This window comes from Octopus bimaculoides, chromosome 2, assembly GCF_046866305.1.
Source record: "Octopus bimaculoides isolate indiv1 chromosome 2, ASM4686630v1, whole genome shotgun sequence".
NCBI lineage: Eukaryota > Metazoa > Mollusca > Cephalopoda > Octopoda > Octopodidae > Octopus > Octopus bimaculoides.
In genome coordinates, this window is record NC_142929.1 from 94,361,309 (window position 1) to 94,433,397 (window position 72,089).

A 72,089-nucleotide genomic window follows, 5' to 3' on the forward strand; every position below is an offset into this window, starting at 1 on the left:
ATTAATATGTCGGGTTGATCTCTCTTGAAAGCAAATTAATATGAGGCAAAGTTTTATACAAATTTAATGAGTAAAAAATGTAAATAAAGTTATTCTTAATGTTCACGATATTATAACAGACACTATAACGTGTAAGAATGAGAGCTTGCTAGTACAAAAGGAAAAAGAATGGCTCGTGCTTGTTAACATAGTATTTTCTCGGATAGATTTACAAGGTTAAAGTTTCTATTAATAAATGATCAATTCAGTATCCAAACAGAAATACGTCTAGAAATAGGTTAATCTGTTTCAAATTATTACGTCTAAATTTCACTGAATTTGTGAATATTGAACTGCACTAATACTGGTTTTGTTCTGTTGTTATTCATAATTTAAAAAAAAAATAACAAGCCCAATATTAACGCCTAGAGACACATATATACATACATACGCACACATACACACACACACACACACACACACACACACACACACACACACACACTGTATTTCTGTATTTTTCTATTTTAAAGCTTTCCCTAATGCGTAACAGATGCTAACCGATTTTCTGCATTGGTTACATCACCTAGAATCATTCTACTGTCGATCAATCGAAGGAAGCGACGGTGTTTTCCGATTGACCACATGAATTAAATAGTGACAACAAACTGTAAGGAGCAGAAGGGCTCTTTAATGGTAGTCACTCGTGCCCGAGAAAGATGGTTCTGTAATTTCTTTGCCCTACAACTTGTACACGTGATTTGTTTAAAATGATCGAATGTTTCTGCTGCACAGTAGTTCACTTCCTCCATCAAATCGATATTACCTGTACAGGTGCACAGTGTGCTTCATGTCAGGAGCCTAAGTGATCCCAGAGCAACGCAAGATGACGTGTTTTGCTCAAGAACACAACGCACCGCCCGGTCCGCGAATCGAACCCACGATCTCCTAACCACTAGACCACCCCTTCACTATGCGGCTGCACCATATACATACACCATCTGATGTTTGTACACATATACACATACATATGTATATATATATATATATATATATATATATATATATATATATATATATATATATATATATATATATATATACACACACACAGACACACACACACATATATATATGTGTGTGTGTGTGTGAGTGAGTGTGTGCGTGTGTGTGTGTGTGTGTGTGTGTGAGTGAGTGTGTGCGTGTGTGTGTGTGTGTGTGTGTGTATGTGTGTGTGTGTGAGTGTGTATGTGCGTGTGTGTGTGTGTGACCACATGGATTTTAGATGGAATGGAAGAATATTGGTAAGCTGAACGACAGCGAGAACCCAGGCTGTTAAATATGATCTTTTTTCTTTTTCCTATTTTTTCCATACAAAATCTCTTTTAATTTACGACATGCAATTAATAGTTATTCACTAAAATGTTTTTCATGTGAAAACCTCTAAATAACATTTGATCTTTTCTCTCTCGCCTAATTTATCATCATCATCATCATCATCATCATCATCATCATCATTATTATTATTATTATTATTATTATTTGTGTGTGCGTGTGTGTGTATTATGTATGTGTAATTCACCTTGTGACATCGTACATTACTATGTTTTCAGCATTATTATTATTATTATACGAAAAACATTTGTTATATGGAAGCATATTTTGTAGTTTTACTGTTATCTACATGTGTTATATAGATATATGGAAAAACTATTTAACCTTTTTGTTAAAAAATAAAACTTCTTTTATTCAAGCAATGTGTGTGCATGTGTGTGTGTGTGTTTGTGTGTGTGTGTGTGTGTGTGTGTGTGCAAATTTAACGCATTTTCATTTCCAATCGTTTCTCATTATTTTCACTCTATCTTTCTCTCCCTCTCTCTCTCTCTCTCTCTCTCTCTCTCTCTCTCTCTCTCTCTCTCTCTCAACATATATGTATGTGTGTGCGCGCGCATGTTGTGTGATTTTATTCTTTTACTCTTTCACCGGTTTCAGTCATTGGACTGCTGCCATTCTGGGGTGTGGCCTTCGAGGGTTTACTCAGTCATATCGAGCCTTGTGCTTATTTTTAAGCATGATACTCATTTTATGGATTCTATTTTATGAACTGCTAGTTATTCTAGTAGTAAAGCAGTTAATGAAAACACAGTCTAGACTTGCGCGTACACATACATGCTTTGGGCTGCCTTTCTTCTGCAAGGCATTGGTCAACTCGATGCTAAAGAAGAAGGCACTTACCCAAGGTGCCACTTGGTTGAACCAAATTTGAAACCACATAGTTGTGTAGTGACTGCTTAACCACATAACCATGCCCATACATACATATATACATACATACATACATACACATATAATATATTTATATATTTTTATATATATTCTATATTGGAAAAATTTTGATAAACACAAGTTTATATAATTTGTTTCCTATGTAAGTTTCACCGTTGTGGCTTTTCAGAACCTCGGCATTGGATTCCAAACAACACAACGGTGAAAAGTACATAGTTAACAAATGATATAAACTAGTGTTTATTATAATTTTTTTCCACATTTGCTCTGTATATCATAACCAGCAATACAACTCAGTAAAGTAGCACATTTTTTTTTTTTGCTGAGCTTCAGTAACCCAAAAAGTATTAACACTTCATAATAAAAGTAATAATTATTTTTATTTTAAATGAAAGGATTATAAATTTTCAATAAAACTTTAACTGCCAACTCAGAGGATTATAATGCCTGATTCAGTCTATATTCCAAATGTTAAAACTTGTTAGGTTACTCTCGTTCCTATAAATTGAACACTTAGTAATTAAGCAGTTTGTAGTTCCTAGAATTTCTGAGTATTGCATCGTCACTACTAGTGGCATTTATTTAAGCACGAAATACGTGACAGAAATTCGTAAACTATATTTTTGTAATTTGTTTTTTCTTCATCATGTTTTGATGTATTTAACTAAATGTAGATAAAATGTTTGGTTAAGAACTTTCTCTAAACTTGGACTATTTCTTTGAAGCATGACTATGAGAAAATACTCAGCAACTTTTACTGTATAAAAAAGCAAACAGTAAAGACGGCGTTAGCATACTCGTACGTTAGCAACGACTTTATAATTTATTCTTTTACATTGTACTTGCTGGGAGTAAAGATTGATCTTAAACAGCAGGTGATTACCAGGGACAAAACGATTAAGAATTATATTGTCACGTACAAGGTTTTTCGTTAATAAATCGGGTTTTTTAGTGTATATTTTTCAGGTAGCTTTCTTTTCAGACTTCAGCAAAAAATAGAAAATATAGCATCCAAGAACAGATACGCCTAGTGGGAATGTTTGAAACAAAAAAGGAATCCTAGTTTCTCTTTAATGTCATACTGGTGATATTACCAGTAAAAACTAAAAGAATCGTTAAGGCGTCGAAAAAAAATTGCTTTGCGCATTCTTTTCCACTCTTTACCTTTGAGTTCAAGTCCTGCCGAGTCAATAAAGTAAAGCACCAATCAAATACTGGTTCGGTGGTATTTATTACTCAAAATTATTGGCCGTATTCTTAAGTTAGAAGCAACATTGCCTGTAACAGAGGGGCAGTGGTGTGGTAGACTGTTGGTCTTTAGTAATATCTTCTTACTGCGTTCAAATCTAGGTATAGGTTTGCCTTTCGTTCTTGAGAGGACGAAATTAAAGCCAATCATGTGCTGGGTAACTGGAAGACATAATCTTTTACATTCAACCCCCAAATTAGTTACTTTAGGCCTATGTTTAATAATCAATACTTATTTCTAAGAGGCAACAGTCATCGATTTTCGGGACTCAATATTAACATCAGAAGTTGTGTGCATTTGTAGATCAGGATTTGTTCAGAAGTGAGTTTTATTTCTTTCAAATATTTAATGTACACATTTTATTACTGTTAAATGTCCTAGTTTGTCAGATCTTAGTTGGCGGTTATGCTTATGATTAAGATGTTTATTGATAAAGTGATATTTGTCTAAAGCTGCAAATAATAGTTTCGTGTTTGATGTACATGAAATGGAAAGGAGTGATTTGTTATCTGAATAAGAGTGAATAGTGTTAGAATGATAAGAAGCTCATTCATGAGAAAGAAAAGAAATGATTGATCCTCGGTTGATAACTGAGTCAATGTAGTGGGGGTAGAGACGTTGTTGCCATTGAAGGCGAAATGTGCTGCCAGTTCGGAAGTCTCAGATCGAAGTGGTTAGATTCAGGATAATACACAAGAAGCAAATTTGGACAGTAATGCTAGGAACATGTTCAACATGCACACGCATGCACGCACGCACGCACGCACGCACGCACGCACGCACGCACGCACACACGCACACACACACACACACACACACACACACACACATGCACACACACAAATTTGCAAATTTGGAAATCAAAAACCAACAACTCACTGACAGAATCGAACAAAAAATGATTGGATACCCTTCTTATCCTTCGCTTTCAACTGATATTGTCGAGATAGGTAAATATTTTTTTGAAGCAGAATATCGAATTTCCACATTGTTTTCACTCGCAACTGAACTCCAGGCAGTGTTTTCTGTATGCATTCTCGTAACAATAGAAACCGCAGCAGTTTTATTTATTGCTTGTTTATGATAAAGTTCAAATATCCATTTGCTATTATTTGCTTGATGACAGCGCTAAATACCCGTGGAGCAACTTATGGAATATTTTTGTAACTATACATCAATATTTTCTGTTTGTTACTGTAAAGGTGACCAGGTTTTGATTTCATCTTATTGTTGTTTCTATCCTTCTGTTGGTGTTTTCTGTTCTTTTTAAAATCTTCATGACAGCAGCAAAGACTAAAATACCCTCTAACTAACATCTAGACCACCCACCATTTTCCATACAATGCATCTTTATCACGTCATCTGCTTGCCCAATTGGCCTATATTATGACTAATTTGAAATACCGAGTAACTATTTTATCTGTTGAAGTCACGCATATGATCAAACGAGGTTGGTAAGAACGTAACTAGTTTGTGTGATAACTTGTTCCATAATTCTGCTGATATATGAATTCAGGGAAATAAGTCTCTTGTTTGTTAGCTTCTGATCTGTTTTATTTATTATGAATGTTTCTTCTATTTTGGCGTCGGAGATTGCTGTTTCCAAAGGTGCTTTAGAAAAATAGTTGAGGCGTTTTGGTCATTATTTTAGAATTTACGAAGAAAAAACTTGCTTCGGAGTGCAGATATATTTTATCTTTGAAGGTTATATTTTTTATAGTGATGGAACTGATGGTAGATAAAATGAACTTTTCTTTTTAATACCGTAACAAAATGTTACGATTGTTTGTTATGTTTCTACATTCATATTTCCTTTTACTGCTGTGTAGTTTTTGTTTTAAAGTTTGATTCCTTTTCAATGTCTATGAGCGACAATCGTTATTGTTTTACCTATCTCAGTTGTATTTTCATTAAATTGATTTGAAAGCTTTGTTCTTTATCTCATGAGAATGTTATTGTTAAAAGAAATATAATTCAAGGAACTCTAAACACTTTCTCGAGAACACGTTTGATGTATATAGCTGGTATTGTTGATAAATCACTTAAAATTAATAGCATTGTCATACATAAAGAGAAAACTTGGTCACTCTTGCATGCAATCTTGTTTTCAATAGATTTCAAGTCAGCTTTATTCACAATTTAGATCGGAATTTTATGAGTTTCTAAATTAAATACATAATTCCGTTGTGGTCAGAGTGACAGAGTGAGTAACTTTGTGTCTCTGAGTGTCGTAGACAAGTCAGCTGCTGTATCTCCTATTCTCTGTGCCCCGTTAGATTTTGTCACTCTACTTCTAAGATTTGTTCCTTTGATTCTTCTTCAAATGAATATCCTTGTGACTTTCAGAGAGAGAGAGAGAGAGAGAGAGAGAGAGAGAGAGAGAGAGAAAGAGAGAATCTATATCTTTTCCATGGAAAGCAGTGTAACTGAATTAGTTTCAGCTGAGGTTCAACACTTGTTCTCATTCTTGGTTCCCAGAGACCTTGCCTCTTACTCAACGGTATTCGCCACCTTCTCTAGTAAGGATTCATGGCTATTGATTTCTTAGAAGAAAAATATACTCGAGGCAAAGGCTTCAGAACTTATTTTACCAGCCTCAAAGAGACGAAAGATAAACTAGAACCTGGCAGGATTTGAACTGAAAACGTGGACGAATGATGCTCTCTATCACGTTTGTCGGTTCCCGATCGTCGTCTTAACATTTTAAATAGTTTGATCTTCAGTTAATCATTAAGTTTTATAATTGCCATGGTTTGTATACGTGCTCAAGTTAGCAAGAGTATGTGTCATTCTCTGGTGTATATCAGTGAAGGATATATACATATCGATGATTAAAAACCGAAACAAGTGCATAACACACGAAGTTCCATGCGTCGAGTTCCAGATACGTCCTTCCCTGGCACTATCACCGTTAGAAATGCAGTAAATCAACGGTTGGCCCACTAGAAATCTGTAACCAACGACGCTATTGTTCACCAATTTAGATATAGGATAAAAGTAAATAAACAAATTACTTTAGGTCTTCGATCGATTCGGATCCCTTCTGTCTTCTCAAAAGTTAAAGTTTGTTGATGAACACTGAAACAAGAATTCGGTAATCTATAATATAATATTAAGTTCAAACTTTCCGTGTATTTCTGTGTCCAACAATTTAAGAATATAGCCACGAAGGAATTCCTGTCGAATCAATTATGGTTCTTTTACCACTCTGATTTTCGGTTGTGTTTAACCAAACAGATAAAATGTCGTTTCACATAGATACAAATATTTTGATAAACACAACCTGCAGCGTTCAACAGAAACTGTTGATTTAAATAATGGAAGACAAATTTCACTATCTGAAATGATTGATATCAGTATAAAGCATCAGGAAACTGAAGCCAAAACCGGAAATTTTCATTCTAGCCTATAGTTCATGTCAAATAAATAATTGAAAAACGGCGAAGAACATACGACCGCTAACAGCAACACAATGCTAACAGGCAACAAAAATCGGTGTGTTTTGGTTGGGAGAGAAGCAAGAATATAAATTTTATAAAAATCCTCTCACTACCAAATTATGCTAAATTGATGATTTGTGAATTTCAGGCTAAGTTGTATGTGTATGTTTATTCTTATTAAAGTTCCATGTGTGTAGTTATAGGAGAGCATGCGCGCGCACACGCACGCACGCACACGCACCCCTTCTATCTCTCTCTCTCTCTCTCTCTCTCTCTCTCTCTCACTCTCTCTCACACACACACACACACAAAGGGGAGAAAAGGATAAATTTACGGCTGGAGGAAATTGTTTTCATTAAATATCTTAATAAAACAAAAGTTTTTGAATAACATTTTCGAAGTCATTCTTCATTTTGAGATGAAGATGAAAAGTGATGATGAAAATTACGTAATACATACCTGTGTCTGATGGTTCGACTCTAGTGTATGCATAGGTTCATTATTAAATCCTTGTTTAATTTTAATTCTGTATACGGTAGAATTAATCTCCGAAAAAAGTTAAGTGAAAGAATTTATTATATTTTAAAATGGATTTATTCAACATGTCAGCGGTCATTACACGTTAAAACTGCGATTTGATTCTGAAGTTACAGAAATATATTTTACATTCGATTTTCAGTTATACCCTGAATCACATTAGCCTTACTCCCAAATCCTCTATCGATAGAACGAATTTTTGTAGAAAAAAATTAGTCATTAGATGACTCCATTAAATAATGTTGAAACAATTATTACATATTGCGACTCAATTGGGTGTTGAGATGTTAACAAAGTGCTTTGGCCCTGTAAAAGTCAGATCGACATGCCAACACAATGCTCTCCTTGTCAACCGGTTTAATGACGTTGTGGTTTCAGTGGTGCATGCTTGAGTGTGCGTAAAGTTCACCTTCGAGATATTAAGGCATCTTAACCGCTTCCGAAAATCAAAGCGGTTCGTACCCCGCTGCTCTCTTATATTTCACCTACAAAACGAAGAAAGTCTAATCTTCTGCCTTTACACTACAACCAACATTATCTGAACAACTGCCTAACTTTCCTTTATCTACCTACAAATACAACCGCATACCCACAGACAAAATATCACCACTCCGATGCACAGAACAAAGACAAACAAAAACTAATCCATACAAAAGGTGTCACTAACCGCACACATATACACATAACACATTCACAAACAAAACACATCAACCACACACACAAGCGTACAAACCTCGTACATTCCTACTAAGTCTAAACTCACTCAAGAAGACAGTAATACTTGATACACACGCATAAACACAATATACACACCACATCCACCACACTCTGATACACGTGCATACAAAACACTATTCTTACGTTCTTTGTTCACACCTCACTTATCTATTCTTTTCTGTTGTCTGTTTCAACGCTCTTTTCCAGTTTCATCATTTCCTGTGAACTATCAAGAACTCCACATTTTTGTCTCTTAAACTTCTATCTTTCTTTCTTTCGTTCTCCCCCCCCCCTCTCTGTATCACTCTATCGATCTCCTTCTCTATCGAAATCGAAGGACAAGCGTCCGAAATATTGAACTTGTTTTCTATTTCTTCCTTGCAGCGGAAAACCAAGAACTCTATCCCTGTTTTCGTATATTCATTATTATCTTTTTTTTTGTCTTGTTCTGTTCTCAAGTCCTTTTCATTGACTTTCAAACCTTCACCTATGTATTACCTATACAACGTAAGAGAAATAAATTGGAAACGAAAAACTGGTTAGCGAATCAGTTCACCAAATTATAAATCCATTAAAATGCTAAACTTCCCACTACGAACTGAATCAATTTTTTTCTGATTCTGACTTTGTTTTTCATCCTTGCAGAATCGATAATTAAGTACAAAACATTTATTTCATGGCCGATACCATTTATTTGGTCGACAATACCTTTTCACTAACAATATGTACTTTTGTGTCAATGTAAGATACTATATACGTTTTCAGTAGATTTCTCAAAATGAAGCAGCATTATCTAACATATGGTTTATTTAATTAAATTAGTTCGTTGATCTTCTAGAATTATTTTCATTTAGTTGTTCGTTTTTCTTTTGTGTGTTCGGTTTTTATCGTGTATTGCATCTGCAATGATTCATTTAGTAAAACCATAGAAAAATTTTAACAGACATAAGACCGAATTCACACGTTTCTATTTGTTAACATATATTCACATTTATTTATACATCCTCAAACTCTTGCAAAATCTCCAAGAATATTATCAAACCGCTTTTTAAAAAACCCAAATGCACACACACACACACACACACGCACACACACACACACACACACACACACACACACACACACACACACACACACACACACACACACACACATACACACACACACACTGCCTACTTGGATATAAGGAGGCAATGGAATCTAGCGCGAATACAAAGAAGGCGGTTGTCTTTATACAACCTTTTTTATCCTCGAAAGAATTCTCTGGTAATTATTTTAATCTCAGTTATTTATAAATCAAAAAGAGGAGTAGTTAAAAGCAAATAATAAGACAATACGAACAAGAAGAATGGAACAACAACAAAAAAAATAAATTAGTGTGGAAATAATCATTAGGGTAATAATTAAGAAAATGAGAAGAAAAAATTGGAAGAAAGGAAGAAAATGCAGAAGGCAAGAAATAAATTGCGAAGCTGAAGAAAAGAGTAACAAGAGAACAGGAGTGAAAGAGAGAGAGAGAGAGAGAGAGAGAGAGAGAGAGAGAGAGAGAGAGAGAGAGAGAGAGGGGATGTTTTGGGAATAGTTATATAGTTGAAGAAAAATAAATATACAAGACAAAGAAAGAGAGAGAAAGAGAGGACGGGAGGAAAGAAACAGAGAGAAAGAGAGAGATAGAGAGAGACGAAAAGGTATAAATATCAATTTGGAGAATATTTAAATGAAAATTCAAAGAAAAGAAATGAAGCAAACAATTTATTAGTTCTGTCTAAATACGTTTTTCTTTCTTAATTTCATGTTTCCTGGATTCTTACCTTTCTCTTTCATACACATACATACACTCGCGCGCATGCGTACACATGCACAACAAACAAAGTGCATCTCTCCCTCCCTACTTCTCTCTCTGAACGAACAATTTGTCTCAAACCTACGTGTTATTTGCTTTGTTGAAGGTAGTTTTATATTGAACTGTTAAAATTGTTGATTCATTGTTAATTTGTTGCTGTTTTTCAAAACACACAGCTTGTGCAGCAAGCTTGTGTTTTTTTATTGTGTTTTCTTCCATTTGGGATGGAAACAGATATGCCTAATATAAGCGAGGAAGGACGAACAGGAAGCTACGCGTCGGTAGCAGAAAAACAGAATATGACTGTACCACAGTTAGATATGAGAGAAGTGGTTATCCCATACGATAAATTGTATGAATGTCTGGAATTTGCAGGAAAGGAAGGGGCGAAAGTGAAATTAACCCCTCCGGAGGATTTAATCGCAGATGCCAAATAATCTACAAGACCCTATGGCTCCAGATGAGGCCATTGAGAAATGCTTAGACACCATTAGAAAGGACATTTCCTACTACTCCCGAGGTAGGAAATACGGTATATTGGAGTTAAGATTTGCCTCCGTAGAGGTGGCAGTTAAGCACTCCACTGTTCCAGTAAGAACTGAGGAATGGCTGCTCCTGCCAACCTACCTGGGGAAAAAAGTCTCTAGGGTAAGGATTGGCAGGATTCCGCCGGAATGAGACCCATTGATTGTGCAGGCAACCTGGACACAGCAACTGAATTGATGGTGTTACGGCCTGGAATTAATTGTCCAGGCCACCGAAGCAAACTTAAGCGAAATCCCAGAAGTTATAGAGCTACCCGAGGAAAAAGAAACTAACTGTAACAGTAGAAGGGAGACCTCCCACCTGCTATGGCAGCAGCCAGAAGGGGCACATCGAAAAGAAGTGCCCCCAAAACGAAAAAGAACAGGAAAAAGAAGCGGAGATCATGTCTGAGCCCGAGAACACAGCGAAGGCAGCGGATGGAAACCAAGATGCAATTGAGATGAGACAAACAGACGCCGAAGAGGATTATATACAAGTTACAAGAAAGAGAGAAAAAATAATTCATCACCAAAATGTATACAAAAAGGAAATAAGAGTCATACACACCAAACAGAAAAAATACAGACAACTACAAAAACAACACATCCACACAGCACACAGCACACACCACTGCTAACACCCCCTCTCCCTCCCCCAACAGCCCAGAATCTCCCATCAAGCAGACACCTACAGACACACAAACCCGGACAATGCAAACTGCTTATTTAATGTCTTACAAAACTAGTAAATCCATAGAGAAAACTATCAATAAATTTTAAAATATCACTAGGGTTAGGCTTTCCAATATTCACCAACCTGAAACAAAGTGTATTGTGATAGATATACCAAGATTCCAAACATTACAAAAATACTACAAAACTTATGTACAACTAGGAGGAGAGAGGGTGAGGTTTGAAATCCTGCCCCCGGTGACAGCATATGAGGATTTACGTCTTTATTTTGTAGATTAAGTCAAATTTGTTTCGATAATATAACAGAAATGAACAGTAAAAACGCGATTGCTTGAGGGTTGGGCTCAGGCAAGGCGTCCATCCTCATTTTGTACATGTATTCATTTTCATTCATAGTTTTTATGTTTTATGTCCCCACGTGTACTGTCTCTGTCTGTCCTTGTACCGTCCCCTCTGTATTTTACGCCTTGTGCCAAATAAAGAAAAATTTCTCTACTTCTCTCTCTCTCTCTCTCTCTCTCTCTCTCTCACACACACACACACAACCTCTCTCCCTTCCACACACACATACCAATACATAAAACTCCTTTCCAAAATTTATTCCCCCTACAAATCGAGTCAATATTTATTTCTTTATTGCCCACAGGGGGCTAAACATACAAGGGACAAATAAGGGCAGACAAAGGGATTAAGTCGATTACATCGACGCCAGTGCGTAACTGGTACTTATTTAATCGACCCCGAAAGGATGAAAGGCAGAGTCGACCTCGGTGAAATTTAAACTCAAAACATAACGGCAGAAGAAATACCACTAAGCCTTTCGCCTAGCGTGTTAACGATTCTGCCAGCTCGCCGCCCTAAATCGAGTCAATATTGAATATTACATATGACTCTATAGTTACATATGACTTTTATACTGGCACATTTAGTATTTTTTACTTTTTCTTCTTCAGCCAATTCCTTTCATAGGATTGTACAATACCTTCATGTCTGTTTGACATACCATTTTTTTCTGCTTGAAACCAAGCGTTCTTGTCTGTTCTGCAGCTTTTCTTCATTTCACATAACGACAGTATTATTTCACATGTCGTTCCTATATTAGTGTATTTATAGATTTTGGACATATATAATTTTAGTTTATTTATTTAAGTGTAGAATGAAATGTTTGCCCACTTTCTTGAAAGATTTATTCTGCTCACGTGTCTCTTCGTGTGTTTTCGTTGTCGGATAATATTTCTTTCTTCGTCTGACCTCATCTTTCTTGTATCACCTTTCACAAAAGGATTGTAATAGTCTATGACATGTTGTACTTCATATTCACAGCTCTGTTTACGTTCAGTTAATGTTGCTGCTAGCTTTATAATTGTCATGGTTTTTGTTGTCACAACCAATACTAAAGCAGCTGACGTTACCGACAAGTTGCAAGAAAACAGTGACTGATGCAGAAGTTATTCGTGAACTTCTTCACTTTGCTATTTACTGAAAGTGGAATCATGTTTGGCGCCAATATGAAGGAGAAAAAAGCGAGGGAAGAGGGAGAGAGAAGGTGGCGGGAAAGAGACAGCTAAGTAAATAATGAAATAGTAAAGTGGTATGAAATATTTATGAAGAAAATGTAGATGGACATAAAAATATAGCGTATACTCATATAAATGTGTGTATTCTGATATTCAAATGTGCACAAAGTTGTGTATCTGGAACTACAGTTTAGTCGATAGCTTTACACTTCTCACTTCCAGCTACAAATTTCAAGTAAACCATTCGAGTGAAACATCACATGTTGAACTATGAAATAATTCTATTTAACTTGAAATTCTCTCATAGATGAAATTTGGAACTCTTGTGATTCATAATAAAAATGAATGATGTTTGTTTGGTGGGGAGTTGTTTGGAGTCAGATACAGTGTACAGTATGGTGGAGCGAAAAATGCAACTTTCGAAATAGGTAACCAAGAATCGATATTTTGTTGCGAATTAGTGTTAAAAGAAAGGTGTAATGAAAGAACTTTGCGGTGAAATATCTTTTTAGTCTCTGCAACGCAGTTGGAAGTTTTAAAAATCGCAATTTATGGTCGAATTTTGGATTTCATGGATAATGAGTCGTAACGAAGACATATTTCTTCATAGTAGAATGCAAAACAGTAAATATAGTATCCTTAAGAGGTTTCAATAGAATTGACTAATATCTTGAGGTTCCGCATTGACTATAAAGGGAACGGGAGTGTGAGCTTCTCTCCAATGCCGCTGCAACAGTCGTTGCGTGTGTGAAGTTTTCTGCTTTGTACCTTGACTTTAGGCCATTGTATTAAAATTAATGATCATGTTAATTTTAGTGTTGTTTACATTTAGTGATGCCCCATAAGCCAATAATACGTCATGAAATTGAATGCCCAATATTTGGTACTCCACGTGATCTTAGCGAGCGAGTTTTGCCAACTTACAAGGACGTACTAAAATGTGTTTTATTTGAAAAAGAAAAAGAAAAGAATGTTGTTAAGAAAGATCCTTCAATTAAACAAATTGTCAAGATTGTAGCAGAAAAGATAATTCTTCTTTGGCAAGAGGCATTCATCCCTTGTATTACGACTGAGTAAGTTAAACTGAAGATCTTAAACTTTTATCTAAGGTACCAAGCATTACTAGATTCTGTGAAAAATAGAAAAAAAAATGTGCCATCGTTTCAAATAAAGTGTAATATATTTAAAAACTATGCAACAAAAGATTTTTTCGACATTTCCTGTTGCAAGTGCAACTCCTTTAAAAACTGCAGTTGTAGTAGAGACAAAAGAGTACCACAGACAAATCGAATAATGATCATTGGCAGAAACGGACAAATCGAAAAATGATCATTGGCAGAATAGATCAAGCAGTATCTAAACAGAACGTTCTGAGGTTGATTAGAAAAAAATCGGTCAGATCACAGTCGCCCTTCTACGTCAGCAAAGGATTCTGAATTGATAGCGTTTTAGATCAGCAGTCGAAGACTGAGAGTGGTAGTGGAGGGTAGGCCTTCTATATGTTATTTGTGTGGTGAAAAAGGCCACATGAAGGCGAGGTACCCCAAGAGAGAAGAGAAAGAGCAACAAATAGAACAGGCTGAAGAACAGGAGAAAGTTAAAGATGTGGTCCAGGAAGATGAGAAGTAGACAACAGAAATTTGAAGTGGTGAAAAACGAAAAAGGCAAGAAAGAATGGGCTCTCCGCCGGAGAAATAGAAAAAGAATAAAGAAGCAGAAAAAGAGGTGGAGAAGGAAGTCGTAAAAGTGGTTGAAAAGAAAATTGTAAAGGAAGTTGAAAAGGAGGTCGAGAAAGAGGTAGAAAAGGATTTTGAGAAGAAGGTTGTGGAGGAGGAGGAGGAGGAGGAGGAAGAGATAAAAGCAAGAATACTAGTTTAATCCGTTATGAGGTCAAGCTGCCCAAGGAGATGTACGGTGAAAACGTAAAAGCTATTCTAATCGATAAAGAAAAATATAGAAAGTTGAAGGAAAAGTGTCAAATTGAGCAGCCAGGATTCGTGGTGGAGCTCGACGAACTGCCGCCAGTAGTAGAACTAAGTGAACTAGATCCTTACATAAGATATTTAAAAAAATGGAGAGTAAAATGGTTTAAATAAAAGAAGAAAAAACGAGTAAACAAAATGATGCTAATAGTGAAAAAAATAAGGAAAAAGAAAAAGATTACAAACTGACAGTAAGAACGTTCAAATGGTACTGCATGTGAATGGGGTGCGTGCAGCCATTTCATCACCATGGATTTCATTGTACATTTTCCCATTTTTCATTCGTTTTGTTTTTTGTCCCCACTGTGGTGTTCTGTCTGCCCTTGTACTGTCCCCTCTGTGTCATGGCCTAGGTGCCAAATAAAAAGAATTACAGTCGGGGATGTACGCCGTTCGGACCAGTCACGTAAGACGACGAAATATATGGTCATAATGCTGAACATATAACAAAACCTGAATTTCGCTATCTTCGGCACTTTACTGTTAAAATGGGTTCTGCAAATGCCATTTCCGATGGTTTATTGAATTATTTGGAAACCAATGATATAGTAGCCAATCACATGATAACTGTAGGTTGCGATGGTACTGCTGTCAATACATTGGTTTGTACCTCAGCTCCACGTAAATGAGCTTCCTTTATGCCATCTTATTAACGATCTCGACGGAAAAACTACCGGGCCTCGTGGATTTCTTGGGCCGATTGGTAAGAGAATGGAACGATGTGAAACACTAAATGTTATGAAATTTAATCAAAGTCCAACGGTCTTACCATCAGTAGACAGAAACAATCTCAGCATTGATAAAAAATACCTTCATGATATCCATTAGTCTACAACAGCATTTGACGCAACTGGAAAAATTACCGTGCCACACCTAAGCTATGGAGAGATGTGTAAAATTCGTGATAGAAGCATCCTCTAATGTTTGTGGTGAGAACAGTCGAGATGATTTCATTGGGAGTCGAATCGAATCAAGAGAAAAAATTCCGGTGCTCGAGATATAGAAAAAAGGGCTTCAAATTGAAAGGTAATACAGCAATAATCAATTACAGTTGTTTAGTTTTAGCTATTTTGAACGTAACAAACAATTAGCATTATGTCGTTTTAGAAATTTCCAAAACAACAAATCTTTGAGTGTTCCATTCTTTATTCGAGAGTGAGATGGTAATTCTCGTCTACGAAAAAAATTGATTGGTTTTATTACTGGAACGAAAAAGAATGCCCTAGACCGATTCGCATTATTTAGTTACATGGAATTATTTCGAACAAATTGGAAATGTTAATTACTTTTATCACCAAAATGTGTCAAGAATCAAAAATTGGTTTTCACCTAATTTTATTTTAATGTGTGTGTAATCTAGACCTCATGTGGCACATATATTCGGTGACCTAGTATTAAAAATAATAAAGAAAGCAAAGTCGAAAGGTCTATTTATTTCACATCATTTCGAGATTTGAAGTGCGTTGCAGAGCCTAAAGACATAAATTTTAGAGCTTGAGATTTTAACATTCTTGTTTCTAAAGGACTTCGCCAAAGAAAATCGATTTGTAACAATGAATGTAAAAAATAAAATGGGATCGGCAAACGTGCTATAAATTGATTTTTAGCGCATTATTCAAAATTAAAAACTTATGTTGAAAATCTGTGTAAAAAATGCCTTTTTAGCTCCGCCTTTATTACTCAATGCGATTATGGAAACTATATATTTATTCACAGTTGAGATTGTACTCAAGGTGATGCATAGTTCATTGTTACTCCTACACATATTCACACGCACGCACACACACACGCACACACACACACACACACACACACACACACACACACACACACACACACTCGCACACACCTATTCTCTTCTGCCATGTCGGAGAACAGCTATCAGCATACTGAGCCCATATATTCTTCATACTGAGACTATTGTACTTAGTGACTTCTTTACTAGTTGATTCAAGCTATAATGCATTTAATGTATGCACTGATTCATAGCGTTGGGAAATGGTTAAAGGCTGCTTTATTTCTCTATAAATCAGTTTCTGTATAGCAACAACAGTCTTGATCTGGTCCATAGTAATGAAAAGTCACGTACAAGGATATCAATTCAAACCATCGGTCTGTTGTAGCTTGCTATGTCATTTGTGTCTTCCACTAACTGCAACAGGTTATGTTCTTAGCTGAGTGTCCAAAGCCAACGTACTGCAAGCACATGCACAATGTGATTCTCTTCTCTGTGTTGATAGGTTAACAGAATTTTGTTCAACGTATTTCACAGAGATCTCGATTACTATTAACTACCAGCACACAACCCCCCCCCCCCAAAAAAAAACAGGGTCCTTCTGTATCATGTATCACATTCGTAACTTGAGTGGAAGTATGCTTTATAACAATATACACTTTGCTTCTCTATTGTACTGAATATAATATAAAGAACCATTTAGAAAACAATGTATACTCTTTGAATATCCAACGTATCCTAATTTCATTATTCCTCTAAAAGACGAATATTTATTACCAACATTGATAAAAACTAAACTAACGATGGCACCTCTAAGTAGTTGCTTGATCTGTTAGAAATGGCGACCAAATTTTCTTCAAATTACAACTTGCTATCTTGAAAAGGAGAGAACGCATCGGATAACGTAGTCCTAGATACGTAATGACCGTGAGAAGGGTTGGATTGACCTGGCTGGAACGCCGTTAATCACATGTCGACTTGATCGGAGATGACCTTAAGCAAAACAACGGTGACGACGACAATAACAAAACCAACAATATCAACAGTAACCGAGGAAGATGTTTGATATGTAAAGCTCTTCAACGACCCCTCTGAGAAAGGATTATGTCTGAATACCAACCGGAGTTGCAGACCATTTCATACAGTCTTGCCTATTTTACAAATACACAAGAAGTATATATAGTGACAGAAGATTCCAATATATTATTTTTGTGGATCTCGTCAGGAAAATTCACCAAATATTGCAGGAACTTATCGTTTCACTCTCTTAGAGCATCTTAAATGCCTCACTTTATGAACTCTTTCCCTGATTTTTTTTTACTGATTTTTCATAACATGAGCTATACAGCGCACTCACAGAAATCGATATCTAACATGTTCAGCATTCACCTTGCAACATTTATCTAATTTAATATACCGTTTCTCCACATTTACGGTAACAGAATCTTTTGTCATTTCTTATCTCCAGGTAAGCAGCGAAACCAAAGATTGTAATTCTGGACCTTTTATATACTGATGATAATATATTTTGTAGAACACACGGCAATTATTATTGCAAGAGTTATTCTCCTCTGCATATAAGGTGTTTGGAATGAAGATAACACATCTACATGCTTGGAATGAAGATAGGTTTATACGAAATCGCTTTTCTCTGTCAAATACTTTGTTACCATTCTCGATATCTTTCTCCGGTGAACAGATAACTTCATACAATTTAATCCTTCCGCATGGCTGTAAAAGAACGTCTGTTATAATTTTGTCACTAGATAAAAACTAAGTTTTTGATTAGTAATAAAAATTTAGACCTGATTTAATATTATATTTTATTTTTGAAACAAATCCTTTTTTATTTTAAATAACTTGAAGAGTAATATTACAACTGTAATATTCCTTGAGATCTTAGTTTCTGAAGGCATTTTTGATAGCGCTTATCAGAGGATATTTTCCACTTCCACACGATCCAGAAAAATCATCTAAGGCCAATGTCCACACTCCTACGCCGCCATAACCACCGATTTGAACATAATTAGCCTTGAAAAACATAAATACATGTTTTAATATTTTCAAATTAAATTCTATATGTAATAGGTTTCACAATTAACACTAAAGTATCGTCGAAGCATGAACCTTCGAATTCATTTATTACTTTTTAGGTAATGTAATCATCTTCTAGGCGCATCTTACGGGTGCAATGATGAGAAAAGACATCGCAAATGTGAGGCATTAACTATCTCAAATAAACAGACGAAAGATAATTCTACATGCATTAGCATGTAGAATTAGTGAAAAGGTGCAAAAAAAAACGGATGGAATTGTGGACAGTAGAGGTTGAGTGTAGAGGCTTCGCTGCATTCGCTGGACTGGAACTTTAGGTGTGGTTGGACGTGGGGAAGAAGAATGAGTGATATAAATTAGTTCATAGCAGAAGTTGGTATGCAGCACTGGAAGAAGTACTGAGTAGGGCATGTTACAACAGTATTGGTTACCCAGAAGCTTACTTACATAAATGGTTGAACCGTCGATGAGATCTGGTCTACTGCTGTGGGTCTTTCAATATTAGCAGTGAGGTACTATGCTATTGACATTTTGCTTTATTGTCATTACAACTTTAATTTCCTCGACAACAAATAATTAAAAGTATAGACTATTGAAATATACAATACCTTGTTTATAACACTTTTTATATCATCATAGCCAACCCATTGGTTTCCGATAACGACGTACGGGACTTGTGCATCGTTCATTCTGTATACATGGCCGCCTTTCTGTATCAGTTTGCACACCTAAATCAATAACAGATCTTAAATATTTACAAAAGTTATATCTGATGTTCTGTTTATTCTATAGCGTTCCAAAATTTAAAAAAGGTTATTAAATCAGAATGGTCTTCTTTCAAATAATTCACTCCATTGTTGATACACCACTCCCAACTACTGTTTTTGTTTTTGGAACACGTCTCCAGAAGTAGTGCACAGTTCGTTCTCGAAGCGAATTTTCTTGGATTACTTCAATAGTCTGAAATCGACAACCTTTCAAGGTAGCTCTCAATTCTAGGCACAAAAAATGTATTTGCAGGAGCAAATCCGAAGAACAAGTCGGTTGAGGGACGAGAGTCGTTTCTTGCATGGCCAAAAGGTAATGCTGCGCTATAGTGATGCCACTGCCTTTCTCAAACGCCCCAGAACATCCATATAAATGTTTACTGATCGACTGGCAACATGGAACAACTTTAGGATAAACGATTCCAAAAAATAATCAGCTTCACCGTTATATTTGAACGTCTCTGGCGAGCTCTGTTTTTAATTTGTTTTTGCTTGTTTAGTTACGGTGACACTGACACAACTCACTACGACGACTGCCTTTTTCCTTTCAACATCGCACCGTAGCCAAACACTCATATTTCCCCTCTTGTTATGACACTTTTCACTAAGTATCCACGAACAGACAGACGTTGAAAATAGTCTTGACTGACTGACTCAGTTCTCTTTTAGTTCATCTGTCAGCAGGTGCGACACAAATTTTGCGAAAACGCAATATTTCTTCAATTTAAAAAAATACCTCTATCATTAATTTTTAAGGTTGCTTACTATAGAAACTTCACAAGTTGTCAAGAGACTGTTTTAACGGGTTACAGCTACTGTAATGTACTCGTTGACAGTTACGAAAAAGGTCGTCTAGATTTAGAATCGTCTTTGGTAGATATTCATCCCGATTTGAAATAATGGCATCACTTGTGACATTGCGTACGGTTCAATAGAATATTTCTATAAGACTATTGCAACGTCCGAAAAATCTCTGCAACATAATTTTTGCACAAATACATTGCTTTCCGTTGTTCAATTTGCACAAATCTCCCAGTGCACTAAACATATATCCGTTCTAGTACGTATAGATTGTTGACTAAGTGACGTGGTCTAAAAGTTCGGTTTCTTTTGGACAGACCTTGTACATATGCAGACATATATGCAGTTTATATAAATACATAATATATGAGTACATAGATACATTTATATACCTGTATAAACTAAATTCCACTAGGAAAATGTTATTTAGACGGCGCTACAATAAAAGATGCTTACCCAGGTTCCTGCACAATGGTACTGAATAAGGAACAGTATGACTATTAAGCAAAACTCTTTACCACACGGCTATGCCTGCGGCGTGTATATATGTATTTGTGTGTGTATCTATTTATCTCTGTACTAATGTTTGTTTTTATGTCGAGTTATAATAAAAAAAACACCTTTCTAGATTAAACTGATGGATTACTCAATACATTTTGTTAAGCACATATTTATCAAAGTTTTACAAAAAGAGTGGCTAAAGCTAGCAGGCTGAAACTTCGAAGTCACTGTCATCACTCTTGTAAAAATATAATACATATTTTTCTATGTATCATTTCTATGATATTACACTAGAGTGAAATGCAATTCTGCAAAATTAATACTGTTACGTACAACAGAATAATATCTATTCAAGTTTGAGTGGTACAGGCTACAACTTGGATCAGTCGTGATCTTTGAATAATTGATCATATGGTGACTGAAACATTCTTACGGACATACTGATTGCATCCATTCGAGTCATGCTGAACACAGCGTATCAGGAGTTATCGGTTCTATATTTGGGTATATAACAATGTTTAAACAAGTGTTACAGTTCGAAGAGTAATTCAATTAAAGGACCCCGTGTTGAACTTACGAATATAGAAATGTCCTCAAAACAACTAATTGTAAGATGGAGAGATATCTTTTTTAAAAATGCAATAATATTGTTTTATGTGTGCACTATCCAATGTACAGAGCTGATGTTGTTGCATATGCGTGTGTGATCCCACAAAAACTGATAGAGTGATGCCAGTATCCTGTCAGCTCCATCACGCAGCCTAAGAATAACATATCTGATGAGACTATGACGGCAAAAACTACTATGTGATCTGAAATAGTCAATGGAGGCCTAAATATCTAGAAGCCATCTCAAATTCCTTTTTATTTCTCTCCATTCTCCCTCTACGGATATGTGATGAGGTGGATGTGTCATACATCACCGAAACTTTAAGTAACGTGAATGTGAGTTTAACTTTTATTAAATCACTGTGAGTCAAATCAAACATGTTGAGTGTTACTTTCTTTTGATTGTTCACTCTTTCGTTGTGGTTGTGAGTACACACAGAGTCACACACACATGTATATGCATTCAAGTTTATGTGTATGTGTATATATTTTCATGTACGTATGTATATATGGATGGATGGACACATGCATGCAGCATATGCAAATGTAAGTAGGCATGAATATGTGTATGTGTACGAGAATATATAACTGAATACTGAAATGATCTGAAGTCACACGTATGTATTTAAACATGCGTGCGTATGTGCATGCATATGTGTATGTGTGTGTGTGTGTGTGTGTGTGTGTGTGTGTATCTGACTGCATGTACGCTAGCTACAGCGTACATATCAACAGACTGCAAAAACACACGTAATACAGCCTTTAAGATGATCTACAGTTGACCTTTACCTGATATAATACGGAACAGTTTTTAAATTTTTTCTGGTAAAGCCACAGCTAGCATACGAATTATATGCTATTCATACCTTGAATAAACACACGCGCGCGCGCGTGCGCATATGCACACACGAAATCAAACTATTTTATTGCTAATTCTGTAAACATTTTCCCTTTCGATAATCACTAGTTTTCATACATATCTATATTCAAAAGTTTGCTGGGGCCTCTTTTAACAGAGATCCACTTTAGAAATTTTCATATGAAATAAACTCATAGAGCATATCTGTAGAAGATTACCTTATGCACAGATGTTCTAAAGGATTTTGAAAAATAAATCTTTTACGAAATATTACATATGAATTTTTATAGAGTGATGTTAACAAAGATTTTTTTTCATATAAATTTATATTTATGCTCACGTATTCATATATAGTCGTGAGTGAAGTCAATGATTTCTGCCAGATTGTTTTCAGCAGCACTCAAACAGATCCAGTCAATGTGTTTATAAAATAAGGTATATTCACAATGAAATCTGTTCGTTGACAATCGGGATCAAGTAACTCCAATTAGCCCATCGGAGGTCTCACCGCGTAGATTCCAATACTACCGGCGACGAAATATACAAACATATAATACATACATGATACATACATGCATATACATACATACATACATGCATACATGCATACATACATACATACATACACACACACGCACACAAATATATATATATATATATATATATATATATATATATATATATATATATATATATATATATATATATATATATATATATATATATATTACATACATGCATATATATGTACACATATAATAATATACAAGGTGGGTCAAAAATCATAAGATAGGCTTAATACGCTCCGGAATTGTCAAAGACATGCTTCAATTTTCATACAATTGAATAAAATAAACGAACTAATGATGAATACACACGCACTTCAATAAAATAAATAAATAAATAAATAATAATGATAATAATAATAATAATAATAATAATAATAATAATAATAATAATAATAATAATAATAATAATAATAATAATTAGAATAATAATACAACCCAGCAGGACAACTGAAAAATAATTCTCAAAGACCGGAATATCTACAATTTCCTGTGAGTATTTAAAATTTCCTTCAAAATAAGTTAAGAAACTTACATATCTATACAGTGGTCATGGAGTGTTACTACCTGAGCAACCCCGTGAACGAAGGTGGTGTTCATCTTAGGGGATACCGATAACGTAAGTATGATCAATGGAGAGAAAGAGGATTGCTTCAACTTACGGAACAGAGATTATGGGATCAAGTTAGAGTAATAAGAAAAAAATCTTTAGTTCACGAAAGTAGAGCTTGAAGCTATCAAAAGACAGGTATTGGAAAACAGCAGCAGAGGGAACGATGAAAATACAGTTCCTACTGATAAAAGTAATCTCATAGAAGAAAAGAGAGGTGAAATCTCTAATAAACCACAGGAATGGAAGACAAATAGATGGTTTCGAAGAAGACAATAAAACTAATGGTGACATGACAGATAGGCAAAAGTCAATCTACGACAGAATAAAGGCAAGGCTACAGGAGAACGATAGCAACATTATTTGCAACCTTAAAAAGGTTGAGTGGTAGAAATTGAACCAAGAAACGAAAAATGTCAATGAAATTCTCTAATACATCAGAACAAAAACATCACAGGAACAAATAATTTGATCAGGGCAGTAAGTATTATAGTAGCAGAAAATGTGGGTGTTCATGTTAAGAAAAAGAAATATAATGGGAGTGACAAAAGAAAAGATCCATGGTGGAAAAAAAGAATACAGGCAGGTTTAGATATGCTCTCGAAAGGCATTTCTTGTTAGACCGAAAAGAAAAGGGGGAGCTTTAAAGCGAACAAAAATACGGCACTGAACAAGAAATATAATATTGAAAGAAAGGACCTGAAAGTGGTAATGGAGGAAGTGAAACAGCACCTCGTTGCAAAGAAAGTAAAGATGGTAAGATACAACCAAAGAATGAATGGTTACCACCAGAATAGGTTATTCATAGTAGACCAGAGGAGATTCTACAAAGAAATAAATGGAGAGTGTACAGATGAAAAGTTGATACCAGATAATAATGGAAGTCAAAGGTTTTGGAGCAAAGACAAGGAGCACAAGAAGGATGCTGAATGGTTGCAAGAACTGAAACAAACAGTAGTTTGACCAAAACAGGCAGAACTAGCCATTTCAGATCGGGAAGTGAAGGAAATCAGCGAAAAAATGAGAAAATGGAAGGCCCCGGGGCCAGATGGAGCTCAAGGTTACTAGATCAAAAGATTTGATGAACGTCATGCACAACTCAACACCTTGTTAAATGCCGACCAAGTAACACCAGAGTGGCTGACAATGGGTAGGACAGTGCTGTGCTTGAAAAACATCGAAAAAAGCAATACGGTAGACAATTATAGGCCAATATCCTGCTTATCACTTATGTGGAAATTATTGACTGGAATTATCGTAGAGTCAATGTACGGACATCTGGAAAAAAATGGAGTCCTGCCACATGAGCAGAAGGGTTGCAAGCGTAAGTGCAGAGGTACCAAGGACCAACTCCTTGTAGACAAAACTGTACTTAGAGACTGCAAGAGGAGGAAAACTAACTTAGCCATGTCATGGACCTCAAACTTTATGGTAAAGAGGAATCCTAAGTCAGTTCTCTCGTTCATACGGTGTATACTTTTATCAGAATGGATTCCGGACTGAAAAAGTGTGGTGTGAAGAGAGGCAGAATCAAATGTAGGGTTGGGCTAGCGATACCGTCGTGGGAGATTATGAAGCAGATAGAAGAGACGGACTATAAGTACTTGGAGATTTTGGAAATGGATAAACTGATGGAGAAAGAAATGACAGAAAAATTTAAGGTGGAGTACTTGCGCAGACTGAGACTGATCCTTAAGTCGAAATTAAACAAACGGAACAAAATTGAAGCTATCAAGGGCGGTTTCACTCCTTAGATATGGAGCAGGGGTAATCGCACGGACAATAGACGAATTAAACAGCTTAGAAAGAAAGACAAGGAAGTTGCTGACTTTGATATGGGATACTCCACCCAAAAAGTGACATAAACACTGTATGAACCAAGAAAAAGAGAGGGAGGAAGACTGATTGGATGCGAACACAGCATTAGAGCAAGAAAACAACATAGCATGGAATGTAAAAAATGCTACAAAATGCTGCTATTGGAAGTAAGAAGGCCAGGCTTGTGTAGGATGGAAGATTGCAAAGATAAAGCACTGTGCAAGTACTTGAGAATGAATGAATGAAACTGAAAATAGGTGGATAAAGAAAAGAATGCATGGACAATTTCATAGGGATGTTGAAGAAAAGACAGACAGAGAAAAAAGATGGCTATGGATGACTAGAAGTGAAACCGTAAACGGAGGCTCTAATCCGTGCTGCCCAAGAGCAAGCATTAAGAACCAATTACATCAAATACAGAATAGACAACACAGCAGAATGTGATAAGTGCAGAATTTGTGGACAAAATGGTGAAACCATATGGCATATTACCAGTCAATGTGCGCCACTAGCCCAGAAAGAATATAAGAGACGTCATGACAATATAACAAGGATTGTCCATTGGACACTTATGGACTTGACAGAGCAAAAAAGTGGTGCAAACATCAACCCGAAGGCATCATCGAAAATGATAATGCAAAGATCCTATGGGATTTTATGATTCAGTGCGACCATGAGATAGAGAATAGGAAGCCAGACATAGTGTTAATTGAGAAAGAAAGCAAACAATGCTGGATCATAGATATAGCATGCCCAGCTGACAACAAGGTATGTGATGAGGAAGAAAGAAAAGACGATAAATATGATAGGTTAGCTTGGGAGGTTAAGCAGTTGTGGTCGATGAAAAAGGTCGTAGTGGTACCAATAACTGTCGGAGCCCTGAGAACAGTGCGTAAAACTCTTGAGAAGTACATGGAACAAATAGGGGCTGCAATAAGGGTGGAGCACTTGAAGAAAACAGCACTGCTTGGAATTGCTCCAGTTGGTGCTCGAAAAATAAGGGGTGTTACCTTAGTTCACTGGTAGTGAACAATTGGCACCGCAGTAAATCTCCAGCGTTAGAAGCTGTGCAAAAACAACAACAACAATAATAATAATAATAATAATAATAATAATAATAATAATAATAATAATAATAATAATAATAATATAAATAATGAATTTTCTACTAAAGCATAAGACCTGGAATTTGAAGGCAGAGGACTAATCGATGACATCGACCTCAGTGCGTAACTGGTGTTTATCTTATCGACCTCGAAAGGATGAAAGATCTCGGTTGAATTTGAACTCAGAACGTAGCGGCAGACGAAATACTGCTAAGCATTTCGCCCGGCGTGCTAACAATTCTGTCAGCTCTCCGTCTTGAAGAAGAAGAAGAAGAAGAAGAAGAAGAAGAAGAAGAAGAAGAAGAAGAAGAAGAAGAAGAAGAAGAAGAAGAAGAAGAAGAAGAAGAACAACAACAACAACAACAACAACAACAACTGCCCTGATGCAGTACCAGACAGTGTCTCTCATGGCATCTGATCTTAATTGTTTGGAAATGTTATCTTGTACATTGTTTTGTCTTGGTGTAATTTGCTTGACCTTAACCAACTGAGCATGTCCCTTAGTGGCTGATGATATGTGCATCTCTGATCACGTGCAGAATTAGTGGGGGAGCATCATATCCATGTGTTGAGAGGAATTCTTTGGGGTTTAGATAATTTACCTTTGGAAACATAGGTGTTTTGTTCAGCATCCTTAAACAACCCTTATTCAGGGACCTTTTGAGCGGGATGGGCTACTCGACCCGAAGAAAATTTTAACTGGGTCCCATCTGCAAGGTTATGCGCTGTTTATCTTGCTATGAGATCATTATGTCGCGTACATATGGTTGTGATGCATGTGGCTGGTGTACCCTTATCAGACGGGTAGTCATGATGGGTATACTGGGCTTCGTATATTTTACCCCAGTGTCACTTTGATGGCATGCACTGCTCTGTCACTCAATAATAATAATAGTACTACTACTACTACTACTACTACTACTACTACTACTACTACTACTACTACTACTAATAATAATAATAATAATAATAATAATAATAACAACAACAACAACAACAACACCCACAATAATAATAATAATAATAATAATAAATGGCATAGAAAACCTCTCAATGGCAAATACCCAAAGAGAGCGAATAATGCAGATATTGACAAAGCCCTTACCCACCAATGGTTAATGGCCTCTGGCTTGAAATCAGAAACAGAGGGGTTTATCATAGCAGCCCAAGATCAATGCCTACCTACAAAGAACTACCAGGCCAACATATCAAAGAACGGCAGCTCCCCATTATGTCGTATATGCCAACAACAAAATGAGACCATCGATCATGTTGTCTCCATGTGCAGTCTGCTTGCGCCTACAGAGTATCTCAACAGGCATGATAGAGCTGCACAATATATTCACTGGGTAATATGCAAAAACCTGGACTTGCCCCATGATAAAAACTGGTGGGAACACAAACCACCCCCAGTACTTGAAAATGATCACATTGCACTCCTCTGGAACTTCACCATTCAAACTGACAGAAAGATAGACGCAAATAGGCCAGACATCATACTGAAAGACTTCAGACAAAAATCATGCCTCCTCATTGATATGACTGTCCCAATCGATATAAACGTATCTGTCAAGACCTACCAAAAACTGAGCAAATATAAAGATCTTGAAATAGAAATTAGCAAAATGTGGAATCTGAAGACGAAAGCAATACCTATTGTCATAGGTGCCCTGGGAATGACAGCGAAACGGGCTGATTACTACCTAGATCAGATTCCAGGAAACCCCAAAATGGCTGAAGTTCAAAAGATAGTGTTCATGGGAACTGCCCATATCCTACGTAAAATACTGTCTATGTGATCTCAAATTTTAAAGCAAACACATAATTTTCTTATGGTTTCTTAAACATTCACTTGAACAAAACTGTACAAATCCAAATATATGGTACCCTAGGCATAACACCTACATGAACTTCTATCTTGTTGTCTCTTGAGGTCTCTGGGTGAGACTTGGATCCAACTTGTACAAATGCAAAACAAAAGTCAAACATAAAATAATAATAATAATAACAACAATAATGATTTCTTTTATTGGTCACAAGGACCCAAGACATGGGGGACAATATCGAAGAACGAGTTACAGCATAAAAATAAAACTTACAAAAACATGTGGGGTTAACATCAATCAAGGAGAGATACTACCACATTAAAGGATATAACAGGATATGTAATAGAAAGTAGAGAAATTAATAATAAATAAATAGATAAATAGAATCCTCAATATCGGGGCAGTCCACTTACGGTAATCCGGGGTAAGCCCCACACGAAGGTCCCCGATTACTCTGCTATCTCCAAAGCATGAGAAAGTGCTCTTTTCCAGTCTCTTTCCTCCTGCTTAGAAAAACATATACAGAATAGTTCCATTCAGTCTCACCAGTCTTGCCACTGTCGACCACTTTTAGATAAACACACTAGAAGGCAGCACCTCCCTCTCTGCCCTCACCTTCCTCTTTAAATTATATCTGAAGAAATTGATGAGGGCTTGACCAGATAGAAACGTGCCTGTCTTAAAACCTTTCAGATGGGTCCACCTCACAACCTCTTTTGCTACAGCCACTAAGCAGAGAAAAATTTGCCTTTCATCTCTGCTAAGGGAAGATGGTGCATTGATCCTCACTATACACTTGGCAGACAGCTGAGTTCATCTTACACATGACAACAGCTGCTCCATACAATCCCACAACTCTCTAATGCATGGACACTGAATTATTGCATGCAGGATGGTTTCATCCTCCTTCAAGCACCTTGTGCAGGTTCAGCTGTTGGCACTTCCATGCCTGAAGAGCTTGTCTCGAACGGGCAATGTCCCTCTGTAGACTTTTGGAAATTGTCCATGATCTTCGACACCATGACAGTGATGTCATCCGCGTATGCATACACAACTCTCATGTAACTTAGTTCCAGCGGGATAACCCTCAATTCCCCATCCTTCACAGCAAGGGTTCTAAAGCTAAAATATATAAAAAAAGCGGGGTGAAGGGGCATCCTTGGCGTACCAAGCGTTCAATTCTGAACGGTTCCGAGAGGTGGCCATTCAATTTGACAACCGAACAGATGCCACTATATATTGTGGTGATCCAGCCCCTGAAGACGGAATCGAAACTGACAGCTTTTAGGACAGACACCAGATAGCGATGGTCCACCCTGGTCCAAATTGACTAGTGCCCCTCTAAAACCAGAATAATAACTTAATGTAAATAAAATATCAAATATGTTGTTGTGTGAGAGCATGGATTACTCTTGGAACGGTTCGCAGTGAAGAGTGGAGTTTTGCATGTGTGTGTGTGTGTTTGTGTGTGTGTCATGCATGTGCGCACGCACGTACGCGCATGTATGTCTAATAAATTATCCAATATTTGTCTGTTTGTCTATGTCATTTTTATTTCCTCTGTCTATCGATGAAGACGCCTTTATCAAGGCACTTTTATTGATGGAAGAGTGATATTACAGTGATAAAGACCTCGTGCTCAGACCTGTTTGTGTCTGAGGAACTATGCAATTTGCGTAGTTTTTTCTGTTGATCATCGCTACTGAAATTGCAAGTTTTTCAGTAAAAATAGAGCTAACATTCAATATTATTTTATTTAAGAGTTTGTGATATCTGTGCGCGCTATACATTACCATTAGCACTAAGAGTAATCTAGCATATCATAACACACACACACACACACACACACACACACACACACACACACACATGCATACATACATAAAGCTAAAGAATACCTATACTGAACTATTGAGAAATCTACAGTTACTCTATGCTGATTACAAGTTAAGGTTTATAACTGTAACTATTGGGGCCCATGGATATGTAACTCACTGCCTGAATACCAATCTTGAGAAATTAGGCTTCTCAAACCAGAAAGGAGAAAGCTGATTCGAGGAGTACAGACTCAAGCCATCACTAGAACAGTAAAAATATGTAAAACTTTCCAATATATACTTTTTTTTATCTATGGAACTACTATGACAAATATGTAGTTGATAATTATATTTTCCTTCATGCTTCAGATATTTCCATATTGAAATCTAATTACCATGATATGTATTATCAATTGTATATTTAAGTCTTCTTTCATCAGCTGAGTGGCTTTTTCTTAGTCACATTTGAACGGAACGTATATAATCATACAAACTCAGTGAAAGAGCCATCAATTTATTTATCAAAAGATTTGCTATATTTTAACTTCGAGACGATTTCATTTATTGGAATATATTTGTTTTTCATTGCAGAAAAATCCTTTTTCTATCTCTTCAGAACTCAGAGCAATGGTTTTAATGATATTCTAAGCCCTTTGTACTACCGTTAGAATATAATCATTATGACAATTTCAGGCAACACTTTCTGTATAATCGCGAACATCATTATAACAAATTTTTATGGTAACTTGTTTAAAGAATTGATATGATATTTCTTCGGCTACTTTACAGGGAATAAACACTTCATCAATATACCAAGAATATGGGTTAACAATGTTTATCTCTTCGTGAATTTTATTGTTAGTTATTTGAGGATTGATTACTACTTCATTTTATGTTACCACAATCTACTAACTTTAGTTTCGTATTCTTAATTACTGTATTGAGCTCCTTGGTAAAAAAAACAAAGACTTACATATCTCTTATCTTTAATGAACACAGTATACCGAAATGTTTGAGGAGAAATTGCTTAATGTGTCTTCCTTTCATTTGTACTCGTACTTTAAGAAATTCGAACGACTCGTGATATATTTAATTCTTTCTTCTTCTTAGCTTGAAGAGCATTTGAAGGTAAGAAATCTCTCCTGATATATCGATCATAAGCCGCACCGCTTCGTGTGACAGTAATTAATTCCGGCCGCACAAGACTAATCGCACATCAACCGATAATTTGAATGCCGTTTTCAGAAATATAACTTCATACTTTTTGGACCGTGAGCGATCGAGTTAGTTTTCATACCTGACGAACCGAAACGACGCAGATACGCATGCATCCTATGATCTAATGATGTCATTCATACCTCCAAAATAAAATTTTTGTTTTCACAAGTCTAAGTGGAGAAGTTTCTCCCGCGACAGTTCGTGCAGCATTTGGTCTTATCACGACTGACACGATCGAATGTGTCATACATGACTTTATGTGACAATATTTCATCCAAAGTTGTTTCATGCGGCATTAATCACTAACACACATTTATGTATGTATGTATGTATGTATGTATGTATGTATGTGCGCATGCATGTATTTTTATGTGTGTGTGATGAAATCTAGACAGAATTTTTTTCTCTATATAATTCCGCAGCGGACACATTTTCTCATTCTGGTGTGCAGGAGCGCGTAAAAAAGAAATTCTCTCTCTTACGCGCGCGCACACACAAACACGCACACACAAACACGCACACGCGCACGCACAAACACGCACACGCGCACGCACACACACACACACGCACGCACGCGCACACACACACACACACACACACACACACACACACACACACACACACACACACACACACACACACACACAACTGAATGTAAGAAAATGTATACAATACTTTCGCATATGCGAGCGGATGTGCAGTTGTGAAATGGTGTGTAACTTACCTCATAATATGCAAGATAACCAGGCTCTCTTGTATAAATTCCACCTGGAGACGGACCAATTGCTGGGGCTGACGGACCGTAGATCATTCTGCTTGCAAGCGTAAAACCACGTCCAAATGTAGGAATGCCTATGTTTAATTTACTTGGTGGGATACCCTTTGAAGTCCAGTACCTAGCAGCCCAATTCTGTGACACAACGGCAATACAGGAAAATAAAGTAGTATTTTTTAAAAGGTTGCTTTAATTTTCTTACTATTAAATAATTTAATTCAGCACATTAATTGCAGGACAAAAATCAACGTTATTTACTTCATAGCTATGTATGAGAACGTGGAGGCGCAATGGCCCAGTGGTTAGGGCAGCGGACTCGCGGTCATAGGGTCGCAGTTTCGATTCCCAGACCGGGCGTTGTGAGTGTTTATTGAGCGAAAACACCTAAATCTCCACGAGTCTCCGACAGGGGATTGTGGCGAGACCTGTTTTACTCTTTCACCATAACTTTCCCTCACTCTTTCTTCCTGTTTCTGCTGTACCTGTAATTCAAAGGACCAGCCTTGTCACACTGTGTCACGCTGAATATCTCCGAGAACTGCGTTAAGGGTACACGTGTCTGTGGAATGCTCAGCCACTTGCACGTTAATTTCACGAGCAGGCTGCTCCGTTGACCAGAAAACAATGGGTTAAGATTTGCTTGACAATGTTGAGAAATGTGCATTCGGTTTCGAATCCGCTTGCCTATTCTGTAGCTAGTTGCATGTTGCTTGTATTTTTAACTTGTGTAGGTTACTACGTTCATGTCAAGCAAGTAACTTGCTAGAAATAGCAGTCAAATCTCCCTTAAAATGCTCCTAACTATCTTAGAAAATAAAAGAGACACTGGGCAGTGTTATTCTAGATATGCAAAAAGATGAAATGGTTTTAGTTGGAACCCATCCTATCGTAGTTCTATTTGATTAATATTGACTGTTGGTTAAACAACATTTATTACTTTCTCATGAAACGTCTTACTGAATCCTGCTTGTAAAGACTAACTTAACAATTTTCAGCAATAGTTTGCAAGAGTATTTAATATTTGTGGTTAAATTTGCATATGTCCTACATTTATTAATACCGATATTTGAGATAGTTGCCTATTCATCAGTGCCAAGCAATCAGGGAAGGCTTTGAATGAACAAGAAAACTTTAAAGAATTAGAGGCTGCAATATATTTTGTTTTCTGAAAAAGTAAAAAGACGACGAGGTTATAGGGAAACCCATTCAGCCCGCCTCTTTCATAGAATATCCTTCAGGCAGTTGCTCGGGAAATTATATGTCTCTTTGAAACATCTGATTGGTACAGTGTTTGTAACCTGACAATAGTTTCATCTTAACACTCGGATCTAACAAAAGCTGGGACTTTAAATGGAATAAGAAAGGTGACTGATATCATATGTATTAAATCAATAAGTAGATTATGTTCACTGTTGAGGTATTATTGCTGGTATTACCAGCAAGTTATGATTATGTGCATATATACATACAGACATACATACAGTACTTCATTCCTTGCAAACCTCTCTGAGAGAAAGAAACTTGCTATTTCTATGTAATTACTGCTTCAACCATGGCCAGAAAAATACCTAAACAAATATCTCGAACAGTTATATACTATAATAAATAATTTACACATATGGAATGTGCACCAGCATGACCGCAGCCACTTGGCTGAAACACATAAATAAATAAATATAATAAACTAGCAGAGGCACCCGGCGTTGCCCGGGAATGAAATATGTTGTATAGGAATTTGTCATTCTTAATTCAATTTATTCTTCAATTGGGATACATGATGAAATTAATTCTTAATTCACAATACAAAAAATAATGATGATAATAACAATAACAACAACAACAACAACAACAACAGCAACAACAACAACAACAACAACAACAACAACAATAATAATAATAATAATAATAATAATAATAATAATAAACGAAAATACAAAATTTACCACTCTATGAAGGAAGATAAATTCTATCACATATGTTGAAGGTGTCAAACGTATTCAGCCAATCTTGATCAAGACGCTTACGTCTTTCCTCTGAGGATTGGCGAAGTCTTGCAGCAACTGTTTGCTCCTGGTTTCTTTTTCTTAATCTTATCTCTCGCTGGCCTATTGTCTCATTGGCAACTCTGGCAGATTGTTTTAGTCTTGCATTCTTTAAACGTTTTTCTCTTTCCTTTTTTAACTCTTGGCTCTTGCGGATTGCATTTTGTTCTAACCGTTTTTTCCGTGCCTATTGTGACTCATTGACCCTGCGTGCAGCAGATCTCCTTCGGTCAGATTACAAACACATGTCTTTGCTATCGTTGTGCAGCGGTCTCTAGTGACTTTACTCTAACTACCTTCGTCTCTCTCTCCCGCTATTCCTCTCTCTTTCAACTTCTATAGAAACTTGTTTTCTCTCTGCGTTTCTTTCTTTCTTCTCTGTCTTATTCTCTTTCTGTGTTTCTCTCGCTCACACATATTTAATCTATTTCTGTTTCTTTCACTCTCTCTCTCTCTCTCTCTCTCTCTCTCTCTCCCTCCCTCTCTCTCTCTCTCTCTCTCTCTCTCTCTCTCTCTCTCTCTCTCCCTCCCTCTCTCTCTCTCTCTCTCTCTCTCTCTCTCTCTCTCTCTCTCTAACTCACTCACACACTTACACTATTTGCATTTCTCCCTCTGTCGAAAAACGTGACGAATGAGGAGATAGAGGAGGAGAAAGAAAAAGCCACTTCCTCACTTTGCTTCTCTGTTTCTTTCTCTCCCCTCTCACTCCCTCATTGGCATTATGCACAAACATACAAACACAGACATCTGCTAATATATATATAGATAGACTGAGGGGCTTTAGACAAGTAAATAATAATATACTTACCACATTTGAATAGGACTGTGGAGGTTTCTCATTCAATCGTTGAAACAAAGGGGAATTATGGCCCGTATTCTTCTCCCATGCACCATGAAAGTCATAAGTCATCATTGTGATAAAATCCAAGTTTCTATCGTTTATGTAAAAAATTAAGAGAAGTTGTGAAATTAATCTCTACATCACAAACATTAAAACTAGAACATTAAAACAGTGTTCTAGTACAAAACCTAACAATGTTACAACACAGTATTACATAGAAGTAAACAATATCAACACATTAGAGAACTAGAATGACATTCTGCTCTTTACCAGTCTGTCAACAAATCATTTCTCCACTGCAACACGTCACAAGAGAACATGTCAATATCAAAACGTTATAAAAAAAAAACCGCTATTCGTTTTGCATCAGGAAGAATTATTGTTTCTGATTTATGCACAAAGGCAGCAGTCTTGAAGGGAGTGGGTTTAGTCGAACTCACAGTCTCCAGTACTTGACTGCTGTTTTATTTTATCGACGCCGAAGGCATTAAAGCAAAACTGACCTTGGTGGAGATTGAACTAAGCGAATAAAAAACCGGAACAAATACCGTAAAGCATTTTCCGACCCTCGAACGATTGCCGTCTTATAGACGAGAAATAACGATTTAAAAATTTTGGCACAAGACCAGAAATTTCGGGGAAGGGGATAAGTCGATTACGTCGACCCCAGTGCTCAACGGCTACCTATTTTATCGAACCCGGTAGGATGAAAGGCTAAGTCGATCTCGGCGGAATTTTAACTCAAAACATAAAACGGACGAAATGCCGCTAAGCATTTTGCCTGGCGTGCTAACGATTCTGCCGGCTTACCGCCTTAAAGACAAGAAATAATCATATCTGATAAAGTTATCCGTTTCTTCGATATCAAAAGGAACTTTAACTTATTATGTAATCTAGAAACAAAAAAAAGTAAAGAATATTCGTATTTGAATTTCAATGAGTATAACATACCCTTGTTTCCTGTTGATTCATCAACAATGATTTTTAACAATAGTTCATTTCTATAATTTATGAGGAGACAGCATTAAATATGTTAAATTCTAGGCAATTAATAATTTTTTAGTGCTAATGTGTGTGTGTGTATGTGTTATTTCTTTACTACCCACAAGGGGCTACACACAGAGGGGACAAACAAGGACAGACAAACGGATTAAGTCGATTATACCGTCCCCAGTGCGTAACTGGTACTTATTTAATCGACCCCGAAAGGATGAAAGGCAGAGTCGACCTCGGCGGAATTTGAACTCAGAACGTAGCGGTAGACGAAATACCGCTAAGCATTTCGCCCGGCGTGCTAACGTTTCTGCCAGCTCGCCGCCTTGTGTGTGTATGTGTGTGTGTGTGTGCGTGTGTGTGTGTGTGTGTGTATGTATGCGTGTAAATGTGCACGAAAATCTATTGTTTTTCTTTCATTATTAGTTGTCACCTACCCATAACATATATGTTATTTCTCTCAGCAAACATTTGTGAAAACAATTGATACATAAAGCATCCATTAACTCACGCGTTAAGTATAGGAATATCATAAGCCGAATCTATGATATCTTTATCAGAACCTACAGCAGCTGATAATAATAGACGAGTTTTCCCAGTAGTTGTTGCTTCAAATTCAAATGCGCTTCTTGTTTCCTATTGGTTAACAAATAAAATAGTAAATTACATAACCTACGATATAATTGAGCGTGTATCTCCACTTCTCTCTCGATCTTTCTCTTTCTCCACCTCTGTTGTTTCACTCTCCAGACAAACGTATTAGAAGCAATGGGTCACTCTGATACTTCCCCCATGCTTCAATAAATTTAACCAATTTCTCAATTGTATATCGTTTATATATATATATATATATATATATATATATATATATATATATATATATATATAAAACGATATTTTTATTTAATGAAAAAAGGCCGACCTGTGTTTACTTTATGCAATTAATCTATTTAAACTTAGATTGCTAGAAAAATTTGCTATTAAACAAACCATTTATCACCTGTGGATTTTCTGCGGATAACCTTTAGCTTATTCAAATTCATGAAATGAGTTGCTTCAATAAGAAAAGGAATTTCAGGTGTTTTTCTTTTCTATCACCGGATATTCTTATATTTCTAATTCATTGAAAACATACAATGGTTTCAAATTTTTGTACAAGTTCAGTAATTTTAATGGAAAGATGAAATAGATTACATCATCTCTGTGCTCAACTATTACGTATTTTATCGACTTAGACAGTGGACTCAGTATGTAAAGTGGACTCAGTATGTAAAGAGCTGGAAGAAATGCTGTTATACATCCTTTCCATTTCGGTAACAAGTCTGCTCGATCGTCACCTTATAAAGCGATAGATAAACTGAATAGTTCTACTGCCACTATTACTAGAGATACAAACGCTGTCATTTTGATTCTTTTATATCTTGCATCTTAATAATCTACCTTCTCAGCTTTGAACTATTCCAAATTTACCCACCAATATATTTAATTTTTTTTTATTAGATTTAAGCTTGAAATTACTACTTCTTCATTTAGGTTTTATGCACTTTTTATTTTGTTTGTAAGTTATCCATTTATTATTCAATCCTATTAACCAACCTGCACTAAAGGAATTTATTTGGGTTGCGGAGCAGTTCTCTATACAGAATATTTGTTGCAAAACCAACCATGACGTTAAATTTCACTTTCTATTATGTTCTTAACTTTGTAACACGACAGAAATTCTTGATACCAATTAAAAGCAAGTCTTCAAAACATACTCCCATAAATAAAAACACTGGACCCCAATTAACAGTAGCCCTTCAAACATACGCTAATAAATTAAAGCACACAACCCATCATTATAAACAACATTTATCAATTGCACTATTTAACCCACACGAAGGTTACAGTTAGACTAGTGACATGGGTTCTTCCTTGGCGTCATCCTCTCCGGTGGCCATTGTCTACAACTAACCAGAGAGCTCTTTCAAATACTTTTTTATTTAATTTTTAGAATACCCTTTATTACACTTTACTTACTCATATATTTCTTTTTCCTTTCTTCACTTTTACCTTTATTCATCCAAATATTTGTCCACTTGATATACATACATATATACATACATACATGCAAACATACATACATACGTACATACATACATACATACATATATATGTATATATATGTATATATATATATATATATATATATATATATATATATATATATATATATATATATATATATATATATATATATATATATATATGTGTGGAGAATGGAGCAACAAATACAAGAAAAAGCAATACTGTTGGACTAGTTAGCCGCTGTTTTATTACAGGGGATGTAGGATGGGTGCTATTTAAGCTCATTCCTTACAGGAAGACTAACACAACTCCAACTAAAACGTAAGGCTTTCTTCACCTATCGCTACTATTACACCACCACATACATTAATACACCCACTAATCACTTCTACATTTCACACACCACAAACTCTGAACATACTCCTCAACATTCTGATGAGATCTGCCAAACCACTGGCTTGATTGAAACGTACGTAAATGACTATCGCATAACATAACACAATGACTCACTACATAACCTCAACCTCCACAATGACTCATTACATAACCTCCACGTAATAAAACAGCGGCTAACTAGTCCAACAGTATTGCTTTTTCTTGTATTTGTTGCTCCATTCTACACATAAATATAATTATAAACTACGGTTTAAGCAGTAAGTTACCTGCCTCTGGATGCCCTCTTCCCAAGACGGTACCCGTACAGGTGATCCTCAGGAGTGCCTCTGGATTTAAACATCCCCTGGTTGCTTGGATGCTTCAGACTACCCCTGAAGGATCGAGGCAAGCCTATCACTTACCTATATATATATATATATATATATATATATATATATATATATATATATATATATATATATATATATATATACATATATATGTATGTATGTTTGCATGTATGTATGTCAAGTGGACAAATATTTGGATGAATAAAAGTAAAAGTAAAAAAGGAAAAAGAAATATATATATATATATATATATATATATATATATATATATATATATATATATATATATATATATATATATATATATATATATATATATATACATACCGTCATTCTATAACTGTTATTTCTGAAGAGCGCAGGGTTACATAATGGGGCTATTATCTAATACTCCGTTGACCCCCTTGTGTGAAACCGAGTGGTAAGATCGGGTGTAATGGATACATAATACTGTACACTTTGATTTCTGTCTATCTATCTATCTATCTATCTATCTATCTGTCTATCTGTATATGTATATATACAGATTGATAGATAGATAGATATGTATATGTATATGTATATGTATATGTATATATATATATATATATATATATATATATATATATATATATATATATATATATATATATATATATATATATATATATATATATATATATATATATATATATATATATATATATATATATTATTTAGGAGCAGACATGGTTGTGTGGTTTAAGAAGCCAAATTTACAATTTACAAACACGTGGTTTCGGGCTCAGTCCCACTGCGCAGCACCTTGGACAAGTATCTTCTGCTATAGTTCCGAACCAATGCTTTGTGAGTGAATTTGGAAGGTAGAAACTACGTGAAAGCCCATCATATGTGTGTATATGTCTATATGTATATATACATGTGTGTGTGTGTGTGTGTGTGTGTGTGTGTGCGTGGAATATCTTTGTGTCTGTGCTTGCCTCTCATCCCGCTTGACAACCCGTATTGGTTTGTTTACTTAGCGGTTCAGCAGAAGAGGCGATAGATTAAATACCGTTTTTAAAAAGAAAAACCAAAAGTTCTGAGGTTGATTTTTCGACTAAAACTCTTCAAAGCGCTTCTCCAGTGTGACTGCAGTCCAATGACTGAAAATAAATATATTTGTATTGTTTTTCCTCTTATTTATCAATTAATTAATTAGTTTACTTTATACATTTATCTTCACTTTAATTCATATAATGTTTACAATTCAACCTTTCACCAACTAGCCGACCGACCGACCGACCGACTGACCAACCGACCAACCGACCAACCAACCAACCAACCAACCAACTGGCCACATCCACAAATGCTAATCAATTAGCTTTGTCTAAACCCACTTAAATACAAATGTATTTAAGTCAAGGATTACCACAGCTGCTCTACCCTGATGAATTTTTCAGAGTCCATATTAATATGTCATGTACTTGATATATTGGATTACTTTAATTGTGGTTCTTTCCGTTTCTGATGGAATCTCCAACTGAATTTATACATACATACATACATACATACATACATACATACATACATACATACATACATCTCTGTTGGTTTCAATGATGTGTATGCAGCAGATCGATCAACTGAAGCACCTGCAAGTAGTCGAGTATTCCACAGACATATTTCTTAACATATTACTCAACCCTAATACCCGGGTGAAATCAATATGACATTGTGGGCAACATAGTTGACTCACGAAGTTGCAGGTTCAATCTATCAGATAGGCTTTTAACCAGTTTCTGCGAAACCAATTTTACTTACAATGTTAGGTTGAATGGAGGTTATGATAAAAAATATTTGTCCAACATGCCATGCAGTGGAATCAAACCCAGGACTTTATGTTTCCATAACGAAGTTCTTATCCATGATACGTCAACTTTATACTAATTAAACACATACAAACATATATAAACATACGTACATATACACGTACATGTGCCTATACATACACACTTATAAACATCACCCCCCCCCCCCATATATATATATATATAAAGACACGCACATATATTTACATACATATACATATAAATATACTAGAGGTACCCAAAAGAAACCTGAATTTTGCAATACATACATTCATACATATGGGCGTCTTTATTTCAGTGTACGAAGGGTACCCAAAATTTGTGCCTCACTTGCTCTGGAAAATCAAAAGCAGTCACGACTGAATGCGTATCGTGAACTGAAAGAACAGTTGGAAGCTAATCCGAACCTTTTTCGTCGGTCATCGCTGGCTACGAAAGCTGGTGCTACGGCTACGATCCGGAATGTCACCACGCCTCCAAAAAGTGTGTCAAGTGAAATCCAATGCCAAGACGATGCTGATTTGTTTCATCAATGCAAAAGGAATTGTCCACACAGTATTTGTTCCTCCTCGTCAAACTGTTAACCAGACATTTTACTTGGCAGTTCTGAAGAGTTTGTGAGACACGACGCGATGAAAACACCCTGCACTGTGACAAAGTGAAGACAATGCACCTTCGCACACCGCCTTGAATGTGAAACAGTTTTCTCCAAAAATAAAATGACCCCGTTTACCCACCCTACCTATTCACCCAATCTTGCTCCTTGCGTAACTTGCATTTGTAATTGACACGTAAAGGTTTTCTTGGATGGGTATAGTCTACTGATTAGGAATCTAATGGATATATTCAATTTTTCTATTACCCTAAATCTAAGTTTCATTTCATCTAAAACATTTTCAAATCTGTAAGCTAGTTCAACCCTATGGGTATCAACGAACATTACGCCTTGGAAATTGCTGTTGCCATCATCAGAATAGAAAGATAACATCAACAAAAACAACTACATCAACAAGAAATACATGTACACGTAGCTATATGTGCATGTGCGTGCATATAGTAAAAATGAAAGTAGAAACCAAAACAATACAAACAATGAGGGCAACAAAACTCGCTTACACACAGGGATAAAAACACAGCCACACAACTCCAATTAAAATTACAAACACACACGGTTTATACATGACATCAAAACACGAAGATACTATTTACATTTTGAGAAGTTAATAGAGAGCGAGGAATGAGTGTATAACTAGCATAGAGTGATAATACCATAGTTTGACGAAAGGATTTTGAAAAACCGCTTACTTAATCGATTGATTATTTAATTAATCAGTCGTTTAATTAAAATGAAATAAGCAAATTACAAGTGCAAGTGTTTTGTCAGCAGGCAGACCTTCCAAAAGTATGACAATGTTTACTTTAATACACGATTTTACATCAAGAATCATGCAAAACAAATACAAAAACTAAGCAAATTTTATGGCAAAGGCCGTTAATACAAGGGAGATAATCATTTCTTTGCAACATTAGAGGGGATTAGAAATTTGAATTTGAAAGAAAAAAAAGCTGATTTAAATCACGATAATAAAACATAAAATTAAATCTGTAAAAGTGTATTAAAAATGTTTACATATAGGCGCAGGAGTGGCTTTGTGGTAAGTAACTTGCTTACCAACCACATGGTTCTGGGTTCAGCCCCACTGTGTGGTACCTTGGGTGAATGTCTTCTGCTATAGCCTCGGGCCGACCAAAGATTTGTGAATGGATTTGGTAGACGGAAACTGAAAGAAGCCCGTCGTATATATATATATGTGTGTGTGTGTGTGTCTGTGTTTGCCCCCCCCCCCCATCGCTTAACAACCAATGCTGGTGTGCTTACGTCACCGTAACTTAGCGGTTCGGCAAAAGAGCCGTTAGAATAAGTACTAGGCTTACAAAGAATAAGTTCTGGGGTCGATTTGTTCGACTAAAGGAGTGCTCCAGCTTGGCCGCAGTCAAATGACTGAAACAAATAAAAGAATATAAGAATATAAACAATTTTACCGCAATAAGCTCAGCGAAATCGTATTTATCTCCTGCAGGACTACCTTTTGATGTCGGGTACATCCAGTGGAAGTCTAGGCCGTCAAAGTTGTGTTTGCGTAGATATTGGATCGCATTATGTGTAAATTCTATTCTGTTTGAAGTTTGTGAAGAAACTTTAGTGAAAGCTTTCGATCCGACACCCCATCCGCCGACTGCCAGCAAAACTTTCAGATTTGGATTTCTGCTCTTCAAATTAATCATTCTTTGGTAGCTGTCAATAATAAATATTTTAAATAATAACTCCTCATCCTCATCCTCATCCTCATCCTCATCCTCATCATCATTATCATCCTCCTCCTCCTCATCATCATCATCATTTTAGAGGTGGACTCACAGTATCATTAGAACAACAGCCAAAATGCTTTGTGGAATTCTTTCCAGTTCTTTGTATTTTGAGCTCAAATCCCGTGAGAGAGAGAGGTACAGATATGGATACAACATCCATAGCCTCACTCGTTCTAAACACTGCACTCGGATGTACGCTATTAAGAGATACAAAGGAACAGAAGCTGTCACGTTCTGAACGAATCCACCTTGTCTGTTTCCGTTGTAACCACCTCGTGTGTGTGTGTGTATTTATCTATTTTTTATACTAGAGTATTACGGAGAATACAGCATGTTCATACTGTCGTACTGATCCAATACGATTCATTTGTACAAATTGAGGGTGTGCAGTATGGCCCCCCCCCCCCCAGTTAGGCAAAAGGATGGTTTGACTGGAAAAAATAAATGTGTAGGTCACGTCTAACCCTTCTGCTGGTTACCTGTTCCCCCTATATTTCTTCGATAACAGCTTGAGGCTACATAACAACAACGCTCTTACACTCACCATCTTTACTATCATACATTATTGCTGATTATACTTTACGCTCAATACCACTTCTTCATTATGCTAATGCCGGTTGTATTTTACATTCGGCATCCTCACTGACTATCAATCCTGCTATAAACGAAATACTAGTCCTGCCTTTTATTCTTAGTTGTTTAAATCAATTTTTCAAATTCTCTGTTTCTTATCCTGGAAATCCATAACTGTGTTCCAAAATTATTCCAAAGCAATCCAAAGTACAATTTATGAATTTTCAATTTTTCTTTATATATATTTTCATCATGGAACACGATAAGGATATTTCAATGAATAGAAATGCTTGGGATTACTTACTACATTTCATCATTCAGTTCAATTGGTGCGAGTTGGTTTCCGTTCAATTTTGCGTAAGCATATATCACATGAGTACACAAATATGGGTCAACATTGTCGGTTGTGAATCTACCTAGACCAACTCTATACTGAGCCCAGTTGCTATAGTAACATACAAGACGTTTGCCTACAAAACAACAAAAACAAGGATAAGTGATTAAAAATATTTCATAGACTAGTACTTTTTCCTTTTATTTACTCGAAACTGCATCCCTTTGAAACTCTCTTCTCGACATTCTTCCTCTATCAAATGACTGTATTACGCTGTATTACTCACACCAAGTTTCTCGATTTCATAAACTAGGATAACATAATAAGGTTGTGGTCACAGACTTTACTTATCAGATTAAATATATACAATAGCTAAAATTGGATCATTTCTAATATAATATATTATATTTATATATAAGAAAAGGAGCATTAGATGATTACAGTTAAATCAAGAAATTTGCCTTTCGTATAAAAAAAAAAAAAGAATCATTTTTGCTGTATTTTTATTTTAAGAGAAAAGTCCTCTCTGAATTTATCAAACCTATTACTTGCACAGCCTCTTATTTCAATATCTTTTTCTCTGTCTTCTATTTACCTTTTTGTTCCTTGTTAATCATTTTTTCGGAGAGACAGACGAACGAGAGATTTACGTTCTATTTTGCATCTCTATATCTTTCTGTAATTTCATTTCCAATTTAAGATATTTAATTTTTTGTTCATTTTAGTTCATTTTAATTCATACACTTTGTGTGCATAACACCTGACATATTTATTGTATTTATATGAGTATATCCACACCCACACCCACACACACACACATGAACATATGTAATTTTAAGCATATATATACATATGTATATATATATATATATATATATATATATATATACAGAGAGAGAGAGAGAGAGAGAGAGAGAGAGAGAGAGAGAGAGAGAGAGAAGGCTGGCAACAGGCTGTTTCCTGTTAAATTCCTTGACCTTGTTCTACGTTACGCTTAGGACCTGGCTTGGATCTTTTCCATCTCAAGCACAGATTAATTTTTTTTTTCGCTAAACACTTTCAAACTTTGGATACTGGTTGAATGTGTCACATAGAACAGGGTTTACCCTTAACGTTTTTGACAAAATTTTGTATTTTAGAAGTTATTTCGTGTTAAAGTTGTATTTGGGTAATTTTAACCAATCAATGACGTTTATTCAGCTGAAGAAAGTTACTGCTGCTGTTTGCGAACAACAACTTCCGGGTCGATTGACAAAACGATGAATCTTCCACGACAGAAAAATTTAAACTGAAAACCTCCCCTAACAAAATCCTTCTTTAATAACCAGGGATGTTTTTTATAGCAACATATATAAGAATGTGTTTATCTATCTATCTATCTATCTATCTATCTATCTATCTATCTATCTATCTATATATATATATATATATATATATATATATATACATTAATAATAGGCAGAAGTTACAGAGTGGCAAAGGCCAAATTCGTGTTTGGTAAGTGCCAATATACGAAACCCTTAGCTTTTGACTTACTAACTTCTGCTGATGATGCATATACATATATATGTGTAAAAAAAAATCTCATCACGCAATCGAACCAATGAAAGAACCTCTACCTGGTCGCTCGACACGCTAAAATTAGCAGCCAAAGTGTACCCCTATCTAAATCACACGCCGATTGTACGTATTGTCCTAAATTATCCCTAAAAAGAAAACGGTTTGCTGAAGGCTGGAATGTCTTTGATGATAGGTTTGCTGTATCAGGGTTGATTTGAGGTTAAATAACAAAATTATTACTGAGACAGACCAACAACGGAGCCTGTATGTGGTTGCATGACTTGCTAGAAAAAGTAACCAAACTTTTTTATATACAGAATAGAAAAACCTCTATCTGGGAAGAAAGACGGAATGGTCACAGTTGGGATATCTTTGATCATATCTGTCCAGTCAGATCCAACTCGGGACTAAACAACAGGTGACGAAGGGAACTAGACGAGTCGCTCGTGTTGCTAGAAAGAGCAACCAAATCTTCCTGACGAAAAGGAAAGAAAATTTCCGTCTTCAAGAAAAAAATTATAAAGCAAGATTATATCATTTTATAATGTTCGCTTAGGAATTCATTAATTCTAGAAAAGAATAAGACAAAATGGTCATGGCTGGAACGTTTTTCTCACAGATCCATTACAATCAGAGCTATCCTGTGGTTAAAACAATATTCTTCACTGAATGATGATGCAATAAGGTTAAAGAAAAGTTGAAAGAATATAAGATAGCAAGTATCCATATTCCAAATATTGGGATTCTCTTGACTAGCGTAATTTATTCAGAATTTCGCTAATATCCAGTGTTGTAAGAGAGTAGTTTCACGGATCTTGTCAATCTCAGTCACAGATTTTTAATTAATTTTTTTTTAACTAAACAGTTTGAAACTTCGGATACTGGTTGAATGTGCCAGAGGTTTTTCTATTCTGTATATAAAAAAGTTTGGCTACTTTTTCTAGCAGGTCATGCAACCACATACAGGCTCTGTCGTTGGTCTGTCTCAGTAATAACTTAGTAAAAATAATGAGCCGGAAGTTGTTGTTCGCAAACAGCAGCAGCACCTTTCTTCAGCTGAATACACGTCATTGATTGGTTAAAATTACCCAAATACGACAACTTTAACACGAAATTTTGTTAAAAACGTTAAGAGTAAACCCTGTTCTACGTGACACATTCAACCAGTATCCGAAGTTTGAAAGTGTTTAGTTATAAAAATTAAAAAAAAAATATCTGTGCTTGAGATGGAAAAGATCCCCTGGCTTTGCCGGCTTATCTTTCCTCAATCTTATCAAGCAGCCGATGAATTCCGCATGCGTCTATTATCCTGAATCCATATCGTGGACCGGTTATCCCGGCACGCTGCTCTGAATGACAATAAGAAACGGCCTCGACACGGCTGGCTTCCTGTCACAACTGGGGCCTGTAGATCTTGACTGCAGGGATGTCAAGCGCTCCGACGGAGTAACCCTTTTCTCATACGAGTAGGTTAAATTCCTAATCTGGGATGCGACGTGCTCAAACATGTTCTCCGGCTCCAACCTTGCTGCGTTGGTCGCAAACCCGAGTATCCCCGCCCGTAACGAAGAGGAGAGGAAAATAAACATATTCAGGAGTCTGGCTGACCACTGTCACTTTGTGTCAATCACTATCGAGACCGCAAGTAATCTCGGACCCTGCACTGTTGATTTCCTCCGCAAAATCGGGATAACTGCGGCCTGTCAGAAAAATGAGCCCGCGACGCGTGGTGGCTGTTGCAGTGAGTGTTGCTATCTATTTTCCGTGGCAAAGCCTTTGCAATCATATCCGTGTGGTACGACTGAACATGCCATTTGGTCTGGGGTCTACAACTTGGTACTCAGTTTTCCTTTCCTACTGTTTAATCTCTCCCCCTTTTATTTATTTAAAAATTTTTTTGGTGAGGTAGTCCTGTTTTTCTTCCTAAATAATTTGATCTGTTATACTTTTGGAGTTTTCTTTTTCTTTCTTTTATTTCTTGTAAAGATATGTTGCGTAATTTTAGTAAATATTGTTGATATTAAGGTGACACGATAAGTGATTAAGGCGTTCCTTTTGTAATCGTGAAATCCTGCGCTCAATCCTACGGTATAGCATCTTGTGAAAGTATCTGTAGAAAACTTATCCAATTCAGTTGATAGAATCTCAGGAATGGCTAACGCGAAAGCAACAGAAACCTATTTATATCGTTAAATGGTTTGGCGGTAGACGTAGATAAGTCATCGACGTTAGGAACAAGTATATGGGAAGGGAAAACACAAACCAATATCCCTGTTCTTCTTTTACTTTTTATCCTTTTTTCATTCTTACTTATAAACTTATTTTACTTTTTATTCTCTTCTTTTTATCCATGAGCAAAATAACCGAAAGTTCACAGAAGATTGTAATATGCATAGATTTAATGTTAGTGTGAAGGTGGTTATAAGATCATATTGATGAAAGAAAAAGCAAAATAACGATATAAGCAAAAGAAATTAATGGTATTCAAAATTATTGATTAATAAACAAATTCCACAATCCGAGAATAGTTTCTTAATTTACATACCATGTTGATTTTAATTTCATTATCAAAATAATATTCTTTCCACTTCAGGAAATGATTATAGGAAGAATTGCGAGTAAGTTTTTCACAGAAACATTGTCTAGGTAACTGAATGTTCGTGTTGATCGGAATAATAAAATGTCTAAGCTATCTAGGCCTGTGACAGGCACGTACGTGCTAGGCAATGGAATATTTATAAATTCGATACGTTTTTTTTTAGTGGTGGAATATTAAGTTAACATCAAAGCTTGGTTATAGCTCTCTATCATTATAGCAAACCTCGTAATATGATGCACCATGTACGTATTTATGATTAAATGTACCAAACAACATAATTTTGCCATCACATTTTTATATAAAATGATAACATAGCTATCATGTTATATTAAAAGAACAAGCAAAATGATTTATTTCACCGTCACATTTAAATAAAATGACACGATAGGTTTATTAAGTAAACAAATGGAGGAATCGACACATCATATTATAAAATCATAAAATAGATGCTAAAAGAGATCATATACCGAAACGTAATTAACCATAACAATTTCAGAGAACTATTCAATTGCAAGAACTATACAATAACATTGGTATCTAGATATAATCTTAATTTCTTAAGATACTTAGCTGCTACACTTAAACTCCTTCCATACATTTCCATACATTTCAACAATGAGCTAACGAGGAAACCTCTATGCGGGCGCGTGATCTGTTTGAAATCATACCTGACACCTTAAAATAGGAAGGTTACACATTGGTGTACCAGGTAGTCATACCTGGTACGCCTTTGAGCATCCAGCTGACAAAGAACTAAGCAACAACAGATGATCATTAACTCTGTGTGTGTGTGTGAATGTGTGTGTGTGTGTGTGTGTGTGTGTGTGTGTGTGTGTGTGTGTGTGTGTGTGTGTGTGTGTGTGTGTGTGCGTGTGTGTGTAATATATGACTATGGTTTAGCAGAATTGTTGGAACGTTGGACAAAATGCTTTGCGATATTTGTTCCGGCTTTTCATGTTTGCCGTTCAACTCCCAAAGCCAACGTTACCTATCCTCCTTTCTTGATTGATAAAATAAAAGAGCTATGAAGTGCTAGATTTCATTCACGGTTGGATTAAGACCCATAAGGGCCCTAAGCACTTAAAAGATTTTGGTGCCCTCATAGAAATGTAATTCAAAATACAAACAATAATAAATCATAAAATGCTTTTTTTTTATTTTTCAAAATGAAACAAAACTAACAGTAAGATGGAAAATAATGTTTAATTTTGTATACTTCCACTTTATTTATATTTGAAAAGTTTTCTCCTACATTTTTTTTAATCGCAAAGTCTTTGATCAGACCCTCAAAATTAATCTTACGTGACAAATCTGCTTCTATACTTAGTGATAAGGTATCCAGCCTTGTTGCATAGTTGATCTGATGAGATTTTTAATATAGTTCAACAGAGAAAATAACGCTCAGCTGAGCAATTTGTGATCATGGCAGTGTCTACGTTTGGAAAGCCACACTCAATGTTGTCTTCTACAATTATTTTATAAATTACAGGATATGACTGTAATCACTTCGCTTTTTATCGCAATATACTTTCATTTTTAAGGACATTTTACTTTCACATCTTTTTATGACAATAAACTGCATGTTAACCAAAATAAGTAAATAATGAGGTCGTTTTCGGAGATGTATTTGTTTAATACGTGATTTGATGTGAAAAAGGTAATGTGTAGATATGGATGATAATCCCTAATTCCTTTCCCTGCAATACTGCTGTCCTAAATCTCAAACAATTCCTAGAGATGACTAACATTGTTGAAAATAAAACATTGATTGGGTTTCAAACAAACAAAATAATGTGTTTAATATACCTGAAAGCTATGAAATAATTGAATTATTTTAATTTGAAAGTTTCCCAATGCGACAATATTTAAATATATTTTATTACAAGATTAACGAAGTTATAAACTGTAGAGAGAAATTTTAAAGAGATGAAAACGTTTTCGTCTATGAGTCAATCTCCACCACCGACAGGACTTTGTTAAATGAATATTTTTTAATGAAATATTCCAAGGATACATTTACGAATGTGGAGATTATCTTGATTAAATTTGGTAAAACATGCTCAAGGAGACACCACCATCAACACGTAAATTGACAGATTAAAATACAAACCCACCAGTCCGCCACCATGTGAAAAATAAATATCAGAAAATATTTGCATTGCCAAGAGTAGCACTATACTCGGTTTGGTCATTTTTGCGAGTTTCACGACATTTTATTAGCACTCTCAGTCCACAAAATTACGAAATATTAATTACGCAATTCATTGTCAGTGTCATGAAAATAGAAAGCAGAGATAGAAAAAGAAAACAGGAATCATCTTATTTGCTAAGTTACAATGTTACCAAGTGTGCTGTTGAAAACAAGACGTTGAGTGAGCTACTGAGTATCACTGCACTCACTTTTCAGTAGATGATTGAACGAGACAGCCGACATGACTAAGACATGAACGATTACGTGAACCTCTGTGGACCTTGAGGCAGTTACCAGATCCTGATTTTGGTGTATTTGTTAAATTAATTCTTTTAGTAGTGTGGCTAGATTTTTAATGAGCTATAATCTCATTAGACCCACTGGTAGAAAGAAAGGTTGCTCATACCGTAACTTGATAATTGTTTTGGTCGCACACACACATCATGGATGACACAATGCGAACTTTAAACTTCTTGTTCATTGGTTGACTAAAATAGCAGCAATTTCTGGAGAAGAAATTTAATGTGTTCGTCATTTTTTTACACTTACCTGTCACCAAAGAAATCCCAGAGAATACTAATAATAAAATGATACCAGAATATGTCAACATGGTTCCTGTAAAAAAAAAAAATTAACATAGACATTCTTTTTTGCTTATTTCAATCAAATAATAAGCATCACAATACGATGTCTACTAAATAATATTTCAAGTCGGCAAGCATTTGTAGTACACAATGCATCAAGGGTCTGTAATTTTCCGAATAGAATACGAAAAGAACCTCACCCCATCTTCTTCCTGTGCCTACACTATATCTCAGCACTCCAAGATATACGCTCAGCTTCATATGTTGATGACATAAAAAACACATCTCTCACTACTTCTCATACATAGCTGCATAGTTGACTCAACTGCAATAAATGACTGATGTTTGGAAAGATAAAAGGGACCTGGTGTGATTTGAACTCAAACCTTATATGCTAAGCATTCAATACGGCACTCTGTAATTTCTTACATTTTCATAATTGCTTGATTTAGACATAAGGCCAGAGGAAGGAATAAACTAATACCATCGACCCCAACACTTCACTGATATGTCATTTTATCGATCCAGGGGCGAAAAGCAAAGTTAACCTCAACAAGTTTTAACTCAAAATGTAGGGAGCTAGGAAAATACTGCAACGCATTTTATCCAACGCTCTGACGATTCTGCCAATCCACTTCCCCATTTTTGCACTTTAATAATGAAAATATCTTGCACAAGCTTAAGGCTACACATTGTCAGGAGAGAGAGAGTATTCTAAACTGGTACTTAAGTGGGTTTCAGGGATTTTGAACGTAAAAGACTTAAAGTTGCCACCGACCAGAGTTATTTCTATTCATGATCCTTATTATAAACAAACTGCTTCCCTTAATACAATACTCTAGTCTTCAATTCATATAAAGCTTTGCTTTAATTTTTTTTACGCTTTTCATACTGTGTATTTTCATAAAGTATTTTGAATGATAACTAGAAAAGCTAGTGTTATTTCCTTGCAGTGATTATGGGAAAATACTGTTATGTCCTGATTTTAACTTACTTTTCATCGATAAATTCTTCTGGTGGAAAAACCTTTCAATCGCAAGTTTTGCGAGATTTCTGAATTTGTATTATACCCAACAAATTAACAGAATGATTGTCAGTTAAACACTGCTTCTGCTGCCCACAACAGAAGGCTGAAGCTTCCAGTGGTATAATAAAACTGCCAGATGCATTGAGCTATTGATTTTTCAAAGGACAATAATTAGATTTGAAACGGTAATGTGTTTGATAGTACGCTACTGTAAAAAAAAAACCCAAAAAAACTAAGATTTCTTACTATTCTAAGCTAAATAACATATACAAAGTAACCTTGCACGTCTTATTAGCCATAATGGTTACTCGGCATCTTAATGCTTTTCGTACACAGAAATAAAAAAATAAAATGATAAAAGAAAAAAAGGATTAAATTTTGCATCCTTATACGAGAATAAAAACAGTCAATTCAACGAGTTGCTTCACAACAAGTAGTATGGTCGGCCGTTGCTTGTGTGTGTGGCCAAAAAACTTAACTCTCTGCAATAAAGAGCACTTCGCTTTAAGTAAGGTGTTATTGTACATTGTTGTAGGAGATGACAAAATTATAAAATTGATAAACGCCTTACTGTTTTTTGTTTAGCTTTCACCGCTAAAATCAAGTTTTCTTCTGAGTTCAGGGGAAGAAGCAGAAAACTACTGCAGTATATTCCCTTATTGATTCCTAATAGGAAGACTAAATTTCAGCGATCTTCCAATTGCCCAAAATAATTACAGAACTAACTCTACCACTACCACCACCACCACTTATATACACTATATATACAGGGTTGAGCAAAAGCCACACGACAGTAAATCAAAATTCCATAAATACTATCTGTAGTTCTGTATTGACTAGAGTAAGAAAATGTGTCGCTCAAGGACTTCAGTTTGAACAATTTTCATGATGCTTCACATTTAGATGCTTTTATTAAATTCATTCAGTTGTTAAACATAAATAAATCTTGGAATTAAATGGTTAGGATTTACTTTCAGGTGACTTTTGGCCAACCCTATATGTATATTGCAAACACAATAAACATATAAATGCCAGAAAACATTGGTTTCAAATTTTGGCACAAAGCTTGCAATTTTGGAGGAAAGGGTTAGTCGATTATATCAACCCCAGTGCTCAACTGGTGCTTATTTCATTGACTCCGAAAGGATGAAAGGCAAATTTGATTCCAGCGGAATTTGAACTCAGAACTTAAAAACGAATGAAATGTCGCTAAACATTTTGCCCGGCGTGCTAACGACTCTGCCAGCTCACCGCCCTATTGCGAGAAAATTTTAAAAGCTATAAATACATTCAAATATAATAAATGTAAAGGAGAACGTAGCTCGATGGTTCTCGAAAGTTTTGACTTTGTGGCGCACTTCTTACGGAAGCATAAAAAAAAAACAAGGCAAGACTTCCACCCGTCCCCACCCAAAAACAAATCACCCTTTTAAAAATATTTTTTTTTTTTACACAAACCCTGCCCTTTTCTTCTAAGGGGAAGACTAATCTGAAAAAAGATTGGCAAAAACGGCCTTTTTTATATTACCCCACCCCATTTCCTTAATTTTTCTTTTTTTTCAGAATTTTCTTTGTTTTCAAAATATGCGGAAAAATACGGAGATTATGATTCTGAAAAAAATTTCCAAAACTTTTTCTAAAATTTTTTTTAAGAATTTTTTTTTCCTAAATATGTACAAAACTACGGACATTATAAATCGGACAAAAATTTCAAAACATTTCTGTAGTTACGGTTAGGGTTAGTGTGTTAGGATTAGGGTTAGGGTGTTAGGGTTAGGGTTAGGGTTAGTGTTGGGGGAATAAAGTTAAAAATTGAAGAATTTGGGTGGGGAGGGGGGAAAATATAACAATGCCGACTTTTGGCAATTTTCCGGAACCTCCAAAAAATTTTTAAAATAAACAAATTTGGGAGAAAATGGCGGGGACGGGCGGAAGTCTTTCCAAAAACAAATACAATGCTTTAATTTTTTTTTTAAAAGAATAAGTATGGAAAAGTACTATTTAATTTATTTCATTAGTATATGTGTATAGAATAATTATGAATGATACTTTTTCAAGATGATTAATCGTTCGCATGATTTCTTTACAAACTTATATTTTTACAAACCTGCGGCCCACTGTTTCAGAACCATTGACACAGATAAAACGGAAACAGAAAGACAAATAAGACTTCTATGTAGAACTCGAAACCGACCTAACTTAATAATTAATAAACAATTTTAAAAATTATAATTGTGATTAACAGCAAAGAAGATTAGCGAAGTAAACTTGAAACTACTTACCACAATAGAGGTTGTTAATTTTAATAAATTATTATTGTTGACTACAAAGTAATCTCATTGCAATAGTTACTCCCTATGTACAAGGTTGGGCAATTAACAGCTGTTCAGATAAGATTTCACTTGAATTGGTCTTATGATAAATAGATACTAGCGAATATCAAAACACGCTGATTAAAATTACGTTAAAAGATTATTAAGATTTCTTTCTTCGGCATAAGGCACTTTTCCCGAAGGAAAATGTGTATAATATATTTGCTCGATTTATTTATATAAAAAAAAACATGATAACGCGGACAGTGGAATCTAAAAGTTGCTTGATAACACGCTGAAACGTTGCCAATTTGAATCGTATCAACAGCATTGAGTTGTGTCTATGGCCAAAACACTTAATCCTCAGTAGTGAAGATCATCTAAGTTTACATAGGTACCCAAAGAACGGTAAAGTTCATTGTTGTTGGTGAAATTTTAAATACAGAAGCACGAAACCTCCAACTAGATATTACAAAACATCTACGAGGTGGTGCTGAAAAGTTCCTGGTTTTGAGTAAAAGAAAATACAGGAAGATCAGTTGATTATGATTTTGTCCAACATATTCCCTCTGAAATTCACACGCTTATTGCAACGGTCTTTCAGGTTTTCTAAGCCCTATAAAAGAACTCGGAAGGTTGGGCCTCCTACCAGGCCTTTTGCAACATCCTTAAAGCCAGGAACTTTTCAGCACCTTGGCTCTCCATCCTACGTACCTGATTTGCAATGGTGTATTGTCGATGTCATGTATTTTGCCGAATTAAAACGATATCGCATCTCAGCCAGTTTCCTGCTCTATGACCCTCGTGTTGACACTCTGCAAAATAGGCAATGATATTTATATCTTTCTAAAAGTCACTTATTTATGCTCTAATAGGCTTTTACAATCGGCTTCTGATTACCATTTTCATTTTTCATTTTATCTAGTTTCAGCTCATGAGCTGTGGCCATGCTGGGGCACCACCATGTGTAAAAGGTTAATTATTTTTCGCATAAATAACCACGAATTCTCTTCTGCTAAGTTTACAATACCATTGTGCTTGTTCAAAACCAAATACTGGATTCTCTTTGTTAAATCCTACATCCATTGTGTCAGAACTTAAAATTCTTTAGAAGATTACGCAGCGAGTAATTACCTTGTTCTAAAACAACTGAAAATATGAAACTACATATTATTTACGCTTTAACAAATCTATATTACTTGTAACTTTTCTTCGAATACAAAATATTTAAAAGTAATTATTGATGGAGATTATTTTTACCAAATCAAAATAACGTCATTGATAATATAATGATTCAAAAGTATGGCTGGTGGAGCTCTGGCACAGTTACAGCCGGAATCAATAAATTAACAAAATAATAATTAAATATTAATTTCTTTTGTCTTGACATAATCGTTCTATATTCTTGAGGAGTGAAAACAAGTTGTAGCATGTATTTTCGTGATATTTGGCTGACCAGTTTTATGTTCCAGGGCCGAATTCTTGCATAGCCACAGCGAAATGGCTGAAACCAGTAAAATTATATTATAATGCTATGAATAATATAATATATATATATATATATATATATATATATATATAGGAGAATTTATGAAAAAAAAACAACAGACGAAGACAGGTGGTGTAAACAACAAATGGATATATTAGTATAACGCTCGGGAATAGAGAAAGTCTTTGACGTTTCGAGCCTACGCTCTTTAACAGAAAGGAACACAAACAGAAACAAGGAGAGAAACAAAGAGAGAAAAAAATATAAATGTGGTGGTCAGCGATCTATCATGGATATACATGCATATATATATATAGGGTCGTCCCATAAATAATGCGGTTTTTTCAATTGCATGAACTAAAAAGAGGGGGACCGGATAAACTATCTGCATCAACTTGCTACAAAAGCAGGAATTATTTTTACCTTCTACTTATTCTGAGTGCAAGTTTTGAAGAGTGCAGTTCGATTTTAACAGTTATTCTTTCAAAGCTATAATGGAAGTGACAAAGGAGCATATTCGGCAAATTTTGCTTTATGAGTTCAATAAAGCAACAACGTAACGGAAAGTGCGAGGAATATTAATGCAGTACATGGGAATCGGAAATAGGCGTAAGCCAGTGTCAACGGTGGTTCCAGAATTCCGAGCCGGAAGCTACAGCCTTGAAGACGAGCTTCGTCCTGGAAGATCTAAAGAACTCGATGAGAACGTCCTGCAAACTCTGGTGGAACAAAATCCCATCGTAACTGTTGAGGAACTGGCAGAGCAGCTTGGATTTGGTCATTCAGCCATTCATTGACACCTGCGTGCCATCGGAAAAGTCAGCAAATTGAGTCAATGGGTTCCTCACAAATTGTCCGAGTTTAATCTCGCGCAGAGAGTGAATGTGTGCTCTTCTTTGCTGCCACGTTTCATGAATGAACTTTTTTGGGGCCGAATAGTGACTAGTGACGAGAAATGGGTTCCCTATAAAAATGTCAAGCGCCGAAGACAATGGGTAGGGAGAGAAGAAACACCGGCAACCCGGGCTAAAGAGAATCTTGAACCACGTAAGGTGTTGTTATCTGTCTGGTAGAATATGAACGGTTTAGTCCACTTTCAACTTTTAAACCCAGACCAAACGATAACAAAGGAAATCTACTGCGAGCAGCTTGAGTCAGTGCTAGAGGCAAAATGACCATCTTTGGTTTCAAGACGAAAGGTGTTCTTCCATCAGGATAATACTCGACCACATACAGTGAGGATGACATTCCAAAGGCTGGAGCAGTTTGAATGGGAAATGATGCACCACCCACCATATTCGCCGGACATTGCCCCATCTGATTATCATTTATTCCGTAGTTTTCAAAATTATTTGGATAAAATATGAATTCTGTAGACGAGGTCAGAACAGTACTCGGGGAGTATTTTTCCTCGCGGACAAGTGAATTTTGGAAGAGGGGCCTTGCAAGTCTACCAGATAGATGGAAAAGCATTGTAGAAAATGGAGAGTATATTTTAGATTAAAAAAGAACTTTGTTTATCTTAATTTTGAAAAATAAAAGAAGTATAAGAAAATCGCATTATTTGTGGGATGACCCAGTATACATATATTTGTCTAAGAGTAATGGGTGTGAGTTGCATTTTGTATGCTTTAGAAGTATGTAGATGTAATTAAATACAGACTTTTGACTAGGTCCAAGCATTCTGTTCTTAAAGCGAGGTAATGAGAACTTGTGATATTTACGCCTTTCTAAAATACAATCGAATAATACTTAATCAGGCATACTCGGCTCTAAGCCATATAGAACAGGGGTTTTCAAACTGTAGTCCGCGGACCACAGGGGGTCCGCAAGGACAAGACAGGGGGTCCGTAGACAGCAAATACTTTTTATGGGCAATTTGAGTTTATATATGTTTTTTAATCGAAATCTTTTAATTGACAGTAAACCTATTTGTTAAATACTGCTAAATAAATAAATGTAAAAATATATGTTATTTTAAGCAAATATTTATGTATAAATTTCATAAGCGTTTATAAGGAGGTCCCTAAGGTAAAGCCTGAAATATAAAGGGGTCCGCAAGTCAAAAAGTTTGAAAACCCCTGATATAGAATGTTGCTCATAATTCTGATAACCCCGTTATTCCCAGACAAATTTTCTTAAAAAGCGAAACAAAATAGCAACTGTAAACTAAACCACTGAGAACGACTCAAATCTTGTCACAAGAAAATGGATACGACATAATCTTCATTTGGAAAACTCTTAGGTGCCAAACTTCGTTACACATCATTGCAGAAATACAAGAACGGAAAGATCATAGCCCTAGTATATAGAATTAGCTTACTATGACTAGTATTCCGTCCTTGAATACGACGTGGGGTCTTAACCACAAAACGATCACGATCATTCGACCAACGACTAATTAATTTTGAAAAGCACCAACGTATATGAGTAAAGTTCCTATTTATGTGACTGATGTTATTAGCTACCAACGAATGCCAAAAGTCAGCCAAAGGCCGAGACTTTGGTGCATGGTATTAATCAAAATTTTGTAACTTTCCAGCCAATTAAAGAAAACACATTCCTATACAATCTTATTATTATTATTTACGCGTATATATAATCAATTTTTATATATATATATATGTGTGTGTGTGTGTGTTTACTTAGTTTCATATACTTTAAATATTTACATTTTCTTTAAGTACGTAAAATACCTTTTCAGACACGGCAAAATAAATTTTCAAAATAATCATTTCATATTTTCTTTTGTGCAGTGTTTTAGATATTTTCAGACTGATTCTACTTCATTATTGTTACACTCTGTAATTATGTTTAATGCTGCTTCACATAATGAACAATGAATTTATTGAATTACCTTTATCTCTTAAATAGTTTATCAAGAGAGTTCTAAATATATTGAATAGTAGGCAAAACAATGAGAAATAACTATTAAAATGGTCCAACACGACAAATGGAAAGTTTCAGTGAGTATGTGCGCGTTCGAGTATGTGTGTTAGTTTTACCTGAAGACAGCCAATAAAATGAATTGAAAGAAAAAAATATTTTAAACGAATGCATAGAAATGCAATCGATCGTGTTTTTGATTCGCAGTTAATTTTAGAAATGTGGGGGTGGATCGCTTAGAGAAATAAAAAACAATTAACGAAGAACTAACTGTACGCCTAAATGCTTGATTCACTGATATGCAATACTTTTTTTCAAATAAAATGACTATATTCTTGTCAAAGCACTGTGTGAATTTAAGCGTTTTCTTTCGTGAAATTAATATCTGCACAACTTAATATGAATTAAAAAACGAATTTGAATAACACTTATCATGGCAACGTAATTTATTTCGTTCCTTGTCGCCAAAGATTTGCAATAGTTCGTCATTAACAGATAGATTCAAATGCTCTCTCCATATGCTTTTATTCTGATCCATATATGATGGTTCTAACCATAATGCTTCACGAAAGGATCAAATTATCTGCTTCTTCTCCGTTTATGATAGAAGATTCCATTACCTGAATAATAAAGGAAAACCGGTTATCATACATCATGTATAGTTGCCTAGCAGGTTAAATGAAGGATTGCGTGTGCTTTCTTTCAATATTAATATGCAGTATCCATTCAATCATTGATAAGGTTAGAGGAACATTTTACTTTTAGAAAGTTCTTCTGTTGCTACTTCATTATCCATAAATTGTAAAACATGCTTTTTCATTACTTGAAGTCAACATCTTTACTTGAGTATTAATAATTTACCAGCTACTAGATAAATTATAAAGAAACGAGTTAACAAATAAAGAATACCGCAGAGGGAAGACTGGGAGATTAATATGTGGATAGCAATGACCGTTCTATTAAATATTAAAATTAAAACAAGAATTGGTTCAAAATCGTTGCAGTTAGCAGTGGGACGCAATGTATAATTAACGTGATTCATGTATTTGCATCGTTTATACGTCCCTTTAATCAAGGATACAATATTCGGGGTTTTGTCTAAAGAAAGAATTAACAAGTAACTCTTGACTGTTTAGTACATTTGTGAATTAGTTTCAGCTCTAGAACACTACGAAACTGTTGGCAACGATAGAGAAAATGGAGATAGAAAACGAGCAAATAAAAATCACTCATTCCAACGCTGTCATTTGTTATTCTTAGCTTTTGGTTCACAAGCTAGCAATGATTAACCTGACAAATGATCATCGGCGTTTCACATTTTTTTCAGCCATAATGCACATTATCTAAAGTATCCTTCAATGAATCTCTATGTCTTTGGTGGCGTGTAATTTAAGGGAGATTTGGTTGCCTTTTTCTATCAGTTCGAGCAAACGTATAAAGCCTCCACTCATTGGAGTTGTGAGATGACATTTCAGTGGGTTGTGACATAGAATGAAGTGGTGACACATCATTAACATCGATTTTTATAATAATATTAACTCTTAAACAAAGTTTGTTCGACTAGAGCACATTGAAAATTTATTCTGCAATTGTAGATTTAATCCTTACGAGATTAGGATCAAGGACAGTGTGCTCATTCTGTTTGAAACGACATACTTGTGTGACTCTGGATTCAGTTCTCTTTTTTTAATCAAGGCAAAATTTATGTTTCATCTGGCTTCACTGGCAGAATTGTAGATCGCAATCAGCAAAAAAGTTCCGTTTGATAAAGCCATGAACTAAAAGCAAAATCGTTGTCATCGAATTTCATGCTCACAATTGTGATTGATTTCACTGTTTACACTTCTTTTTTGTAATTGCTCAATTTACATTTATATTTTATGCGCAGAATCAAAAGCTTATATCTTTAGTTCAGTTTCATTAATGAAAAAAAAAAGAAAGAAAGAAAGAAACTAAACTAGTCATTAGAAAATTATCATTTTCATCCTCAATTGAATATTACTTTCGTATGTGTGTAGGGGTGGGGTGCTAAAATTAATCAAGCATTTTCTAAGGATCCAGGACGTAGAAAACTTTGGAAAATCACTGACATAGAGGCTCCATCATTGGCTCGTGACAGGTGCTAGTTGTGTATTTGTGTTTTCTCACATTGTTATGTTTAGTTCACATTGACTTTGTTCTCTAACATACTAGAAGAGCAGCATAAAGGGTTCATTAAGAACGTTGTGAACGTTAATTGAAATCTTACATGATTTATGTATGGCAGAAAAATTCTTTTTACAAATTATATAGCCGCACAAAATATAGGGGACGACTTCGTGATAATGCACCAAGGTGACTTAAAATTAACGTTTAATTTGATGGTTTTAAAAAAACTGATCTCGTTTAATTTTCTTGTGGAATACGTGACTTTATGATATTTATGAAAGTACTTTCGGATAACTTGAGTATATTTTGTTGGTATGTACTCATTTATCATTCCATTATAAATAAATTTATATTAAAAAAAATATGACTTCGTGTACAGACTCTGTATTTATAGCAAAAGGAAATAAGATTGTATACCGTTTATGTTATATAAGCAGGATTTATAACGTGAAACGATTCTCAACCAGTATGGAGGCCAGGTGGGAAACAGTCAAAATTCTTGTAATTAATCTACACCATGCTCGGGTCATTCTTTCGCATTTAACAGTCTTTGATTTTGATTTTGTAGATCAGTAATTGATCTTTCCGGCAATATAAACCTTAGCAGCATCTCAATTCTTTTGGAAGTGAGATGGGTTTTTTTTTTCGTTTTCTAAGTGATCATATATTCTTTATGAAACTAATGTTAGTGAACAGGTTATAGGCTTGTATGTTTTTTTGAGATTGTTATTATTTTAACATTGAGAATTAAAATGGTTTTCCTTGCAGTTGACAAAGTAACTGCCGCACTAGTACTGGGATTAATATAATCGATTGTTCCTTCATCTCCTCACAGAAATGTTTAGCTTATGCTTGGCAGAATTGTTAGAGGATCGGGCAAAATACTTTCCGGCATTTCTTCCGATTCTTTTCATTCTGAATTCAAATCCCAATGAGGTCAATATTACCGTTTATCCTTTTGGAGTTAAAGGTACCAGTCAAGTACAAGGTCGATGGTATCGAATAAAACCCTTCCCTCAAAATTGCTGGCCTTGTGCCTGAATCAGAAACTAATAGAATTCTTCACACGCTGGACAAAATGCTTAGCAGCATTTCTTCTGGCTCTTTAAATTCTGAAATCAAATCCCGTCGAGGTCGACTTCGCTTTTCATCCTTTCGGGGTCAGTAAAATAAAGTATCAGTTGAGCACTGGAATCGATATATTATTATTATTATTATTATTATTATTATTATTATTATTATTATTATTATTATTAAGGCAGTGAGCAGGCAGAATTGTTAGCGCGCCGGGCGAAATGCTTAGCGGTATTTCGTCCGCTTTGACGTTCTGAGTTCAAATCCCGCGGAGGTCGACTTTGCCTTTCATCCTTTCGAGGTCGATAAATTAAGTACCAGTGAAACACTGGGATCGATGTAATCGACTAGTCCCCTCCCCAATAAAATTTCGGGCTTTGTGCCTACAGTAGAAAGGATTATTATTATTATTATTGAGTGAGAGAGCAGTGCATGCCATCAAAGTGACACTGGTGTAAAATATACGAAGTCCATTATACCCATTATGACTACCCGTCTGATTAGGATACACCAGGCACATGCATCACAACCATATGTGCGCGACATAGTGATCTCATATCAAGATAAACAGCGCATGACCTCACAAGTGGGGCCCAGTTAGAATTTTCTTCAGGTCGAGTAGCCCATCCCGTTCAAAAGGTCCCTGAATAAGGGTTGTTTAAGGATGTTGAGCAAAGCACCCATGTTTCCAAAGGTGAATTATTCAAATCCCAAAGAATTTCTCTCAACACATGGCTATGATGCTCCCTCCACTACTTCTGCTCATGATCAGAGATGCACATATCGTCAGCCACCTAGGGACATGCTCAACTGTTTAAGGTCAAACAACTGACAAGCAAATTTGTGGCATTAAGCAGAATATTTGCTGTAGCCCATCTTTTATACCAAGACAAAACAATCTACATGATAACACTTCCAATCAATTAAGATCAGAAGCCATGAGAGCCACTGCCTGGTACTGCATCCGGGCACTTATTATTATTATTATTATTATTATTATTATTATTATTGCATTTTTTATTTTACTTTTTTGCTTCTGACTACGTCCAGGTATGCAAAAAATTCGCTTCGAAAATTCTCAATGTTTTTCAAATCTAACTAAAGGAATTAATTTTCACTTTAAGTATTTTTTTCAAACTGGGATTATCATTGAACATTTTGGAATGTGTACTTGTGCTATGGTTGCATAACAAAGCTAGATTTTTAAAAATAAGTACTTTAATTCTAATTAACCAACTGGAAGCCTTTAATGATTTGTTAAATGAGGAAAACAGCCACAAAAGAAATTATAAGAAACAGAGCAAAACAGCTACCAACAGAACGTAAAACCTATTCATGGATAATGAACATGTATGCAAGCAAATTGCAGGCAAAAAAGTAACATTTCAACAAAAAAAAAAACAACGTAATATCAACTAGCTTAACAACATCACCATCACCACCAACAGCAGTAGCACTACTACCAACAACAGCTGTTCACATATATTTTGTCCAATCAATGATGTGCTATCATTTGCAAGTGTTCTTTCGAACTAGACAAGCATAGATATGAAACATTTTACTGAAAGAGCTATTGCACAAAGGTATTTTATTCGCAAGATAGGCATCAACCTGTTACAATCCATCACTGAGTTGTTCAAGAATAAAGAATGTGCTTTGCCGAGGCCACAGGAGCTTTCCTAGTTTCATCTAATGAAATTTACTGACAGTGAAATCTACTTTATTGGGAGGAAATATATAGCATCATATATGTCATTTTTTAAACAGAATGCACTAAAAATTCAAGCCCAAATTGTTCAAGACAAACTTGCCCATAAGATTGTCTCAATTTCTGGGAAGAAAATCGACAATGATCGTTGTCAGGAATACCAGCGGCAGTATTGTCCCCTGGCTTGTAACCCCTTTTGTGACATAATATAGGCAGGTGGTCGGTGATATGTGACTTGTCCCTCTATCATTCTTTATCCTCTGAAGGCCTGGCGTAAAACAGTTCCCCTCTCTACTACACCTCTACCAAGTCAAAGAAGAATTTTGTCTTGTGAGTTACTTAGCAACATCACTAGTGCTGGTACCATGAAACAAAAAGCACTCAGTACCCTGTTAAATAGTTGACGTTAGAAAGGACATTATACCAAAAACAATGAAGATTGATGTAGTCCTTCAGCCCATCAGATGCTGTCAAACCATTCAATCCATGTTGGCATGGAAGATAGGCATCAAATGATGATGGTGATGATGATGATAATGATGCATTTACACACACACACACACACACACACACACACACACACACACACACACACATACACACACACACAATGTGTACATGTATATACAGACACATATATATAATGCGTGCATATATGTACATACACACATATTTATAAGTGCACATGTACGCATGTTTAACAATACATGCCATTCTATGACAAAAATGGCAATTTTGAGTTTATAAATTCATGTTACTGTACGAATGTTGAATGACAATATGTTCATAAGTTAGCTATAAAATTAAGACATCACACTTAACTGTTGAATTAAATGATTATGGCTGTTACTAACGTAGAATTCATTTATTTTATCAATTTACTTTTTTCTTTTGTTGTTGGTAGGTATGTTTTCTTGTATTCCTCTTTGTACTGGAATATCATGAAAAGAGAGACAAATATATATTGCTATTTGCATTGATAATATTGACTTCATATATTCTATTCTAATAAAATATATAAAATGTTCTCAAGGGTATTTTCTTATATCTTACTACTTTGAGAAATACTGTAAGAACTGGGGATAGTTAGAGTATTAATTTGATACAATAGTAACCTGAATTTGAAAGAAGCAGATGTAAATGCTTTAAGACTGAATATATATGAGAATAGTAGCAATCCAAGAAGTAACCAAGATGTTAGTAAACAAAGAATTAGAAACAATAAAGCTTTAAACTTTTGAATAAAATGTCATATAGGTATGTATCTAAGATATTTTAACCAAAATTTTGAAAGATATTTTCAAAAGTCAATGTATAATATGCAACGTGTTTATATATACATTTTTTTGTGAGTACCACTTTAGCGTTTCAAGCTATAGAATTTGTTCCAGTTTCTAAGATTTATACTTTCTAAGCCATTTAACACGAACTGGAATCGTTCTTTTTACTTTTTTGAATTTGCGTCAAAATGCTTAATAAAATGGTTTTCTAAATTAAAAAAAAATCAAGCATTTGAATTACATATTAACAGTACATTTTTGCTAGAAGAAAAGAATGGCATTCTACTCCGTTGTCATAACAGCATCTCTACTTAGTTGTTCTGTTTATCTTTTGTATTTGAAAGTTCGTTCTTGATACTTAACTAAAACAACAAACGGCGTAGCTAATGCTAAATGAATGTGAACAATGAGATGTTTTGCTCTGAAGTCGTCGGTATTTTAATCAAAATGAGACTAAACTTTTATAGTAAATTACCGTAAATTTATCTTATCAATTTCACACACACACACACACACACACACACACACACACACACACACACACAAACACACACACACACACACACACACACACACCACAACACAACACATACACACACACACAAATATATATACGAGACTAAATATTAAACCCTTGTTTTCAAAGAAATATCGCTCTCGTAACATTTTAAATTACTAGCAGACGCACCCGTCCTTTGGTCGGTTTAAGTTGCTTTGGTGGTATTTTTTCACCAAATAATTGAACTACAGAAACAGCCACATAAATGGTGTAATGAAATTGAAGGGAGACGTTGAAACTACCCGTCTGCGAATTTATTTTTTTCAACAGCAAAGGAAGCTATTTTTCGGAGAGATAAGCTAACAAAAGCCCCTTTATTCTGTCTTTCCACATAGCCTGCACATAAACTAACAGTGAATGCTGCATAAAGTGAAATTGGAGTTTTCTGAAAGATACGTGTAGCTTTCGCTAGTGGAAGCAAAATTCTTATTTAAAGGTTGATTCTTTGGGACGAATCATATGTGATTGTTTAAAAAGGGCAAGAACGACAGTGTTAAAATGTATCTTAAACAATAGAAAACAGTCGAAATATCACAATGGATGCGTAAATAAGCATCCTTAAAGTTAAACCACGCATTGATAGGTAAACAAAGGTATTAACAAATAGAAAAGAGGAAAAGGAACATTTACATTTCAAGTGACTCAGAATAGGTAAAGGTAAGCGTGATGAAACTTTGCCCCAGTTAACGAAGCTTTGTGAATTAACATTAACACTACCAGCAACAAGTGCTGCATGGGAGCGCTCCTTTTCATACCTAAGGAGAATTCATAATTATACAAGAAATTCGCTGGAACAAGAAACGTTCAGCAGTTTAGCTCTAATTGGCATAGAAAAAGCTGTTTTAAAAAGCATTAAGAACGATGTCTTCTACAATGATGCTATCAACAATTTCAACAAGAAAGAGAGAAGGATTGAATTAACATTTAAATAAAATAGGTAAGTTTTAATTGTGACTTTTTTCTTTAAAAAATAGCTGTATAATATGAACATGTCAATTTGATTCAAATATCTATGTGACAGAAAATTTTGGTCATTGCTTTCCCAGCCAGAAAGAAGCATATTTGTATATATACATATATATGTATATGTATATATATATATATATGTATATATACATATATATATGTATATATACATATATGTGGAGATATTTTCTGCGGAGATATTTCCGGATTTAGCGCGAAAAAACGAAGACTTTTGAATCTTACCATAAATATAATTTAATAGAATCGTATACACGTGTTCCACTTGTGGCGTACAAATAGTATGCGATCCTGTAAATTGTATTTACCCAAAGGTCTGTACTGATGAGAAACAGATATTTTCGGTAAGAAAGTATTCATTTCGAAACATGTTTACAGATAATTGTATTTTTTTAATGTAATTTTCACTGGTCTTACCCGTTTACATTTTTGTTACATTGCTAAATTCCCTTTGAGAATTATTCGGTCTTAGTAGACACATGACATGTGATCTTCTTCTAGCACATTAGCAGTCCACCTAGTGGCCTCCTCTCTCTATATTTTATATATATATATATATATATATATATATATATATATATATATGTATATATATATATATATACATACATACATACATATATATATATATATATATATATATATATATATATATATATATATATATATGTAGTGAAACTACCTCCCGCCATTAGATACAAACTACTATCGCCATTACATACAATCTTCTCATTTAAATATAAATAAATGCGAGCGTAGTAGAGAACCCATTCCTTGTCCATCACGTGACTGATCATTATTCGAATCGGCAACTTCTTCGAACCGTTCCCGCCAGAACGCAAACTGACCAATCACGGCCCCTAATAAGGTCACGTGATAGAGTAAAATTCTAAAGGCATTTGGAGCCCTCTTAACGCTATATATAGATCAACTCATACCCAATAATTTGACTCGGTCCAGTTTCTCTTTGAGAACTGTTCCGTGTACCACACGACAGCAGCAGCAGCCAGCGACCACTTCAGCAGCTTCGTCCAGCCACGATGACCTCCGCCGTCGCCAGATCAGCAACAAGAGTCTACTACTACTATCCAGCATCATCATCATGACCAACCAGCAACAATCTCTACCAGCGTCAACACGACTTACCATGTACACCAAACCAAACCTCCGCGGCACATCTCTCTCTTCGATTCTGTTAGGTGACTGAGCTTCACCACGGTAAATAAACAGACAAGAGTTCTTAAACAGACAAGAAATTCTCAGCCAGCGATGAACATCTGTATAACAAGAATCACGGCCCGGCATCGATGCCACGACATCACAACTAGTGATCAGCACTGCCACACTCAGCCTCTACTCACTTTCACATACAGAACTTTTCCTATAGTGTACTAACGAACTGGTATAATTGCTTACGTGTTATTGACTCTTTCTATCTGCTGTAATATTTCACATACACATACATGTATCATTCACATACACCCTTTTCTTTGTATGACGGCCTGTCTTTGATTATGTTCTTATATGTCGCATTCACACTCACACACAGACATACATCTTTAACGCTACAATAAATATCTCTGTTATTCATCTTATACGGTTGTGGTCTTTCATTACTGGTCATCTATGTTATCGTCGCATAACATATCATCTATATCATCTTTGATATATATTTGTATGTTCGACCGTGTGACACGTTTAAATAAAAGGAGTTCCTCTGTTTTTCCATTCGTCACCATATCTCCTTTTTGAGTTCGCACGGTCTTCCCTTACATATATATATATATAAAGTGTAGTATATTGCCACTTAAGTGTGGCTGACCCCTAGGGGTGGATGTTACTGTTGCTTTTAGCCCCAGGATGTCCTCCTGGGGCTAAAAGCAACAGTAACATCCACCCCTAGGGGTCAGCCACACTTAAGTGGCAATATACTACACTTTATCGTGCAGTTACTGTTAATACTTCATTTAGAGAATTAACATTATATATATATATATATATATATATATATATATATACATATATGCATATATATATATATACATATATGCATATATATACATATATACATACATACATACATATACATATATACATACATACATATATATATATATATATATATATATATATATATATATATATATATATATACTACAAATCAAATCAATCCCAGAAGAAATTAGCACTAGAAAAAATGAAAATAGAGATTGAGTTACTTAAACTCAGAGAATCGAATAATGAACAAAATTATAAAACGATCGATGAAGAAACGCACACCGAACTCACTATTATTATTTCCTATTTGATGACACCTACTATCGTCAAAAATGTGGAATTGCGATGGGAATGAAAGCAGCCCCATATGACATATACAAAGTGTCACTGCAAAAATATGGTTATCCATTTCACCATTATATAAGAGAAAACTGGAAAAGATACCTGGATGACTGTTTTATCATTTGGACGAAGACCAAGGACAACAAACATAATACCACACCTCAAACGTGCACACTTATGCACACGCTACAATAAACTTTGGGACCAATAAAAAACGGCCCACACACACAGACACAAACACATGTATATACACACACACACATAGAGACGTACACAGAGACATTCTGACCTCTAAGACCAGTCCCAAACACCACTGAACCATGACAGACTAGCCCATGTGTGTGTGTGTGTGTGTGCGTTTATGAGGTATGTGAGTGCCTGTAATGTTAGAACGTTTAAAGTTTTATGAGGCGGCGTGTGTAACTCCGAATTTCTTGCACGAATCACAGATTTCACCTCAGGCGAGACACACCCAGATTGCTTGAAGCCACTTTATTTCAAAACAGCAATTATAACTTTATGTTCCAAAACTTGTTTTGTTTTGGTCAGGAGTTTCACCGGACATGCGCAGAAGGGTGCCTCTAAGTCCAGAGTGGAGAGGAGGCATTATCGAAATCTGAACACCTGCATCGAGTGCATCTTCACACACACACACACACACACGAATAAACATGGTGATAGAATAATCTGTGAAGTGATTCCTGATCCAAATGATGAAGAATGAGCGATCAGAAGTTCAGATTGCAAAGAAATTCTTGTGTTAAACGTGAAATTGAAATCAAAGACAGACACCATTATTTTGGGGGTTTTGAAGTTTTGAACCCCCATAGGTCCACGGTGCTGTGTGTTTTTGCGTGTGAAGTAGGAAAGCGGGTCTCTTTTCATATGTTGCTCGCTTTCCTTCATTCTTTTACTTGCATCATTTACTGACTGGTGACAATGACGGAACATCACTTTAAAGGGTTTTAATCAAACAAATCTACCCAAGTACGTGCTTTTAAGTCCTGTACTTGTTCAATCTGTCTCTTTAGCCGAACCTCTAAACAAACGAATACCATTTGTCGAGCGACTGTGTTGGGACAAATACAGAGATGCTCGAGCGTAGACACACAAACCAGTATACACACACACTCACACACACACATACTTATACATGCACATATATATATATATATATATATATATATATATTAATATATTAATGTTGGAATTGAGAGAGTTTGGCTATTCTTTCTAGCAAGTCTAGCACCGACTTAGAGGCACCCTTCTGCGCATGTCCGGTGAAACTCCTGACCAAAACAAAACAAGTTTTGGAACATAAAGTTATAATTACTGTTTTGAAATAAAGTGGCTTCAAGCAATATATATATATATATATATATACACACACACACACACACACACACACACACACACATATATATATATATATATATATATATATATATATATATATATATATATATATATATACCATGGGCTTTTTTCAGTTTCCGACTGCTAAATCCACTCTCAAGGCTTTGGTGGGCCCGAGGCTACAGTAGAAGACGCTTGCCCAACGTGCCATTCAGTAGGACTGAACCCAGAACCATGTGGTTGGAAAGCAAGCTACTAACCACACAGCCTCACATACATATATCAGGTCATCCCATAAGTTCTGTCCGAGTTTTGAATAAAGAAAACAAGTGATCATATGTTATATTTAATTGAAATTTAATCATCAATGTACTTTCCCTGATTATCTATGACTTCCTTCCATCTATTTACAAGCTTTTTAATCCCATCAATGTAAAACTCTTTTGGTTTCAAAGTGAAGAACTCTGAAATGTCAGTTTCGACCTCCTCCTGGCTTGCGAAAGTTATGTCCCCCAAATGATTCTGTAAACTACGAAACAAATGGTAGTCTGAAGGAGCGAGGTCGGGAGAATAAGGTAGATGAGGAATTTTTTCCCAACCAAGCTCTTTGATCTTCTGTGATATGATCTTTGCAGTGTGGGGTCGCGCATTGTCCTGATGAAACATTACTCCTCTTCGATTTACTAAAGCGGGTCTTTTTTCTTCAAAACTGGGTTCAAACGCTCTAATTGCTGACAGTAGACTTGAGCATTGATTGTTGCATTAGGTGGTAACAATTCAAAGTGAATTACTCCTTTGCAATCCCACCAGATAGAGAGAAGAACCTTTTTTCCCATGAAATTCCCTCCTCGGTTGTGGTTGAGCTTTTTCCCTTTTACCAAGTCACTGTTTACGACGTTTAACATTTCGATAGAAGATCCATTTTCCGTCCCCAGTCACAAGTTTATCCAAAAAGGGTGAAACGAGTTCACAAGAATGGAGAGAAGAGTAGATGTCAACTTGGGATTTGCAGTTGCTTTCGGACAATTCATGAGACACCCATTTTCCAAGTTTAGGAACCTTTCCAAGTTGTTGAAGATGACGATGAACAGTTGTATGGTTTGAACTAAGCTTTATTGCCAATTCTTCAACTGATAATGCAGGATTTTCTTCAAGTAATGCCTCAAGGAGCTTATCATCAAACTCAACTGGACGTCCTGTTCAATCTTCATCCATAAGGCTGAAATTTCCACTTCTGAATTTTGCAAAACCATCTTCTGCAAGTTCTTTCATTCAAGCATTCTTTCCCACAAACTGAGTGTATGTTTCGAGTTGCTTCGGCAGCAGAGTTTTCTTTTTTGTACTCATAAAGCATTATGTGCCTCAAATTCTCTTTGGATACTTTCATGTTAGAAAGAGTTTTAATCAAAGAAGTTTTAATTCTATTATTCTGTAAAATAATATTTAATTAGTTTAAATGTACACAAATGCATAAAAATAATTTTTAATTCCATTAGACTTTCTAAAATACTATTAAATTTCATTCAATTTTAAAAAAGGTAAAATCGGACAGAACTTATGGATGACCTGATACTTAGAAGCATTTGTTCATCTTTACATCCTGGGTTCAAATTCTGCTACAGTCATCTTCACCTTTAATCCTTTTGAAGTAGATAAAATAAGTACCAGTCAAGCACTGGTGGTGGTGGTGGGGAATCTAATCGACTTCCCCCCTCTCCACCAGATTACTGGCCTTATGCCAATATAAAAGAGGAATATTAAATGAATGTTAATAATATTTTTTATTAATAGGTGACACTCCGTCAGTTACGACCGCAAGGGTTCCAGTACATCTGACCAACAGAACAGCCTACTCATGAAATTAATGTGTAAGTGGCTGAGCACTCCACAGACATGTGTACCCTTAACGTAGTTATCAGGGAGGTTGAGCATGACAGAAAGTGTGATGAGGTCGGCCGTTGAAATACAGGTACAACTCATTTTTGCCAGCTGAGTGGACTGGAGCAACGTGAAATAAAGTATCTTGCTCAAGGACTCTACAGATTGAACTCATGACCTAATGATCATGGGCCAAATACACTAACCACTAAGCCACGCACCTTCACTATTTTTTGACATGATTCTAGCAGATAGAAAGATAACTTGAGTAGTTTCTTCTCCTCTTTTTGTGCCCCTCATCACCGGAAGCATGACATTAACATAACTTGCCAAACTATTAAGGAATGAACTGTTAAGTAAAAATAGAGACACATATTTAATGTCACAGAAAAAAACATTTGTTTAAAATTTAAATATCTTTAAGATGCCATTAGCATGATAAATAATATCATATTTCATAGAACAATAAAAAGCTAATATAAAATATGTAATGAGAGACAAACGATATTG

The 72,089-nt window shown here is 35.5% G+C and overlaps 1 protein-coding gene across 1 annotated transcript; it reads right to left on the bottom strand.

Moving 5' to 3' along the window:
• Positions 1 to 18,308: 18,308 nt before the first annotated feature.
• On the bottom strand, positions 18,309 to 53,969 carry LOC106874265 (chitotriosidase-1). Its single transcript, XM_089347191.1, has 9 exons — positions 53,848 to 53,969; positions 50,504 to 50,569; positions 43,575 to 43,740; positions 42,371 to 42,623; positions 36,218 to 36,342; positions 34,681 to 34,804; positions 31,780 to 31,965; positions 19,166 to 19,285; positions 18,309 to 18,533 (listed from the first exon to the last, which is right to left on the bottom strand). Exons 2-9 carry the CDS (start codon positions 50,562 to 50,564, stop codon positions 18,402 to 18,404), a joined length of 1,167 nt encoding a protein of 388 aa, XP_089203317.1. The 5' UTR covers positions 50,565 to 50,569; positions 53,848 to 53,969; the 3' UTR covers positions 18,309 to 18,401.
• Between the last annotated feature and the right edge of the window lie 18,120 nt (positions 53,970 to 72,089).

Excerpts from the sequence above, each read along its gene's own strand:
- LOC106874265 (XM_089347191.1), bottom strand. The coding sequence starts at position 50,564 with ATGTTGACATATTCTGGTATCATTTTATTATTAGTATTCTCTGGGATT. Across the intron at positions 34,805-36,217 it reads GATATTCCTATACTTAACGC|AAACTTGGATTTTATCACAA; the intron begins GTGAGTTAATGG and ends CATAAACGATAG. Across the intron at positions 19,286-31,779 it reads GTTATCTTGCATATTATGAG|GTGTGCAAACTGATACAGAA; the intron begins GTAAGTTACACA and ends TTATTGATTTAG.